Here is a 72,089-nt window from a genome sequence, read left to right as displayed (position 1 = left end):
GCTTCACTCTGTTGCTTGCGCAACTAAGCCCCAGTGGAGTTCCTTTCTTAGCACTTCACTCTATTGTGACTACAAAGAACTCTTGGAACAAAGAGGTAGGATAAATCACACCGAAGGAAAAAAGGAGATGTTCCCTGCCTCTCGACCCTCTCCAATCTTGCTTTATCTAAACCTCATGGTGTGTTACTCACTTACAAGCATTACCAATGTAGGCTCTCAACAATAGTGTCACTCTAAGGGAAAACTCATTCAACAAGCATTCAAGATTGGAACTCAATTAAAGACATTAATTAAAGAAACATAATAGAAAGGTCAAAGAAACAAAATCATCATATCGATTACATGTCCAAGTACCCACTAGGGGTTTAGCTCTCCATGGAGCAAGATAGAATCAATAATGAAATCAAAAGTAAAAGCATGCAATCCATAAGTAAAACCCCCTTGGTATTCGTGTCGATGGTCTTGTGGAGTGGCCGCGTCTTCTCCAAAGATTTCCTCGTCAAGCCTAGGCACACCTCGCCAATTCGAACACGGTGTTGAAAGCCATAGAACTGCTCCTAAAGCCTTGTCAAAGCCCCTCTAAACCCTAGCAGCTAGTGCCTCTAAAGATGGTGAAGAGATGGGCAAAGATGGGAAAAAGATCTTCCAAACAGGCTGAAGTCGCGGCTTTAAATAGGATGGAATTGGGTATCCACACGTGTATGAATCTGCAGGAATTGATTATCTGCGGCATGTGAACAGTGACTTCTATAGTAACTATAGTGATTTTCTATAGTAAACTACTACAACACTCCGCCAAAATACTCCCGAATTCACACTTTTCATCGAGGCAACATGAATGGGCACACATTCATGCGGTAGATCATGTTGCTTCTTTAACAAAATCACATTTGATGACAATCTTGCTAGATTTACACAAGTCAGAACACATGAGTATGACTGCCTTTGTGCCCCTCCACTTTGCATGTTCACTCGAGCACAATGAAGGTTGGCACACACTCACGTGTCTTTGAGCATGACTTGTATCTTCATGTTTGTTAAATTCAAGATTTCATCAACAACATGCATTCATGACCTACTTTGGCTTCTTTCTTCCATACTTGTCTCCATAACCCTACATGCACAAAAGTAACACAAATACACATGTATGAGTGATAAAATCTGAGAAAAGTAATGCTCATTGTAATAAAAGAATACTTCGTATTACTAAAGCACAAGCACTTATCAATACCACATGGCCATGGCGAAACGGTATGTCAATTTGTTATCACCAACTCTAAGTGTCAACTCCCCACCGTCTATGTCAATAAGAGCCTTGGAAGTATGCAAGAATGGCCTCCTAAGTATCAATGGGACCTCGGCATTCTCAGTAATATCCAACACCACAAAGTCCACAGGAAATATATACTTGTCAACTTTTACAAGTATATCTTCAATGATGTCATCGGATGTCTAACTGTTCAATCAGCTAATTGAAGTGTCATCTGAGTGGTTCTAGGCTCTCCTAAGCCTAGCTTCTGAAAGAAAGTATAAGGAATTACATTGATGCTAGCCCCTAAATCCGCCAATGCCTTTTTTTTACCCAAATTACCAAAGTTGCATGGAATGATGAAGCTTCCGGATCTTTCTTCTTTTTTGGCATATTCTTTTGCAACACCACCAAACATGAAGCATCTAGAATCACAGATTCACTCTCCTCCAACTTTCTTTTGTTGGTCAAGAGGTCCTTGAGAAACATTGCATAGCGAGGTATTTGAGACAGCGCCTCCACAAATGTGATGTTGATATGCAACTTCTTGAATAGACCCAAGATGGTCTTGTATTGCTCATCATTTTGGCCATTCTTCAATTTTGAAGGGTAAGAAATTCTTGGCTTGTAAGGTGGGGGTGCCATCTCCTTCTCATTGGCTCTCTCCTCAATCTCCACGACATCGGGTGACTCAATATTGGTCTTCTAACTAGGGAGTCTACTCTCAACTTCATGACCACTTCTCAAAGCGATCACCTTCACATGTTCCCTTGGGTTTGTCACCGTGTTTCTAGGCAAACTCCCTTGAGGTCTTTCCAAAAGTGACTTCGTAATTTGACCCACTTGATTCTCCAAGTTGTGCAACGATGCGGTGTGATTGCGAAGTGTGGCTTCAACCAATTGAAATCTTGTGTCCGATGATGAAATAAACTTGGTCAATGCCTTCTCTAAATCGGTCATCCGAATTTCCAACTCTGAAACTCGATTCTCCATGTTTGGGGATTATTGTTGTTGTTGGAAACTCGGTGGTGCCATAGTCTTTTGTTACCCTTGATTACTTCAAGAAAGGTTTGGGTGGCTCCTCCACCTCGGATTGTAGATGTTGCTATATGGATTTTCTTGTTCTCTCATTGCATTACCTACAAAATCAACTTGTTCCATGGAAGTGGTACCACCAATCAAAATTGGGCAATCAGATGGCACATGTCCTCCCCCACACCTAGTACAACTCATCACGGTCGCCAGTCTAGGAGAAGTTAGAGTATCTGACTTCTTGTTCAATGAGTCAACCTGCCCCACAAATGATGTGGCTGCATTGATCTCATGAAGTCCGGCTACCTTCTTTCTGTCCCATGTGTTCCATTGATAACTATTTATAGCTATTTCTTCGATGAGCTGTCAGGCTTCTTTAGGGGTCTTGCTTCCTAAGGTACCTCATGATATAGCATTAAGTAACTGCTTTGTGCTTGGGATCAACCCACCATAGAAAGTTTGAATAATCATCCACTCAAGGAGTCCAGGTTGAGGACATTTCCATAGGAGCTCCTTGAACCTATCACCAATTTCGTTTGCATAAAAGAAGATATCTAATTCCTAAGCTTCACAGATTTTTTGGAAGGGAAATATCAGGCAAGAAAAGCTTCTACCATCTTCTTCCATGTAGTGATCGATGCTCTAGGTAATGAATATAGCCATTGCTTTGCTCTTCCTTTTAAGGAAAATGGGAAGGCCCTTAACTTGATAGCATTATCCATTACTCCATTAATTTTGAGCATGTCACACACTTCCAAGAAATTCTCAATATGATTGTTTGGATCCTCATCGGCCAAACCATTAAACTGTGCTGACTTTTGTAACATCTGGATGAAGCCTGGCTTGAGCTCAAAACTCTGACCCGTAATGGGTGGCCGCACAATACTGGATTGCATGCCAAGAACTGTGGGTCTGGCATAATCTAAAAGTGTCCTATGCTGCTCATTCTATTCTGCCATATTATCAGACCCTTCACCTTCTATCTCAGCTTGATTAGACTGTTCTTGCATAGGTTATTTTCCCCTTCTATGAATTCTACTTCCAATATCCGAATTGCCTTCAACTAAACTCGAAGGGTTTCCTAGGTCATAACCTGGAGCTGTAATGAAAGAAAGAAAAACAAATTAGAATGATGGAAAAATAAGAAAGTGTGAAATAGAATAAGTGATAATTAGCTAAAATAGCAAAGTGCAAAATGCTTCCAAATACCTATTCCCTGGCAACGGCGCCAAAAACTTGACACAACCCATATATGTGTGTGTACTGCAAGTGCACGGGTTGTCGAAGTAATAAAGTACCCTGGTGTATGGGTAGTCGTATCCACAGGGAACAGTGCTTAGAAATATAAGTGATAAGTGCTTGTGCGATATGAATGCGAAGCGTTCTATCCTTATGTTGAGCATTACTTTTCTCGGGTTTTTACACTAATATGTGTGTTTTTATGTTACTTTTATGCAGGTAGGGTTGTGAAACCAATTATGAAGGAAAGAAGCCAATGTGGATCACAATGCACCTATTTTGGGGGAAATCTTGCTAAGGTTCAAACGCGAAGACATAGGTCGGGTGTGAGATGTTAGAGTGTGTGCCAACCTCCTCGTATTTGAGTTAGCACAACCATTTAGGGGCACAAGGGCAGTCACACTCAAGCATTCCGACTCGAGAAGTATTTTAGGGCAGGGACTGTAGCAGAGAAATGCAGCAAAAGTACTGTAGCAGCACTGTTCACAGACGGCTGAAAATCTCAATTCCAGAGAATCCACACGGGCGTGTGGAAATTACCCATGCCCTTGTGGAAATTCCACAGGGGCGTGGGAAAAATCCACAGGACCGTGTGGATGCCCGATTCCAGGCCTATTTAAAGCCGATTTCAGCCCCTATTTCAGCATTCTTTTCTCCATCTTTTCCCCAACTTGGGAGAGGGTTTCGGCTAGGGTTTTGAGAGGTATTGACTAGGGTTTTGGAGAGGTTCTATGGCTCTGACATCATCATTTCTTTGGAATAAGGTTGGTAGGGGAGCTTCCGTTGAGGCGTATCCTATACCGGACAAGGGAATCCTTGGACGACGAGTAGAGGACTTTCCACAAGACCATCAATATGACTATCGAGGATTTTATCTATGTATTCATTGCTTTTACATTCTATTTCTTTGATTGTACTTAGCTCCATAGAGAGGTAAACCCCTAGTGGGTACTTGGGTATTTGTGAACCCTAGGATCTATTTGTTTCATTGAATCTCTTTATTATGCTTTCAATTAATTGATGTGTGTTATGAGTTCCAACCTTGAATGCTTGATTGTATGAACGTTTTCCCTAGAGTGATACTAGGGTTGAGAGTTCTTGTTGGTAACCTTGTGAGTGAGTGACACACCACGAGCGTTAGACAAAGTTAGGTTGGAGAGGGTTAAGAGGGTGAGTCGAGAGGTACAGGAGCGTCCCCTTTCCCCTCTGACTTGATAGATTCTACCTACGTTCCTTGAGTTCTTTGGTGCCATAATAGAGTGAATGGTCTAAGGGATGACCCTCCGCTGGGGCTTAGTTGCGCATGCAACAGAGTGAAGCGTTGAGGTGATCTTAGTATCTAGGGCTTAATCGTGGTTAGGGACCTTCCACCTGCACCAAAGGGTTAGGTCTATAATTAGGAAGAGATTTATCACTTAGAATCCCTAGACTTCATTGCAACTCTATTCGAGTGCGAGGTTGAGAGGTTATCTAATCTTTCCTCCGGGACATGTATAGAGTTAGGCATAGTTGACCTTAGATTTGGGACTATGTATTTAAGAATTTCCATGACTCACCATTGCATTGATTAGAAAGCATAATATAGGGTTCTTGCACTTGAAACGATTGTCCTAGGCGGAGCATTATCCGAGTACCCCATCTTTATCGATTGACTTACCTCCTTCTTTATTCGTGCTCTCTTACTTGTTGTTTTTACTTTTGAGAATTGAATCATTGTCACACTTATCACTACTGATCTTTCACATAGCTAAGAAGTGGATTAAGTGTTTTTTATTCCCTACTCCCTGTAGATTCGATACCCGCTCATCCGGGATTATTACTTCGATAAACCCGTGCACTTGCGGGATATACGCAAGGGGACCTTGTCAATAAGTATTGCTAATTAGCTATAGTGAAGATGATTCAATAGTGGTGTAAACAATATTAATACAAATAAAAATAAAGTAAAGAAAAAAGAGACGCAAGAGAAATAAGGAGAGGCAATCGATAGAAAATGGGGCACCCAGACATTGCTCACCCTAGGACTATTGTTTCAAGTTCAAGACTCCTCATTATGCCTCCTAACTGATGTCTATTGAGTCGTGGATACTCTCACACTATACTCCTCAATATTGAGTCTATGGTCCCAAACCTAAGACTCTAACTAACTAACCCTCACACTATACCTTGGCAGAAAGGGATACTCTCGACGCCTCACACTGTGTGGGGTTGCATGAAGATTTGGGGACTCCAAGTGATAAACCCTATTCCCTAATATAGATCTAACCCTTTGGTCCAGGCAAAAGACCCCTAGTCACAATTAAGCCCTAGCACTAAGGATTACTACAACACTTTACTCTGTTCTCTCACAACTAAGCCCCAATAGAGTTTGTCTTTAAGCACTTCACTCTATTGTGACCACGATGAACTCTTGGAAAGTGGAGGTAGGATAAATCACATCGGAAAGAAATGGGGACGTTCCACTACCTCTGGACTCACCCTCTCGACACTCTCCAACCTAGCTTTGTCTAACCCTTTGGTGTGTCACTCATCCACAAGGATGACCAAGATAGATTCTCAACCCTAGTGTCACTATAAAGGAAAATTAATTCAACAAGCATTCAAGGTTGGAACTCAATTAAAAATATCAATTAAAGAAACATAATGAAAGGTTAATAAAACAAAATCATCCTAGGGTTTACAAGTCCAAGTACCCACTTGGGGTTTAGCTCTCCATGGAGCAAGATACAATCAATAATAAAATCGAATGTTAAAGCATGCAATCCATAAGTAAAACCCTCTCGTAGTCCATATCGATGGTCTTGTGGAGTTGCCTTGTCTTCATCGAGGCCATATAAATGGTACACATTCATACGGTAGATCGCGTCGCATCTCCAACTAAACCACATTAACGAAGATCTTACTAGTATTGCACAAGTCGGAACACATAAGTGTGACTGCCTTTGTGCTCCTCCAATTTGTATGTTCGCTCGAGCACAATGGAGGTTGGCACACACTCACATGTATTTGAGCACAACTTGTGTCTTCATGTTTATTCACAACAGAACTTCATCAAGAAGTATCCACGATCTACTTTTGGTTCCTTTCTTTCACAATTGTCTCCACAACTCTAGATGCACAAAAGAACACAAATACCCATGCATAAGAGATAAAATCTGAGAAAAATAATGCTAAATGTAGAAAAAGAATATTTCGTATTACTAATACACAAGCACTTATCAATTTGGATTTCCATAACTCATTAAACATCAGTTAGGAGGCATAATGATTAAGTCTTGCACTTGAAATAATAGTCCTAGTGTAAGCAATGTCCAAGTACCACATTTTCTATCGATTTTCTCTCCTTATTCCTATTGCGCTTTCTTTTCTTTTCTTTACTTTTATTTGCATTAATATTGTTCACACAACTCATAAATCATTTTCATAATAGTTAAATAGCAATACTTGTATTTTCTAGAACTATTCCTTATGGATACAGCTACCCACTCACCAGGGTACTTTATTACTTCGACAATAAGTGCACTTGCAGTACACACGCGCAAGATGTATGTCATTTTTTGTGAATTTTCTTTTTTTAGTCATATTTTGGATTGATTGCTACATGTATTCTTGTTATTGTTTTTCTTCTCTTTGTGTTTTGTTGTGTCTGTTTTGTATGTTTCTTTTGTGGCAACTCGAGAGACTAAATTGTTTTATTGAGTGACGTCTAGAAAAAACTAAGTCTGGGTGTAATTCAGGCTGAGCGCAGGCAGAGCACGGCCATGCTCAAGCCGTAATTCTCTCTATTTTGTTCTTCAAAAGAATTCCAGGCTGAGCAAGGTCTATGAGCTTCTTGCACGATCGTGCTTCCCAAGAAGCACGGTTTATGGGCTCCTTGTATGACCGTGATTCACTATTTGGGGTTTTACAATATTATCCCAAGATAATCATGGCTAGGGAGCATGGGGACAGCATGACCGTGCTTCCCCATTTTAAATACTCTATTCTGTGCATGCACTCAGCACGACCGTGCTTTGTTCGTGCTCCAGCGCGGCCGTTCGCCTTCTCTTCTTTCACTTAAAAGCTGGCTCACCGCCAATTCACTTTTTCTTTCATTCACTCATTTTTCATCCTCCCTCTGTCTTACAGCTGAGTTTCTATCGAATTTGTCATTTGTTTGCCGATTCTTCACCGATCTTCTCCTCATATTCTTGCTTTTTTCCTCGACTTCATTAAGCCCCATTGCTTCGATATTTTATGATTTATTTTATCAAAACCATGCTTCATGCGTTTTTAAATGTTGAATATCGATGCTATGGATTAGATTGAATCGATGTTGGCCATAATCGTATTTTCTTGAGTATACTAGTTCTTAGTGTTTTTAGGGAAGATGGTCGGTTCTAAAGCATGGTCGTGCTCTTTTAGAAGCACGATCATGTTGTTGTGTTGTTTAGAACTCTAAAGGGGAAGCACACTCTTCTATCTATGCTGAAGACGATCTGTGTGCTTCTTGTACGATTGTGCTTCACCCAAAATTTTCAAATTCGTGAACTAAACTGAGTTGTTTTCTTTTTGTAGATCATGCCGAGGAAGCACACATCATCTAGGCCATCATGGAAGAGGCCCAGACGCTAGGAGGCTACCCAGACACTGACCGGACACCTGTATTTGACGCATAGGTGCATCAGGAGCATTATTCTCGTCTCTCTCGTCATCACTTTGGCGAGCTTAGAGAGATTAATTGGGATGTGCTATGCAAGATTGGGCTTGATGAGGAGGTCTGACAGATGCTCAGTGCAGGGGCATGGAGATAGCTCTTTCTTATTACAAACAACACTAATGACTAGTTGGCGCTCGAAGTGTTAGATACTTTTGAGCTATCTCCAGGGGCCGTCAACTTTCACTGTGCCGACACCATTCAGTTCCAAGTGTTTCATACACAACATCGGATGAGCTTCACCTTCTCCAATCGGCTGGGCTTCTATGATGTGGAGTTCACACGAAATCCTGTATATGATTTACTATTGATATCCTGGCCGATTGGAGAGTCTCATGAGGACGAATAGAGGAGAATCAGCACTGATCCTGCCTATGACCCACGTCGAGCTAAGGCTACCACTCTCTGTTCTCTGACCCTGAGGCACATTCACTTCATCCTTAGCCACATCCTGGTAGGTCTTGGAAACAGCACTGACGTCGTTACCCGATGCAACCTTGATTTCTTACTGTCCATGCTTGATGTATTCGAGGTACATTTTGGGTATAAGGTGGTTGTTTCTATTGCTCATCAGGGGACAAACCCTCGGATTAGTTCCTTATTTGTCGGCCCATACATCACTCGACTTGTCAAAGGGATGGGCATCCTCGAGGGGATTGGCAAGATGAGGATGGTAGGAGCAGTCGCATCCATATCCCTTGAGACCCCAAGGTCGATGGGGGCGCTGCAGCATGTTTACACCGCTCAAAGGATCGAGTGCCATATATGTTGACCTACCGATACTACTGCTGCCACTACCTCACTTCCCGCCCTTGCTGCTCGGACAAGATCGCCATCGTCACTTGACGCTACCTCTAACCATGCTGATCAGGTTACATGTTCTTCTTCATCGTTCAGGTGGCTATAGGGGTGTGTGGTTAAGATCGCTGAGCACCTCAGCATTTAGTTATCCCCCAAACCTGTTTTCCTTGTCCGACTCTCTCGTAACATTGATGTTGACATGGTAGAATTGGGGGAGTTTGAGGCCAACACTATTTCTGGCAATGATTCTTCGGCATGGAGTGCCACATTTTGACTTTTGCAGCTTTTGATGTTTATGTTTTCTATTTTGGATTTGTATTTTATTTCTTTTTATGTTGGTTAGACTTGTATTTAGTTCAATTAGCGTGGGGAGTGCCCTGCTAAACTGACATTTTGGTTTATTTCCTGTATTTTTAGTTCTTGTTTCTTTTATTTTGTTTTGTATGTTAAGCTTTACTTGTGTGCCTCTATTCTCATCTCAGTGATTGTGTGGTTGAATGAATGTTGAATAGCACGTTGAGAGTGGTAACATCACTCTCTATGTTCAAGAATTGTTTACTTGAATAGATGATTGCCAAGCTAAATTGTAGACTCAATCATTTTTTGAGGACATAAAGTTTCATCACATAGCCCTATTTGTGGAGCCACTTAGTTTAGGACGATAAACTATCCATTTAAGACCAAGTTTTCTTATTGTTGGTGTTGCATAAAAAAAAAGGATTGGGAAGTCAGATTCCTTTTGGAATGCCATACCTATCCTTCTTAAATTTGTTTGTGTTAAAAGATGGTAGAAAGATCTATCACCTTAGACAAGTGAAAACCGCTCTTGAGTAGTCGAATTTTGGGTATTACAAGTGTACATTCGATGACCTACTAAGAGAGAAGGGTTTTCTAGTGTGTATGAAAATACTACCCACCATGTGTGGTCGAATTAATGTCAAATTTTGTTAGGTCGACTCCTTGAGACCATGGAGCACTCAATTTAGGGTTTGCACACACACACACACACACACACACACACACACACACAAGATCTTTGAAGTAAGAGTGTAGCTTTTAATTGAGCATTCATGTGGACCCCACTTTCCTTAAGTACGGAAGAAAAAAAAACTGTTGCTTTTATGAAAGAAAAAAAAGGTTGTTTGTTTTTTTTTTCCATTCTCTAGCCCGTGAAGTCCATTTATCTGCTTACCTAAAACCATGAGCCTTCTCTTCCATTTGCTTCTTCACCCAACTGGAACTCCCTATTCTTTAGCCTTACCGTCGACCACACCGTTAGCCATGCCATCACCTTGGGTTTGGAGCTTCAAAAGGTGATCCGGCGGCTAAAAACTTCATCTATCTTCCTTTGTGTCTCCCTTGTTTGGTGTGCAGATGAAAATTATAGTCTTTTTCCCTTGTATTCCGTGGAGCTAGGAGTGGCCTCAAGGGTTTGTTGTTGGCCTAATTTTCGCCATCCAACCTTGTAAGCCTTTTGTTTGGAGAATTTTTCTCGTTCTTGCCAATTAGGTTGCCAAGTTTGTGGGTAAAATGAGATGATGCTAGCTTATTATATTTTTTATCCCAACTGGTTAGTTCTTCTATGCTTTGCTAGTAAAGGATATTAGTTTGTATTGATAGCATGTGCCTTATTTGTCTATTTGGTTAATTGCTTAGTTTTAGTTATGCCCACAAGGTGTTTGTTGAAATGCTATATTCCTTGAAACATGTTTTTTGGCAATTGTATGGCCAAATTATCTTGTCATTAGATGTTTAGTGTTAGATAGAGTAGAAAGTGAGCCTTTGAATCTTGCTATGGGCTTTGATCCATGTTTTCGCTATTGTTAAATTATTGTTTTGAGCTATTTTGATTATGCTTTTAGGGTTGTACAAGAATGATTGATCTTGTGTTAGAATGGGAGTTAGATTTTGGGGATCTCCAGGTAAGTAAACCACATATAAATCTTTCTCTATATATATCTATGTATATGTAAATTTCTGATTCATTAATTCGGGTTTTACTGTTTAAATAAAAAAGCATACTTATACTATTCAAAAATTCATGTTCTGACTTTTATGCCTATCTTTCAAATTCAGAACTTATAGATATTCATTAATTATTTATTTTTGTAATTATGATGATGGGATTGATTATTTATTTTTTTAATTATGATGATGAGTTTAGCTTGTATACTATTTTGCTTTTATTTTTAAGGTATTGAATTCTTTGGGAATCATTATTTAAAGTTATAATTATAAACACAGCTTTTTGATCACTTGTATATGAAATTAGTTATCTGATTAATTATTTGAGTTATTAACCATAATTATTTAATTAATGGATCATTTGCTTTGTTTTACGGATTAATGTATAGAAATATTGCTATTTTTTTTATTTGTTTGTTAAAGGTATTATTATTTGGAATAATTGGAAATATTTTTGTTAGAAAATGGGATCACTAAATTTTAGTGTTATTGCGTTGACGATAATTTTGTACCCAAAATATTTTTGTATAGAAAGTCATAGTCCCTATTTAACTATGCACTAACCCTATCACTGTGGGTTAAACACTGACCGTGTCAACACGTACTTCTGACATAGAAACTATAGTTTTGCATCTTTTCGTCGGTGAAGAATACCGGCCTCTGACATTATGGCTTGGGTCATCGAGGGTAAACAAATGAGCTCTTAAATCTGACTCTGATCACCAAGTTTAAATAAATGAATTCTGATATTTTGTTTTGGCATTAGTTATCGGGGGACTTATATGCTCGATTTTTTGGTAAATTAAATCTATTTTGAATTATTTCTGTTTTTTGGGTTTTATTGTGATATTTATTTCACAACGTTACAGTTTTGTATGTTTTGGAATCTTCGAACTTTTTTGTGATCCCTATATTTTTAGTGGTTGCTTACTCGGCTCCCAAGCTCATTAAGTTGTTCTTAATTCTTTTCAGATCAGAAAAAAGTTTGGGGTTGTAGTTTAGCGAGCTCTCGAGTATTTTCTTTCCCTCTAATGTATTTGAGTTGTATTTTCTTCCTTGTCGTAGTCCTTGAAGTTGTATTTGGAAGTTGATGTATTTTGTTATCTGTAATTCATGACTTTGTTAGATTGTTTTGCTTGAAGCAGGTTTTTATGGTTTGAGTGCCTAAGGGGTTTCTACCTTATGGGTTTGCTGCCATTTGTCCGCCGCCGGGCTGGGTTCGAGGCGTGACAAATTTACTGGTACTAGAGATATGGTTAGAAGATAAATTGTTTTTGCCTTCGTGTATTAGATAGATCCGTTAAATTCGAGTAAGAGTGAGAAAACTCCGAGATAAGTGGGTTGTGGAGGTTGCTATATCTACCTAGATGCCACTTTACTTTGAATCTTTTTTGGAAGTTGCATACTAGTGCATGAGTCTTTGTTTGATAGCTTGACTTGTAGGAAAGCCTTGATTTGTTTGATGTTCAAATTTATTTTATTTTGTAGATTGCTATGTATGTGATTTTTTTTGATAGACATGGATATCTATATAAGAAAAGAAAAGAGGAATCTTCGAATTGCTTATGTGATGATTTAAAGAATTATTAGAATTGAACTTGTGGTTGTTTATATATATAATTGTACATGTTGTGAATTTCCAGATTTTGACTTTGTGCTGGCTGAAATTGTATCTCAAATTCATTGCCTTCATAAATATTATTTGGAGAAGGTTTCAAGTAGAAAATTATAGCAATTTTCCATAACAAATCACCTGCAAAATTTTGAAGTTATTGGATTTGCAACCGATGAGATATGTTTGCTTAAGTAGACCCTTCTCAGATGTTGTTATTACGCAAGGCATGAGAAAATAATTGTACTTTTTATGATTTTCGAGGTTGAATTGGCCAAAGTGCATAATACAAAGAACGTTTGTTATGATCTTAGCTATCTGCCTATAAAGTATCTCTGCAATTGGATGTATATCTTGGATGATATTCACGATTTTGTAAAACCAGGATGAAATTTAAGTGTGCAAAAAAAAGTTGGTGAATTTGATGTTGATGTTATAAATTGGGGAAAACAAAGAACATTGTGAAAGTTGGATATATAATATCTTTTTGATTCTGAATTTATTAGGAACTTGAATTATGAGATTTGGCAAGTTTTAGTTGTTACTTTTATTATGAGAAAGCCCACTGAGGTTAATGTGTATTTATTCTCTGAACTTTGCTTGCTTACTAGGTAGCGTTTGGGCTTTGAGAGGCTTCAAATTTTGATCATTGTTGGCTTAGATTCAATAAATATTTGGAGGATGTTAAACTTGTAATTTAGTGATTAGGTTTTTGTTGAACCGTTTTGAATGAGCCTTAAATTATTCTTGTGCATTTATGCCAACTTGGTCCATGTTCTTTGAATTTACTAAAGGTTCCCTCCAGTGCTCTACTTTCAGATAGTTGTGTTCTATGATATCCTTGGGTGCCAATATTGTGTGTAAATAGATTGGGTGGATATATGGTGCTTGACCCTAACCCTTGTATAATTATTTGAGTATTTATTGGTGATTCAGAAGACAAGATAATAATTTTGAGAAAATAAGAAATATCGTTTCTTATGGTTAGATATCTTTTGCCTTCCTAGAACTAGGAAATGTTTTGAATATTACTATCTTAATATGTACAGTTATTTGTGTCTTGGCCTTCAATTAATCATTTTGAGATCAACTTGTACCAAGTGTAAAAATTTGACTATGGGGAATTCAATTAAATTTAATCTTGGTGGATACTTAGTGGTTGCTAAAGTAATGATTGTGTTATTGTAATTAATGGTTTTAGTTAAAGCAAAGGTCATCAATTGAACAATTGATTTTGTCAAGGCTTTGATTCTATTAGGAGGAAGCTATTAGAAGAATTGGATTACGTCTTTTTGGTGGATTTTTTATTGGAGACATTTGGTTTACTATATGGCTTTTAACCAATAGGAAATTGAGGATGCTTGGTATTGTTGTAGGAGATGTTGGTTTTAGTTCAAGATTGTATGTTTTTATGTTTCGCATCATTTTCAAGGATGCTTTTGGTGATGGCTTTTGATTGATGAGTCTCTTTTATATATGTTTTTGGTATCATTTTCTGTTATACTTTTTCATGTACTATTATTGTTGTTGATAAGTTTTTCTTAAGATGCTTGCTTGTTGAAAAATTTATACTTGACGGTCATTTTGAGGTGAAGATAGTGTTGGAGGTTTTGAATCCTTTTGAGAGTTGGATAACAAGATTGAAAGAGAAAATAAAAAGAACTAAAACCGGATATTATCTCTTTGATAATTATTTGTTGTGTATCCTAATTTGTATGTGTGGCCATTTGATTGGTATTTGTTGCTTACAACAGTATTGTTAATAGATCTCAGACTTGGGACAAAGGGTGACTAGTAGGAGAGTTTGGTTACTAAGTTGTGTATGTTATGTTAGTATTATAGGAGTCAACATCTGGATGGGTTCAAGTCGATTTTAGATGGCTAAACTCTTTTAAGGGGGGTAGATTATGGACCCTACCTCCCTTAAGTAAGGAACAAAAAAAATTGTTGCTTTTATGAAAGGAAAAAAAAGGTTGTTTGTTTTTTTTCCCATTCTCTAGCCCGTGAAGTCCCTTTACCTTCTTTCCTAAAACATGGGCCTTCTTTTCCATTTGCTTCTTCACCCAACTGGAACTCCCTATTCCTTATCCTTATTGTCGACCACACTGTTAGTCATGGCATCACCTTGAGTTTGGAGCTTCAAAAGGTGATCAGGTGGCCAAAAACTTCATCTATCTTCTTTGTGCCTCCCTTGTTTGGTGAGCAGATGAAAATCATAGACTTTTTCCCTTGCATGCCATGGAGCTAGGAGCGGCCTCAAGGGCTTGTTGTTGGCCTAATTTTCACCATCCAACCTTGTAAGCCATTTGTTTGATGAATTTTTCTTGTTCTTGTCAATTAGGTTGCCAAGTTTGTAGGTAAAGTGAGAAGATGCTAGCTTATTATATTTTTTAGCCAAACTGGTTAGTTCATCTTTTCTTTTCTAGTAAATGATATTAGTTTGTATTGATAGCGTGTGCCTTATTTGTCTATTTGGCTAATTGCTTAGTTTTAGTTATGCCCACAAGGTGTTTGTTGAAATGCTATTTTCCTTGAAACATGATTTTTGGCTATTGTATGGCTAAATTATCTTATGATTAGATGTTTAGTGTTAGATGGAGTAGAAAGTGAGTCTTTGAGTTTTGCTATGGGCTTTAATCCATGTTTTGGCTATTGTTAAATTTTTTTTGAGCTATTTTGAATATGCTTTTAGGGTTGTTCAAGAATGATTGGTCTTGTGTTCGAATGAGAGTTAGATTTTGGGGATCTCTAGGTAAGTAAACCACATATAAATTTATATATATGTATATGCAAATTTCTGATTCATAATTATTTAATTAATTCGGGTTTAACTATTTAAATAAAAAAAACATTCTTATACTATTCAAAAATTCATGTTATGACTTTTATGCCTATCTTTCAAATTCAAAACTTATAGATATTCATTAATTATTTATTTTTGTAATTATGATGGTGGGCTTAAATACGGATTATATGAGTTTAGCTTATATACTATTTTGTTTTTATTTGTGAGGTACTGAATTCTTTGAGAATCGTTATTTAAATACGGATTAATCACTTGTATATGTAATTAGTTATCTGATTAATTATTTGGGTCGGTCATTAACCATACTTATTTAATTAATGGATAATTTGCTTTGTTTTACGGATTAATGTATAGAAATATTGCTATTTTTCTTATTTGTTTGTTAAAGGTATTATTATTTGGAATAATTAGAATTATTTTTGTTAGAAAACAAGATCACTGAATTTCAGTATTATTGCATTGATGATAATTTTGGACCCAACATATTTTTGTATAGAAACTCATAATCCCCATTTAACTATGTGCTAACCTTGTCATTGGGGGTTAAACACTGACCGTGACAACACGTACTTCTGACATAGTAACTATAGTTTCACATCGTTCTGTCGGTAAAGAATAATAGCATCTGATATTCTGGGTCCGGGTCACCAAGGGTAAACAAATGAGTTCTGAAATCTGACTCGGGTCACCGAGTTTAAACAAATGATTTTTGAAGTTTTGTTTTGGCATTATTTATTTGGTGGACTTATATGCTCGTTATTTTATTAAATTAAATATGTTTTGAATTATTTCTGTTTTCAGGGCTTTATTATGATATTTATTTCACAACAATACACTTTTGTATGTTTTGGAATCTTTATAATCTTTGAACTTTTTTGTTATCCCTATATTTTTAGTGGTTGCTTACTAGGCTCCCAAGCTCATTAGATTGTTTTTAATTATTTTTAGATCAAAAGAAAGTTTGGGGTTGTAGTTTAGCGGGCTGTTGAGTATTTTTATCCTCCAGTATTTTTGAGTTATATTTTCTACCTTGTCATAGTACTTGAAGTTGTATTTGGAAGTTGATGTATTTGTTATCTTAATTCATGACTTTGTTAGATTATTTTTCTTGAAGCAGGTTTTTAGGCTTTGCGTGCCTAAGGGGTTTCTGCCTTGTGGGTTCACGGTCGTTTGTCTTCCTCCGGGCCTTGGTCGGGGCGTGACAATTAATGTTTTCTTCTAACCCTGGTTGTTCCCTCTATACTTAAGAATTTTCTATTCTCTTGAGATAAGAAGTGATGCACTCATCTTTTCTTTGTTGAGCGTCGTGAAATTGCTTGAGGACATGCAACGATTGAAGTGTGGGGGTATTTGATGAGTGCAATTCATATCATGTTTTACTTACTCCCAATTCATGCTTTTCCTTGCCTTTTAGCATTTTTTGGATATATATATATACAATGCTATTCTGCATATATTTGTTCATGGTATAGGAATTTAGGGCTCAAAGTAATTAGGAGTGAAATCGGGGATAAAACAACCAAAGAATGTAGAATTTTTCTAAGTGCCTAAGCCAAGCATGGGTAGAGCACGATTGTGCTCTGTCCCCGGTATTATCATTGTCTAAAGAAGCATGATCAGTAGACCAAGCATGGGGGTGCTTCCAATGGGAACACGGTTGATAAGTGCTTGTGTATTAGTAATATGAAGTAATATTTTCTTACGATGAGCATTAATTTTCTTAGATTTTATTGCTAATACATGTGTATTTGTATTCTTTTGTGAATGTAGGGTTGTGGAGACAAATATAAAAGAAAAAAGCCAAAGTAGATTGTGAGTGCACTTGGTTGATGAAATCTTGGAGTGAACAAACTTGAAGACACAAGTTGTGCTCAAAGACATGTGAGTGTGTGCCAACCTCTGTTATGTTCAGGGAAATATGCAAATTGGAGGGGTACATAGGTAGTCACACTCATGTGATCCGACTTGTGCAAAGCTAGCAAGAGTGTAGTCAAATGTGCTTTTATTTGAAGATGCGACGCGATCTACAGCATAGATGTGTGCCCATTAATGTGACCTCTATGAAAAGTGTGGATTCGAGAGTATTTTGGCTGAGTACTATAGTGTAAATCACTTTACCAATTTCCTGTAGCAATTATTGTTCATAGGCCGCTGAAAATTGAATTTCTGCAGATTCACACGGGTGTGTGGAAATTCCACAGGCCCATGTGGATGCCTGATTCCAGCCTATTTAAAGCCACGATTTTAGCCGATTTGGGAATCCTTTTTTCCATCCTTTGTTTATCTTTTCCCCATCTTTGGCAGCGCCTGCTGCTATGGTTTAGAGAGGCTTTGGCAAGGTTTTTGGAGTGGTTCTACAGCCTTCAACACCGTGTTCCTTCGTAAAAGAGTTATTGGGGGAGCTTTTGTCAGCATCGATTCGACGAGGTGTGCCCAGGCTTGATGAGGGAACCTTTGGAGAAGACGCAGCCACTCCATAAGATCATCAACATGAATACCAAGGGGGTTTTACTCATGGATTGCATGATTTTACTTTCAAGTCGAGAGGTAGCGCAATGCCCCCTTTCCGCTTCGTGTTCTAAGAGTTCTTTGCGGTTACAATAGAGTGAAGTGTTAAGAGAGGAACTCAGCTGGGGCTTAGCTGTGTAAGTAATAGAGTGAAGCGTTAAAGTAATCCTTAGTCCTGGGCTTAATTGTGACTAGGTGTCTTTCTCTTGGATCAAAAGGTTATATTTATTTTAGGGAATAGGGTTTATCAATTAGATTCCCCAGAGCTTTAAGCAACTTTACAGAGTGTGAGGTGTAGAGACTGAGTGATTTCTCCACCGAGACATAGTGTAGAGATAGTTACGGTTGACCTTAGGTTTCGGACCGTGTATTTTAAGATTTCCACAACTCATTAAGCATTAGTTAGGAGACATAATAGTTGGTTTTGCACTTGAACCAATTTTCTTAGGGGGAGCAATGTCTGAATGCCCCACTTTCTATCGATTGCCTTTCTTCTCATTTTTATAGCGTCTCTCTTTCATCTTCTTTCTTTATTTCCATTTTCATTGACTTTGTTCACACCATTATCAATTCATCTTCATTCTATTTAAATAACAATCTTGGTGTTTCTGATCACTATTCCTTATGGATACAACTACCCACTCTCAGGGGTGTTATTACTCTGACAAACCCGTGCACTTGCAGTTAACATACAAAAGGGCGTTGTCAAGTTTTTGGCACTGTTGCCGGGGAATAGGCGTTTTAGAAACACTTCGCACTTTGCTATTTTAGCTATTCACCATTCATTCTATTTCACATTTTCCTATTCTTTCATCATTCTAATTTGTTTCGTTTTCTTTGATTTCAGGAAAAATGATCAACATACCCGAATTATTTGATACAATCACAGGAATGGTTGAAGATATAGAACAGAAAGTTCAATTGTTTACAGAACAGTCCACTTCATGTTGTTTCTTACAAGAGTAATTCACCATCAACAACCCAGTGGAAAGATTGGTTGCTAATTACATTGATAGAATTCAAGAGCAGAGTTGTGATTTAGATAGTGCACTGGATCAGTTTGAAAAGTCTGCATTAGCATCTGTGAGCGATCATTTGGAAGAAAGCTTGGAGAGGGTCCTTGTTCAGTTTGACTCTTCCTATCATGAACAAAGACAGGAACTTTTCTCATTGGACATTTGAACTTCAGTACAGGAAATTTGCGAGATAGAGGATGTGGTTGTTGTTGAAGGCCATTCAGATGCACATGCAAAAGAGGAAGAGGTGGAGAATGATCTTGAACAAAGGTAGGAAAATTTTGAGGAAATTAATGGATTGAAGGAAACTAGATTGCGACCATTGATTGAGGAACCACCTGAGTTAGAGCTCAAAACTTTGCTGACACATTTGAAATATGCTTTTCTGATGGAAGGATCAAATCTCCCTATTATTATGGCTTCAAACCTCTCTACATATCAGAAGGACGGGCTCATGAACATGTTGAAGAAACATAAATCTGCCATTGCTTGGAAGATCTCTAATATAAAAGGCATAAATCCTTTATTTTGTACTCATAAAATCTTAATGGAGGATAATTACAAATCTGTGATTCAACCCCAAAGAAGATTAAATCTGAACATAAAGGAAGTTGTCAAGAAGAGGTGGTAAAACTTTTGGATGCGGGTATCATTTATCCTATTTTCGACAGTGCATGGGTGAGCCTAACTCAAGTAGTCCAGAAGAAGGGAGGAATGACAGTCATGAGAAATGAAAAGAATGAATTAAGTCCAACCAGGATAGTTACAGGGTGGTGCGTCTGCATTGACTATAGAAGATTAAATGATGCGACTCAAAAGGATCATTTTCCATTGCCTTTCATTGATCAGATGTTGGAGTGATTGGCAGGGTATAAGTTTTATTATTACCTTGATGGGATATCGAGATACTTCCAAATTCCCATAGGTCCAGAAGATCAAGAGAAGACTATATTTACTTATCCTTACGGTACTTTTTCTTACAGAAGAATGCCTTTTGGGTTTTGTAATGCACCGATGACATTTCAGTGATGCATGACTGCCATTTTTGATGATCTCTTGGAGGATATCATGGAGGTGTTCATGGATGACTTTTCGGTGTTTGGAGATTCCTTTGATATTTGCCTGAAGAATTTAGAGAGAGTGCTTGTTAGATGTGAAGAGACAAATCTGGTTCTTAATTGGGAGAAGTGTCACTTTATGGTCCAAGAGAGCATTGTCCTTGGAAATAAGATTTCCCAAGTAGGGATGGAGGTAGACAAGACAAAGATTGAAGTCATACAAAAGCTCCCTCCACCCACAAACATAAAAGGAATTTATAGTTTCTTGGGGCACACGGGTTCTACAAGAGGTTTATCAAGGATATTTCGAAGATCACTTAACCGTTGACAAAACTCCTTGAAAAGGATGCCCCATTTGATTTTGGAAATGATTGTTTGACTGCTTTTAACCTGTTGAAGGAAAATTAGTGCAAGCACCAATTTTTATCACACCATATTTGAACGAACTCTTTGAGCTTATGTGCGACGCAAGTGATTATGCGGTAGGAGTAGTTTAGGGTTAGAGGAAAGGTGATAAGTGCTTGTGCGATACGAATGTGAAGCGTTCATTACTTATGTTGAGCATTACTTTTCTCGGGTTTTTACACTAATATGTGTGTTTTTATGTTACTTTTATGCAGGTAGGGCTGTGAGGCCGAGTATGAAGGAAATAGGCCAATGTGGATCACAATGCACCGATTGTGGAGGAAATATTGCTAAGGTTCAAACGCGAAGACATTGGTCAATGTGAGATGCTAGAATGTGTGCCAACCTCCTCGTATTCGAGTTGGCACATCCATTTGGAGGGGCACAGAGGCAGTCACACTCGAGCATTCCGACTTATGCACATAGAACAAGAGTTTCACCAACGTGTATACCATTGAAGAAGCAAGTGATCCACGATGTGAACGTGTGCCCGTTTGCGTTATCCCGATAAAAGTATGGAATTGGGAGGCTATTCAGGTCAAGTACTTTAGCAGAGCACTGCAGCAACATTGTAGCATGTACTGTAGCAGCACTGTTCACAGCCGGCCGAGAAACCAGAGAACCAGAGAATACACACAGGCGTGTGGAAATTGTCCACGCCCATGTGGAAATTCCGCACGGGCGCGTGGAGCATCCACGCCCGTGTAGTCGCCTGATTCCAGCCCTATTTAAAGCCTATTTAGCCCCGATTTTGGTATTCTTTTCTCCATCTTTTCCCCAACTTGCGAGAGGGCTTTGGCTAGGGTTTCGAGGGGTATTGGCTAGGTTTTTGGAGAGGTTCTACGGCTCCGACTTTGCTCGTCGTTTGGAAGAAGGTTATTGGGAGAGCTTTCGTCGGCACCGATCCGGCGAGGTGTATCCTAGGCCAGACAAAGGATCCCTTGCGACGAGTAGAGGACTCTCCACAAGACCATCGATACGACCATCAAGGGGGTTTCTTTATGGATTCATTGCTTTTACATTCTATTTCATTGATTGTACTTAGCTCCATGGGGAGCTAAACCCCTAATGGGTACTCGGGTATTGTGAACCGTAGGATGTATTTGTTTCTTTGAACCCATTTATTATGCTTTCAATAAATTGATGTTTATTGTGAGTTCCAACCTTGAATGCTTGATCGTATGAATATTTCCCCTAGAGTGACACTAGGGTTGAGAGTTCTTGTTGGTAACCTTGTGAGTGAGTGACACACCACGAGTGTTAGACAAAGCTAGGTTGGAGAGGGTTGAGAGGGTGAGTCGAGAGGTACAGGAGCGTTCCCTTCCCCCTCTGGTGTGATAGATTCTACCTCCGTTCCTCGAGTTCTTTGCGGCTATAATAGAGTGAATGGTCTAAGGGATGAACTTCCGCTGGGGCTTAGTTGCGCGTGCAACGGAGTGAAGCGCTGAGGTGATCTTAGTATCTAGGGCTTAATTGTGGTTAGGGACCTTCTACCTGGACCAAAGGGTTAGGTCTATAATTAGGAAGAGATTTATCACTTGGAATCCCTAGAGCTCATTGCAACCCTATGCGAGTGTGAGTTGTTGTGATTGTTCGATTTCTCCTCCGGGACATTTATAGAGTTAGGCATAGTTGACCTTATATTTGGGACTATGTAATTAAGGATTTCCACAACTCACCATTGCTTTGATTAGGAAGCATAATAGAGGGTTCTTGCACTTGAAACAATTATCCTAGGTGGAGCATTATCTGGGTAGCCCATCTTTATCGATTGCCTTACACCCTTCTTTACTTTTGCTCTCTTACTTGTTGCTTTATTGTTGAGAATCGAATTAAGTATTTTTATTCCCTACTCCCTGTAGATTCGATACCCGCTCACCCGGGATTATTACTTCGACAAACTTGTGTACTTGCGGGATATACGCAAGGGGATCTTGTCAAGTTTTTTGCGCCGTTGCCGGGGAGTAGGCGTTTAGAGATACTTTGCACTTTGTTTTCTTAGTTATTTCACCATATATTCTGTTTCATATCTTCTCATTCTATCATCATTCTGATTTTCTTTTTCTTTCTTTTTGTTGCAGCTCCAGGTTATGACCAGAGGGAATCCATCAATATTGATTGAAGGAGACCCTGAGCTTGAACGTACACTTAGAAGAAAAGGGAAAGAACTTGTGGAAGAACAGCATAATTCAGCTGATTTGGAAGGAGATTAATCTGAAAACATGGCAGGACATAATGAGCAACAGCGAACACTATCCGACTATGCCAGACCTTCAGTGTTGGGGATGCAATCGAGTATTGTGTGTCCTCCGATTACAGCTCAGAACTTCGAGCTAAAGCCGGCATTCATCCATATGCTGCAGCAGTTGACAAGTTCCCCTTGCTTATATCCCGCAAGTGCACGGGTTTGTCGAAGTAATAATCCCGGGTGAGCGGGGTCGAATCCATAGGGAGTAGGGAGTAAAGACACTTAATTCGATTCTTAGCTATGTGGAGTATCAACAATGATAAGTGTGGTAATGATTCAATTCTCAGAAATTAAAAGCAACAAGTAAGAGAGCAAAAGTAAGGAGGAGGCAAGGCAATCAATAAAGATGGGGTACTCGGATGATGTTTCACCTAGGATAATCGCTTCAAGTGCAAGAACTCTCTATTATGCTTCCTAATCAATGCAATGGTGAGTCGTGGAAATCCTTACATACATAGTCCCAAATCTAAGGTCAACTATGCCTAACTCTATACATGTCCCAGAGGAGAAATCGAACAATCTCAACACCTCGCACTCGCATAGAGTTGCAATGAGCTCTAGGGATTCCAAGTGATAAATCTCTTCCTAGATTTAGACCAAACCCTTTGGTCCAGGCGGAAGGTCCCTAGCCACAATTAAGCCCTAGATACTAAGATCACCTCAACGCTTCACTCCATTGCATGCGCAACTAGGCCCCAGCGGAGGTTCATCCCCTAAACCATTCACTCTATTATGGCCGCAAAGAACTCGAGGAACGGAGGTAGAATCTATCACGTCGGAGGGGAAAGGGGACACTCCTGTACCTCTCGACTCACCCTCTCAACCCTCTCCAACCTAGCTTTGTCTAACGCTCGTGGTGTGTCACTCACTCACAAGGTTACTAACAAGAACTCTCAACCCTAGTGTCACTCTAGGGGAAATGTTCATACAATCAAGTATTCAAGGTTGGAACTCACAATAAACATCAATTTATTGAAAGCATAATAAAGAAGTTCAATGAAACGAATACATCCTAGGGTTCACAATCACCCAAGTACCCACTAGGGGTTTAGCTCTCCATGGAGCTAAGTACAATCAAAGAAATCAAATGTAAAAGCAATGAATCCATAAAGAAACCCCCTCGATGGTCATGTCGATGGTCTTGTGGAGAGTCCTCTACTCGTCGTCCAAGGATTCCTTCGTCCGGTATAGGATACGCCTCGATCAAAGCTACCCTACCAACCTTCTTGCTAATGGAATCACGATATCAGAGCCGTAGAACTTCTCCAAAACCTTGGCCAATACTCCTCGAAACCCTAGCCGAAGCCCTCTCGCAAGTTGGGGAAAAGAAGGAGAAAAGAATAATGAAATCGGGGCTGAAATCGGCTTTAAATAGGGCTAGAATCGGGCGACTACACGAGCGTGTATGATGTCACACGCCCCTGTGGAATTTCCACACGGGCGTGGATAATTTCCACACGCCCGTGTGGATTCTCTGTTTCTCTGATTTCTCGGTCGGCTATGAACAGTGCTACCGAATTCCATACTTTCATTGGGGTAACGCAAACGGGCACACGTTTACGTCGTGAATCACTTGCTTCTTCAATGATGTACATGTTGGTGGATCTCTTGTTCTTATATGCATAAGTCAGAATGCTTGAGTGTGACTGCCTTTGTGCCCCTCCAAATGAATGTGCTCACTCGAATACGAGGAGGTTGGCACACACTCTAGCATCTCATACCTGACCTATGTCTTCGCGTTTGAACCTTAGCAAGATCTCCTCCAAAATAGGTGCATTATGATCCACATTGGCCTATTTCCTTCATACTCGGCCTCACAACCCTACCTGCATAAAATTAACATAAAAACACACATATTAATGTAAAAACCTGAGGAAAGTAATGCTCAACATAAGGAATGAACGCTTCGCATTCATATCACACAAGCACTTATTAGCAGTCCGCACAATTCAATGGTTTGGCCGATGAGGATCCAAATAGTCATATAGAGAGCTTTCTCGAGGTGTGTGACATGTTGAAGATAAATGGGGTTACGGATGATGCCATCAAATTGAGAGCCTTCCCATTTTCCTTGAAGGGGAAAGCGAAGCAGTGGCTACACTCATTACCTAGAGCATCAATCACTACATGGGAGGAAATGGTAGAAGCTTTTCTAGCCCGTTATTTCTCTCCCGGAAAATCAGCAAAGCTTAGGAATGTGATCTTGTCCTTTGTTCAGTTGGAATTGGAGTCTCTATTCGAGACATGGGAAAGGTTTAAGGAGCTCCTGAGAAAGTGTCCGCAACACGGATTCCCGGAGTGGATGATTGTTCAAACCTTCTACAATGGTTTGAACTCGAGTACAAGGCAACTCTTGGATGTGGCAGCAGGAGGTACCTTAGGTAGCAAAACCCCCTATGAAGCTCGTCAATTAATTGAGGAAATGGGGTTAAATAGTTACCAATGGAATGCTAGGGAGAAGAAAAAGGTGGCTGGTATCCATGAAATCGATGCGGTGACCTCATTGGCGGCGCAAGTAGAGAGTCTGAGTAAGAAGCTAGATCTCATAGCTTTGAATAGAGTTGCGGCCGTGACCAATTGCACCGGTTGTGGTGGAGGACATGCTCCCTCCGATTGCCCGATCTCTTTTGGTGATGTTTCTTCAGTGGAAAACGTCGACTTTGTAGGTAATGGCATGAGACCTCAAGGGAATCCATATAGCAATACTTATAATTCAGGTTGGAAGAATCATCCCAACTTTTCATGGAGTAACCAAGGACCACAAAAGGACATGGGGCCATCGGGTTTCCAACAACAACAACAAGCACCTCAAGTGGAAAAAGCAATTTCGAGGGCTTGGAAACCCGAATGCCGGATTTAGAGAAGCACTTGGCTAGATTTGTTCAATGCAGAATACACGGTTTGAATCGATCGAGGCTACACTCGCAACCACACCGCTTCTTTGCACAACCTTGAAAAATCGGTGGGGCAAATTGCGAAGTCTCTTTCCGAAAGGCCACATGGAAGTTTACCAAGCAATACGAAACCAACCCTAGAGAACATGTGAAGGCGATCACTTTGAGAAGTGGTCGTGAGGTTGAAAGGGAGGCTTCCGAGTGAGAAGCCGAAAGAACACGCACTCAGGTTGTGCAGGTTGAGGAGGGAGCAAAGAAAGAGAAAGAGGTGGCATCCCCACCTTTCAAGCCAAGAATCCCTTATCCCTTTAGATTGAAAAAAATGACCAAGGGGATGAACGAGTATAGAAGTTCTGAGTTTATTCAAGCAACTCCACATCAACATTCATTTTGTAGAGGCATTAGCTCAAATGCCTAAGTATGCGAAGTTCCTGAAAGACTTGTTAACTAACAAGAGGAAGTTGGAGGAGAGTGCTTCGGTGGTGCTAGATGCTTCATGCTCGGCGGTCTTTGCAAAAAGAACATGCCGAACAAGAAGAAAGACCCAGGGAAGCTTCATCATTACAGTGTAACATCGGCAACTTAGGTGAGGAAATGGCATTGGCGGATTCAGGGGCAAGTATCAATGTCATGCCATACACTTTTTTCCAAAAGCTAGGCTTGGGAGAGCCTAGGCCTACTCGGATGACTTTACAATTGGCGGACCTAACGCATGCGACATCCCAGAGAGGTATTATTGAAGACGTGCTTGTCAAGGTGGACAAGTACATTTTTCCGGTTGACTTCGTAGTGCTAGATGTCGATGAGGATGCGGATGTACCCTTGATACTTGGGAGACTGTTCTTGCGGACTTCCAAAGCATTGATTGACATGGACGGTGGAGAGCTCACATTGAGAGTTGGAGATGACAAACTCACTTACCGCCTTGCCGAAGCCATGCGGCATTCTCTCCGTTTTGATGACACTTTGTATTTCCTAAACACTACTGATGAGCTTGTTGATGAATACATGCAGGAAATGTTCAACCCGGATCCATATGAAGATTTGTTCGACCAAGAGGAGAGCAATGAAGAAGTCATGATGCTTGGTTCAACTGAAAAGTAACTTCTACTCCGGGGATATTGAAGAAGGTGCTCCGGAAAATGAAGAGGTCTAGGAGACGCCACCGAAAATACTCCAAGACTGTTGGAGATGCACATGGACCAAGAAGGTTGGATGAACAATTGCTAGGTGGTCCAAAGCCCGATAATACACCCTCTACCCTCAAGAGACTTTGCACATCATGCTTCCAAGTCATGGGTAAGAGGGCGTCTTTTATTCATGAACCCCTGTGAGGTAAGACAAGGTACGTCAAGCTTAGTGACGTTAAACAAGTGCTTCTTGGGAGGCAACCCAAGTGTTTACTGTTTTCTTATCTTTTAGTTTAGCTCGTTTGCATGAATAAATCGTTAAGTGTTGATGTCTGAATTTTTAGATGCTTGTGCTGCAATTTTATTGTGGGTTTTAAACTCATCGTGTGCTTTTTGAGGAATTGGCGAAAGTTTGGTCATTTGGATTCTATTTCGTGTTTTTCACTGGTAAAATTTGCATAATAGGGCAGGCTCTGAGTGTGTAAACATGTTCAGAAATATTCTGCAGAGCCTGAGATTTTTCTAACTCATCCATAGAAAACACACGAGCGTGTGGGATTTTCACACGGCCGTGGGCGTATACTGCGAGCCCATCCAGAGAAGGCATAGGGGCGTGCGGCTGCCCCTGTGAACGACCATGCGAATGTCGCACGCCCGTGGGTAATTTCCGCATGGGCGTGTGATTCTGCGAGTTGGGCGATTTTTTCCCGAGAGCACCGAGGGCGTGGACTCGCTCACGTGGGTAACCTGTGAACCATGCAGGCGTGGGTAATTTCCACTGCACTGTCGCGAAACTCTGAGAGGAGTTCTCTCCATCCCGAGAAGACACGGTGCGGCTGCCCCTGTGAATTGGGTATGTGAATGTCCACGCCCGTGGGGAATTTCCGCACGGGTATGTGTAACTACTAGTATTTTTTTCTCGGATGTCGAGAGAAGCCACGGGCGTGCGGCTGCCCTGTGATTGGGAGCTCGGGCGTGGATGTTTTCCACACGCCCGTGCGAGAGCAGTCAGAGTCAAAGGAGATAGGGGCGTACGCACACCCTGTAGTGTTTTTGGAGTGAGGACGCACTTGCGTGGATAATTAACGCACGCCCGTGTGGTTGCACAGAACACCAAGGGTCGTGAGTTTTCTTTAAAAGAAGAACATTTTATCTCCCCCTTCACAACTTCTATTCGTCTGAAAACACTTTCACATTACTCTCCGGTTCCATAGCGCCAATTTGGTAGAATTTTAGCGAGGTTTTCCGGCCGATTCTTCACTTTTTTTTCCCATCTCATCGGTAAGCCCTATTTCTCATGCATTTTGCCAATTCAATGTTTCCATCGATTAATATGGTTGTAAATGGTTCGTTTCTTCAATTAGAACGATGATTTATGTCTAGAACGAAGTTTGAAGCATTTTTGAGTTGTATTTTTGGATTTTTGAAGCGTGGCCGTGCGGTTCTCACGCCCCGTGGATCCACACGGGCGTGCGGAAATTCCACACGACCGTGTGGATTTCTGCAGCATTGGTTTATCAACTTGTTTAATCCATTTAATTTAAATCTTGCAGATTATGGAACCTAGGTCAAAGAAGCAAGCTCATAAGAGACCACGTGAGTCATCTCCTGAGCCGAGGGCATGCGGTTTGCAATTCCAGAGCATCAGGTTCGCTATGAGCGCCTGTCAAGGCTCCGTTTTGGGCAGACTCGATTTTAGACATTACTATATTGCGAGATCTGCAGCAGGGAGATGAGTTTGTTGATGAGATCAAGGATCTTGTTTCAGAAGGTGGTTGGCGGCAGTTGCTGATGATTAGAGAGCCAGCCATCCGAGAGTTTGCACTGGAGGTACTCTCATCATTCGAGTTCGATAAATCATATGCGAGCTTCAATAGTGTGGACACCATTCAGTTCAGAGTATTTGGATACCACCATAGCTTGAGCATCACGCAGTTTTCAGTACTACTTGGCTTGTGCGAGGAGGCATTCACAAATCTGAGGAGAATGCAGCGATTCTGCGCGATTACCTTGGATCCTTGACCCCGCAGAGAGCTTATAGAGTGTTATGTGGTCAAGGTCGATCTGAGCGAGGGGTGTCAAGGCCACGTGCCTTTCTCGACCTGCATCTGAGATACTTGCATGCCATTATGAGTAGGTCGGGTGAATGGCCGTGGTGATAGCTGTAGTGTCTGAGCCGTCAGGAGCTACTGCACTTGTACTCGATGGTACAGCGTGTACCGATTCATTTAGTGCACATCCTGCCAGAGTACATAAGAAATCAGGGGCATTATGCTAGACTGGGAGCGATCTTCTCGGGCCCCTACATTATGAGATTAGTGTTAGGCATGGATCTCTTGGATTCGATTCGCGGGGCCGAGAAGACGAGTGTACCTGCTCCCTGAGTCTAGAGACGATGCGGATGATGGGCATGGTCCGCAGGGTTCGGACATCGATTTTTGCTTTAGTATTACTAGCTCCAGTGATAGGCGAGCATGAGGGTGATGAAGCCGAAGCATCTCAGCCCGTTCACGAGCCTCGGCCCGACAGCGATGGAGCCGAGGGCACCCCGAGTGGCGGAGGAGCCACCCCGGTGCGTATGCTTTCACCATCTCGAGCCAATGATCGCTTTGAGAGGCTCGAGAATCCTAGAGGAGTGGTGCGAGTGAGGGTTGCGAGATTAGGGGCTACGCGAGGCCACTCGATTACCACGAGTTCATGGCGGCGTTTCGACATATTCTAGCGATTTTTAGAGCGAGACGTCGCCTCATCATTTGTATTGCGGCTGAGAACTCCTCCGACCCCCTCAGTTCCTCTAGCACCTCCATCCTCTACCCCGGCACCGGTAAACCCACTATGTGCTTCACCAGCACCGGCACATGAGAGCGACACTGACACTTGATTTTCCTTTCCTTTACTTTCTTGCATTTTATTTTATTTTTCCTGTTTTTAGACTTTTTTTTCACTCAGAAAGGATTCTCCTTCTGAGTTTATTTTCATTTTGCATCATCGAGTTGTATTCATTGCTTTATCCTTTATATACACTCGATTTATTTTTGTCTTTATTGAGCTTCACTTTGAACCCCCTCGTGTATGCGTGCGAGATGGTCTTGTCTTCTTGGGGATTGAGACTTAGTCATGGGCACGGCCAAGATCTTGAGGTGCTTGGCCGTGTAAGCTTCACAACCCGTTGGAACCCTACTTCCCAGCAGAACTAGCTTCATCAAAGCGTCATACTAGGAGTCAGGGGAGTATTGTTTTGATTGCTTCTCCCACATTTGCTTTTGAATGATTTATATTTTGAGTGAGCTTGAATGTGTACATTGGGGAGAATGTACAACTTAAGTATGGGGGAGTTTCATAGTGCACACATCATTTCTATTGTTCTTGATTGATATATGCTCACATAGCCAATGGCGGTTCACCTTAGTTGCAATGATTGTATTCTTGAGTTTAGGAGAATTTCTAACATTGAATGTTTTCATGCTCTAGTTCTTGCTTGAATTTCTATGAATTTTTTGCCCGATTTATACTTAGTGCACTACTCACTCTTTGAACTCTATTGGAAACTCATGTTCGATGTTAAAGGGACTAGTTAGGTTTATTTTCTTGTGCTAAATTCTTAAAAAAAAAATGGAAAATGAAAAGAAAGAACAAAATAGTTTTATTATTTATTTGTGCTTGTTGGGTGGAAAGAGCTACCACCTATGTAGCATGAAGCTACTCTCATAAGTCGGATACTAGCTATGCCCTAATGAGAGAAAGAGCTATCTCATAGGATGAGTGAAAGCTACCACTCCAGTATAAAGAGCTACCACCTCGAAAGTGTGAAAGCCACCTTAGCGGCCGCTTTGGAAAGGGCTACCTTAGAGGATGTGTGAAGCTACTACCATCTTTGAAATTGTTGTCACTTTTGTAGATAAATAAGTCCCTTGTACTTAGAGGAGTATACCTTGGGTTGTTTTTGAGTGAGTTCACACACGTACACGATTTCGGGTTTTGTTTCCTTTTTGATTCAAGTTTTTAGCTAGATCATTGATTTTTCGTATTTAGTGTTGAAATTTCCCTTACTTGTAGAATGCTCTCTTTGTATACTTTGGTGAACCTAAGGCCTAGCACTTCCAATATCTTCTTCATTGATGCACATAACGTTTTTAATTTTTGCTTGAGGACAAGCAAAAGCTTAAGTGTGGGGGAGTTTGATAAGTGCTTGTGCGATACGAATGCGAAGCGTTTATTCCTTATGTTGAGCATTACTTTTCTCGGGTTTTTACACTAATATGTGTGTTTTTACGTTACTTTTATGCAGGTAGGGCTGTGAGGCCGAGTATGAAGGAAATAGGCCAATGTGGATCACAATGCACCGATTGTGGAGGAAATATTGCTAAGGTTCAAACGCGAAGACATTGGTCGATGTGAGATGCTAGAATGTGTGCCAACCTCCTCGTATTCGAGTTGGCACATCCATTTGGAGGGAGCACGAGGCGGTCACACTCGTGCATTCCGACTTATGCACATAGAACAAGAGTTTCACCAACGTGTATACCATTGAAGAAGCAAGTGATCCACGATGTGAACGTGTGCCCGTTTGCGTTACCCCGATAAAAGTATGGAATTGGGAAGCTATTCAGGTCAAATCTTTGCGACAACATTGTAGCACGTCTTTGTAGCGACCTTTGTTCACGACCGGCCGAGAAACCAGAGAACCAGAGAATCCACACGGGATTGTGGAAATTATCCACGGCCATGTGGAAATTCCGCACGGGCGCGTGGAGCATCCACGCCCGTGTAGTCGCCCGATTCCAGCCCTATTTAAAGCCGATTTAGCCCCGATTTTGGTATTCTTTTCTCCATCTTTTCCCCAACTTGCGAGAGGGCTTCGGCTAGGGTTTCGAGGGGTATTGGCTAGGTTTTTAGAGAGGTTCTATGGCTCTGACATCACGCGTCGTTTTTGAAGAAGGTTATTGGGAGAGCTTTCATCGGCACCGATCCGGCGAGGTGTATCCTAGGCCGGACAAAGGATCCCTTGCGACGAGTAGAGGACTCTCCACAAGACCATTGACATGACCATCGAGGGGGTTTCTTTATGGATTCATTGCTTTTACATTCTATTTCATTGATTGTACTTAGCTCCATGAAGAGCAAAACCCCTAGTGGGTACTCGGGTATTGTGAACCCTAGGATGTATTTGTTTCTTTGAACCTCTTTATTATGATTTCAATAAATTGATGTTTATTGTGAGGTTCCAACCTTGAGATGCTTGATTGTATGAATATTTCCCCTAGAATGACACTAGGGTTGAGAGTTCTTGTTGGTAACCTTGTGGTGAGTGACACACCACGAGCGTTAGACAAAAAAGCTAGGTTGGAGAGGGTTGAGAGGGTGAGTCGAGGAGGTGCGGAGGCGTCCTTTTTTCCCCTCCGGTGTGATATATTCTACCTCCGTTCCTCGAGGTTCTTTGCGGCTATAATAGAGTGAATGGTCTAAAGGGATGAACTTCCGTTTGCGGGGGCTTAGTTGCGCGTGCAGCTGGTGAAGCGTTGAGGTGATCTTAGTATCTAGGGCTTAATTGTGGTTAGGGACCTTCCACTGGACCAAAGGGTTGGGTCTATAATTAGGGAAGAGATTTATCACTTGGAATCCCTAGAGCTCATTGCAACCCTATGCGAGTGTGAGTTGTTGAGATTGTTCGATTTCTCCTCCGGGACATGTATAGAGTTAGGCATAGTTGACCTTATATTTGGGACTATGTAATTAAGGATTTCCACGACTCACCATTGCATTGATTAGGAAACATAATAGAGGGTTCTTGCACTTGAAACAATCACTACAAGAAATACAGGAAAAGGAACAGATTTTTCCGTCGCTGAAGACTACATTTCCGTTGCTAAATATATTTAGCAACGGAATTAGCAACGGAATCATTCTGACAACTATTCTCAAGTCGCTATTCAAATTCCGTCGGTATTATAAAATTCCGTCGTTATTTCTTATGTTGTGCCGACGAACACTTCCGTTGACAAACAAAAGAACTCAGTCGTTAATATAATAATAAAATATTCATTTTTTTTTTAGGTTCACAAAAATTCCGTTGCTACATTTCCGTCACAATGTTTGCATAGCAACGGACAATTCCGTTACTATTATTCTTATAGCAACGGAAAGTTTATTTTACTAACAATATTTTTCTTATGTTAGCAACGGAATGTCCGTCGCTATTATCTTATGTTTAATGAAAGTTCCGTTGCTATGTTCTCATTAACTACGAAACCCATATTATGTCCATTGCTATTTTTTTCTTTTTAACTTAGCAGAATTTTTGGTTGTTATTTTTTTCCGTTAGCAACGGATTTTTCCTCTTTTCCATTGCTATTTTTCTTGTTCCAACGGAATTTTTGGTTGTCATTTTTCTACTAGCAGCAGATTTTCTTTATTTGGTTCCGTGGCTATTTTTTCTTATTACAGCGGAATTTTTGGTTGATTATTTTTCCTACTAGCAACAAATTTCTCCGTTGCTATTGTCCATTTTAGCAACGGATGTTACGTTGTTGTTATCCTCTTATCATTGTCATTTACAGCGGAATATCCGTTGCTATTTTTCTATTATTGATTATTATAGATATTAGCTGTGAAATTTATTTTTTCATACAACCTGCACAATTTATTGCAGAAATGAAAAAAATTGTCCATACAAATACAATTAATATAAATTATCCATACAAATGATCTATAAAACAAATTATCTCATTAAATATCAATATCCATCATTTCATTCATACCAAAAAAATACAAATAATCCATACAAATGTTCCAACATTACATCACAATGAAAAATCCATCATCAACAATTTTTCTAATACATCAATACAATTATCACCAACAAACAAAGTTAAGCAAAAGATCCATCATTAGCATACATTGAATTACCTTGAGTGTTCCCTCTTCTTGACCATTGTCCTTTATTAAAAATCATAAAAGTTTAAAGTCCATCAAATCAAATTGTTATAAAAATACAATTGTAAACAACAAAGAAAGTAAAAATAATATATGAAGGTATATTCAATTACCTTGAGTTTTTATTCCCATCTTCTTGCCCAAATGTCTTCCTATATGAAAACCAAGAAAATTTAAAATCCATCAAATTAAATATTAACTAGAAATTTATAAATATAACACAAAAAATTAATATAAGTGAGAGCAAATTTATACCTAAAATCATTTAGTTGTTGATGGAGGCATATTTGATCCAAATTTCTCCATCATGAAACTCATCATAATCTGAAATTGATTTTTCAAATCGCTTATATCACCTATACCATTCTTCATTTGACTCACATCACCGGTCAATGATTCAAGCTTCTCCTCTAAACTCACAATTTTATCATCATTAAGATAAGTATTCATGTCACGGAGTACTAGTGGAAGGACCACAAAGCTGAGTTAGTTGTGCATGCAGTTTTGCACTAAGTAGTATCGAGATAATGCTTTAGAATTAACCATGGTGCCAAACCCATATACATGCGTTCGTGTATCCATCTTTCCTCCAATTGATGGCCCTATGCTTCGGATCAAACTCGGGGACGATCAGAAGTATTATCACCATATTTTTCAGATAATGTAGATTGATATTTCTCCTATAACAAGTGAAAAACATATTAATTGATTTAAGTTTACCAAAATATGAAGTAAACAATTCACAACCTAAAGAATGATTAACATACACTAACAACTTTGGATTTATTGTCTACAAAATCACCACTTCCTTTTGACCGTTTATGAGTTCTCTCAAATAATTCTGGATATTGTATTGGTCGTTGAAGCTCTTCTTCCTACATAAGAAATGTTTTTAATTATACTACACATGTAATTTTATTATTGCAAATGTGCCTATAATAAATTGGCAAAATTAAATCCATGACATGAGTGAAGTGAAAAAGATAGATACCATTAGCTTTTGAGTAGAAAGAAATGAACGAGAATCACTAGTGTGTTTCGTGATACTTCCTTCTTTTTGAGTTAAGCGATTGGTCAATGCTTTCTTGGATTTGTTTTGCCAACTCTCTGTACTCCAAACTGTATCTATCAAAGCATCCCAAATGTTAGTTGGCATCCAATTCCTTTTCATTCCTTTACACTTGTTAATATCAGCAACATTAGTGAATCGCTCCTTACATGTCTTTTCCCATACTCTTCATACATTATGTTCCTCGTGTATGGGCCAAGTAAAATATTCCTAAAATTGGGTATTACTAATTAGAAGTCATATCCACAAAAATAAGATTTAAGGTTTAAGGAAGTAAAGCAAATTAAGATAAAGTAACACAATTGATAGTTACCCCAAATTTCTTCCACATAGCTTCTTTTACATCATATGGAATTTTTTTCCAAGTTGGCCACACCCCGACAAAATAATTTTTAATTATTTTGACAATAGTTGATGACACCCCTTTCTCCGCAAAAACACTATGAGAAGTTATTGTTAGCCATTAAACAATAAAAGTATAAAAACAAAAAAGTAGTTAATAAACCCAAAGAAAAAAAAAATTACTTATGAATATATCACAATAAATCCAAATTTCTTCAAATTACCTATCACCAAGAATTGTCAAATGACGTTTTCCGTTTACATCTTGTGGAGTGATTCTTCCTAAAGTGGGTCCTCTTGTTCAGCGTTGTATATCTTGTCTTGCAACATCTTCAACTGCAGTTGATAATCCATCAGAACCTAATTCTAATGTCTCATTCACTATTGGTTCAAGTGGTGGATCATTATTTGTTGATGCTTGATTGCCTGGTGTACCCATAGAAGATGTCATAACAAATGGTTCCATAGTGGACTGAATAGCGGAAGTTACTTTCAAAGGTGGACGATATGCAGACTTCCTTGTAGAGCGAATGTTGCTTGTTTCAATTGCTTGACCTTTACCTTTATTTTTGGTCTTGGGATCTTTTGGTTTAACCATTGCAACACTATTGCAAAAAAATAATAATAATTGTTAGGACCAATTCACAATGGAAATCTTTAGCTAGATATTAATACAAAATTTAAATAATATTCGTATTGAGGGTACATATAAATATGCAATAATAACTGAAGCATACGCACAAAAATTTAACAACATTCATAAACAACAAAAAGACATACATTTAGTCTATATGTTAATGACTACATTAATATATAAAGTACATTAGTGACTATCACAATAACTAAAGAATACACACAAAAATTAATCAACATTCATGAACAACAAACAAACCATACATTTAATCTATATGTTAATGACTACATCAACATATAAATTGCATTAATGACTATCACAATAAATTGCAAACATAAGTAAGATAATTTTTCCATGGAATAAGTTGCAACCTAGTGCCATAAGCTTTTGCATATCCAATTGGAAAACTAAAAATATTATGGATGGATTAGTCCAAAAACTTAAAATAAATGTAAAGATGAATATTTTTTCATGACAAATACGCAAATTGATAAAAGCTCTCAATTATCATTGTAGTAATGAAAATCATATTCTTCATCATCTTCAAATTCATCTCCATCATCCACATTGTTTGCTTCATCCCGTCTTAGTACGTCATTTTCATCTCCATCTTCATCGCCCTTCATGTTCATCTTCTTGCTTTTTCTTCAACAAATGAAGTTATCTCCTCAAATATACCATTAGAAAAGAACAATTGGGTGTTCAAGTTCCTTTAAAGGAGTAACATATGTAGAAATGCACATTTCATCTTCTTGAAAAAAATGTCATCAACTAAATCGAGCTGTACTTTCTTCATTAGTCTTCCTTGTAGAAACATAGAAATGTACTCCGTGCCTTTGTTTTTGAAAACGCCCACCAATCACGGCGATCTTTCTTCTTGGAGCGATAAAAAGGAATATAACAAACTTGTTGAGCTTGAGTCATGCTAAAACAAATGGTTCACTGCTGCAAAATCTTGATTTGTGATTAATTTCAACAAGACCATGACGAGGATTAACTTAACCCCTTTTTCCATATCAAACCAATGACATTTAAAAAGTATCACTTTGTTTCCAACACCAAAATATTCTAATTGGATAATATCTTCCAAGACACCATAAAAATATCTCTCATGATCATTATAAGAACTTCCTTTCACGCAAACTCCACTATTTTTTGTATTGCGGTTTTTCCCATAGTCTTGCATGTGGAACTTGAAACCATTTATAAAATAACCTTTGTAACATTGAGCAATTCGTCCAGGACCGTATGACATTTCGACAACACGAGGATCAGTTTCATCTTTATGTGTTGCCACCTAAAAAAGTGTAAGACATAGATCAATATTTTGTGTCACAAATATTCGCATTCACTAGTAATACAACCATATTTTTATACAAAACTTACAAATTGTCTAAACCATTTTGGAAATTTTGTATCTCGTAATTTCTCTAATTCCTTGTCAGAGATATTGGCACATTCATTTTTCGCCATTTCATCGAACATCCTATATTTAAGAAAATAAAGTTAGTGATATTAATTAAGTTTAAATTTGTATGTTGTGCTATAAATACTACTACAAAATAATACTTACTCCACATATGGATATATCTCCTCATGATTCCATAAGTACATTCTGATTCTGTGACATAATGCTCTTACGTCTCAAGAAATCTAGCATTATTCATTGGCCCAAAAGATCGACCAGGATGAGAGAAAATGGAAAGTCGTCCTACAGATTCAACATCTCCACCATCATCATTGCGAGGTACACGATTTAATCTTGTTTCCACAGTAGATTCAAAATACATCGAACAAAATGATGAGATTTCTTCTATGATGTATGCCTCACATATAGATCCTTCCACACATGCTTGATTTTTCACCTTTTTCTTTAAATGATGCAAAAATCTAAACATCATAAAAGGAACTATTAGGTTTAAGTTATAATCTAAAATATTAGAATAGACTTTTATTTGTAATTGACCAAAGAGTATAGGAAATGAAAAGGAATGCTACCTTTCAAATGGATACATCCAACGATATTGAACTGGTCCTCCAACCTTAGCCTCATAAGGTAAGTGAATTGGCAAATGTTCCATTGAGTCAAAAAATCCGGGGGGAAATTTTTTTTCTAGTTTGCATATTGTTTCAACAATGGTAACTTCCAATTTTTCCACATGCGATGTGTGTATTTTAGTTGAGCATAAATCCCTAAAAAAATGTGACAACTCAGTGATTGCATCATATATAGTGTTAGGCACCATATCACGCATGACAATTGGTAGCAAACGTTGCATGAAAACATGACAATCATGACTTTTCAACCCATAAAACTTGCATTCAGCTTCATTCACACATTGAGATATATTTGATACAAAACCATCAGGAAGTTTTAACTGCTTCACCCATGTGCAAACATGTTTCTTGTCTTCTTTACTTAAAGTGTATGAAGCTTGTGGGATGTAAACACGGCCATTAGTTTCTACCAATTCCAATTCTTTCCGAGTGCAATACACCGCCACATCCTTACGAGCTTTTATGTTGTCTTTTGTTTTGCCTTTTATATCCATCATAGTATTGAATACATTCTCAAAGACATTTCTTTCAATATGCATAACATCTAAATTATGACGTATAAGATTTGTGTGCCAGTAAGGTAACTCCCAAAATATACTTTTCTTCACCCAATTATGGCTTTCTCCACACCCCATAAGCTTATCTTCGTTGCATTTAGTACCACATGTAATATCTGGAAAGCAATTCAACTGTGTCAATATTTCTTCACCTGATAATCGAGGAATTGGATAGTCATGCTCAAGTCTTTTTGAAAAGTTATATTTTTGCCTCCTAAAAGGATGATCCCTTGGCAAAAATTGACGATGGCAATCAAAAAAACATGGCTTCCTACCATGAACCAACCTGAAGGACTTAATATGCCCCATGCAATAAGGACATGATAAAGTTCCGTGAGTACTCCAACCGGACAACATGCCATAAGCCGGAAAATCATTAATTGTCCATAACAATGATGCTCTCATTATGAAATTCTGTTTCTTAAAAGCATCATACGTTAGGATACCATCACCCCATAGTTGGTTCAACTCATCTATCAAAGGCCGCAAGAACACATCAATGTTTTGGCTTGGACTTTTTTTCCCTGGAATAACCATATTAAGAAATATGTATGGTTACTTCATACACATCCAAGGAGGCAAATTGTACACAACAAGCATTACTGGCCAAACAGAATATGGTTTTGCTGCAGGTCAAAAAGGACTAAAACCATCAGCACATAGCCCGAGTCTCACATTACGAGGTTCTTGACTAAAAGATGGATATGTTTCGTTAAAATGTTGCCATACCTTCCCATCAACAGGATGTCTAAGTACACCATCATCACTTTGATTAGTTGCATGCCATGTCATGTTTTTGATTGAGTCTTCTTTCGACATATAAAAACCTTTGAAGTCTCGGTATAAGTGGCGAAATAACGTAAAATTTTTGCATGGAATCTCCTTTTTGCTTCCCCTTTTTTGATTTCCCCGTTTGTCTCATCTTATACCGAGGATGCCCACAAACAGAACAATGGTTAAGATCATTGGCTTCTTTATAAAACAACATGCAATTGTTTTTACAAACATGAATCTTCTCATAACCCATACCAAGATTTTTTTCATCTTTTTGTTTTTGTTCTATAAAAAGTTGTCGGAGTAGGCATGCATCTTACGGAGCATATTCTTAATCATCACCACAAGAGCAGTCAAAACATGCTTCACTCATGTTAAACTCAGACTTTAAATTTAGCAATTGTGATAAAGCTGATAACTTTGTGTACTTGTCACAACCTTGATATAATGGTTCATCTGCATCATGCAATAAAGAATAGAATGTAGCTGCTTTGGGATTTGGTTCTTTTTCCACAAAACTTGAGCTACTACCATGATAAGGAGGAATATTAAAAGTTGGACCCATAAGATCCCTAATCATTTGAGTATATGGATTTTGGGATTCCACTTGAGACATTGTATCATCATGTTCATCTCCATATCTAGAAGATTGCCCAATTTCATATTCTCCATGAGAAGTCCAAGTTGTATAACCAAGCATAAATCCATTATAGTAAAGCTGTCTACGAACTATATCAACAATCTGAAACATGCTATTTTCACACCGACGACAAGGACATCTTATAGAATCCCCACTGACAATACCATTTTGAGAATATACAAAGGCAATAAATTCCTCTACTCCCTTTATAAATTCATCATTGATGAATGATGCCCGATCCCAACGGAAATACATCCAAGACTGATCTCTAACCATGTTTCAAGTCTAACAACAAAAAAGAAAAAAACACAACATTGTATTAAAATTATTTGCACAATTAAAAAAAGTATTAAAATAATCAAGTATTTGTACAATTAAATTAAGGTAGCATTATTTCCCCCATACTAGTAGCGGGTATGGTCATACAAATATAGTGAAAGGACTACATGCAATTCCATCATTAAACCAATGCTTAAAAAAAGAACAAACTAGTATCAAAATTGAAATCATTTCATAATATTATAATGGGATTAAATTAATATTTTTTTACTTCGCATAACTTCAAATTGCAATTTATGACAAATTAAAAGAGATTAAAATAAATGTGTACCGTTAACAAGAGTGAAAAAAATTCAATTTGGGAATCCTATGAAGTCGGTGAAGCCAAAAAAACTACCAACCACCAAAGAAGTTGAAATTTATTGTCCACCTAATGCGCAATCACGGAAGAATTGTTGAATATTATTTATAAATTCGAAGAACATATAAATTTTAACATCTAATTTATATAATAAGTTTTTCATCAAAATTCTTAATATATTTAAAATCCAAAAAAATATATTTAATAAATAAAATAAATATGAAATAAATTTAAATTAATTTAAATAATATAATTGGATTAAAAGACAAGTTGTGATTAGATGAGTTGACTTAAATTATTTAAGAAAAAAATTAATTTCATTTTATCTGAAAATAATATAAATTAAATTAAATAAATGTGCCAGTATATATTAAAATCCCCTATCATTTATTATCATAAAACTTAATAAGCTTACAGTTAATCTATGTAAAGGATCACTTTTATTTTTTTTAAATTAAATTGAAAAGGAGTATTTTTATATGTGAATCAGAATGTATATATATAAATATATAATATTGTATTTCTTATATTTATTTTAAACATATGGAAAAAGTAGAGCGTGTCTAATCATGCCCACAAGAAAAAAACATGCATCATGCCACTGCTTTCACCTAACATTATATAGTACCATGAATACTAAAAGCAATGCATCATGGCCCTAATTTCGACTTATGATATCGAACACTAAAGAGTAATACATAGATATAATATATGTTTGTTGTATGAGTGAAAGACAGGATGGCATTTTCTTAAGGCTTAATGAAGCGATTGGAAAAAGATGCTTGTGGTGATATGAAGAAAGTGAAATGTCATTAAAAAGAACATTGGTGTTAAATTAAAGATATCCATGTAACATCATCTTGATGAGTTGTGTATAATTAATGTGATAACTCATGCATGTGCATATAGTGAAAAAAAGCGATGGAAAAGATGCTTGTGTGCATGAAAAATAGCATGTGAAAAAAACAGTCAAAATTCTGTGTGTGTGAGTGTGTCAGTGTGTATACAAATATATATATATATATATATATGCAAATTTTTTCTTATTGTCCTAATAAATATGCACGCAAATTCATAAGAATTGAACTTTTCTTATGTCTCTTATTAATAAGGGGTATTATGCCATTGGTGTAGGTAACAAAACAATTGAAAAAATATTATTAAAATTGAAAGAACAATAAAAAATATGAAGATAATTATATGATCTTACAACATCAAAACAAACAAATAAACAAATCTAACAAACTAAAATGAAATTTCAAAACTAAACTTTTGTTTAAAATTTTCAATATTATTATTAGCTAACACCACAATCATTTTTTGTTTTATTTGTTTAAAATAAACCTATAGATAATAACTGAATCTTTACTGACATATATATATATATATATAAGATCAGAAGATAGAGAAATTAAACATTACAAACATATTAGAGATGATACTTGCTCTTCAAAACCAATCATGTCTAACATAATAACAACTAGAATAAAGAGGTCTTTCAGTTGAGATTTGGTAAAAGTAGATCATAGGAGCTGAAGCAAAAAATTGCCAACCAAATGTCCAATTGCGAGAAGCTACCACCAATAATAATGCTGATTGGTGATAATACATACAGAATCATCTATTTAATTCCTACAGAATACTAACAGAAACCAAACTGGTCAGAGATTATGTACAGATCTGGAAAATTTTCAGATAATTTGAGGATGATATAAAGTGTTATATATATATATAAAGGAATGAAAAGATTCAAAAGAAAGCACTCAAAAAAAAAATAATTTATATCAACAAAAATTATAACCTATTTAAATAAATAAATAAATAACTTGACACATGCCACCAACCAGTCCCTCCATAGTAGCGGGTATCTTGCATGAGGTTTTCATTTGGAGACGGTGAAATAGTAACTAAAAACATTATTGGTAGGTTGAAGATCGACAATTAATATATTTTTATGATGGATCAATGCAAAAGCCACCTTTGCGTGCGGGAAGGCAACCAGATCCGATTATGCGAGATAAGGTAAAAAAGCAATTCCCGGAAATTTGAAAGGCACATGACACTCACTTCTGTATGTCCCCCTAAAGAAGTTGGTATCTCTGGGGCTTGTATTTCATGATCGAGTGAAATTAATAACTAAAACAAAAAGGCGAGATATTGTAGAAAAATGAGTAACATTTAATACTTTCCTTCACTCTCTTGTCTTGATCATTTAATGTGACTTTGAGCCAAGTATATATTATGTATTATTAATGAAAGTTCTTTTCCATTGAATCATAAAACTTATACATATTCTTAAATCCAATCTATCTAATTCATGAATCGATTTAAGCGAATCCGAACCCATTCTCCGGATCTTTCGCTTCATATGAACATTTGATTTAACCATTAAATTAATTACCAGGTTATGAACAATCAATGAAAGATTGTGCTTTTTTTTTACACCTTCTGGAAACTATATCCGCCAACTACCAATCACAAAAAAACAAGAAATGATCACGAAAAAGACAAATTCCAACACCCCTCACAAATCAAAACCCCGAAATAAACCCTAAACCCCGCATTCACATCCATTTCAACAAAAAAGAACAACAATCAAAATCCAAATAGTTCAATCCTACCCTCAAACCCTAATCCAAAGTTCGGACATTAAAAAGAAACCATCAAGAAAATAAAACAACAAACAAACAGTAGAAAACCTCACCTCTAAGACTCCCAAAGAAACCCTAGCTTCTCCCAAATCCACCTCCAAAAGTCCACAAAAACCTCTTCGCTTCCCAATTGCACGGGAGAAAAGAGAGAAATCACAAAAGCTTTTCTCGAGCGCGAGATCATGAAAATGAGTTTGTCGCCCTGACGGAGAGAGGAGATGTTGTAGATGACGGAGCATACCCGATCGAGCGAGATGTTAGGGGTGGATTAAAAACCCTAAACCTAGATCCAAGGAAAAAGGAAAGCACGGACACTAAGAGATAGAGAGAGGAAGAAGGAAAAAAAGGAGAGAGCCCGGGCTTTCTCCTTTTTCCTTTATTTATTTAGTTTATATCATAATGAATTGAACTTTGTAAAAAGCTTTTATTGTAATAAACGCAGCATGAATTTTTTTAAAGTTTGGACACTTCAATAAATCCAAGCTTTTAAGCTTTTATTTATTTATTTATTCTTTTGTATCTTTATTATATAATAATGTGCATATAGTGTTTCCTGATTGCTTTAATTGTAGTTAATGAAGCTTCTAGGGTGGATATAATTATTAGTTAATAATTAAAATATATAGTATGTTTTTTGTTAACAAAATAATTACATAAATTATTAATATATTTTTTAATAATGAAGTTTTAAGATAAAATCTATTTAGAATTAAATTCGCATTGTGTGTATAAATATTTGTGGTATGATGATTATGTTATGGTATATAGAGTTAGGCTGATTAAATAGATCGAATTAAATTAGATTTATAATAAATAAAAAAATTAAATATAAACCAACTCAAAAATTAAAAGGTTTAAATGTTTTTCTTAAATAACAAATTGTGGTTAAGATTCCATGTTTTTCTATATTCTAATTAGGAACAAAATATATTGCATTTTTAATAATTTAATTTTTTTATTTTTAAAAAGGTGGTAAGCTACAAACTTTTTTTGATTATATATGTACACATTAAAAAGGATCAATTATATATTTTTGAATGCATTATGAATTATTTTTAATTTTTTTATTAAAAACAACAACAACAACAACAATAATAATAATAATAATAATAATAATAAACTTAGATTGGATCCGGATCCATGATTGAGAGTTGGGCATACGAGATGCACATGGTGTTGCTTCCTTGGTAGTGCTATGGTCCAAGGATAAAGAGCCATGCATGCAATAAACAAAGGGAGGCAAAGCAGGTTCATTAGTGCCTTTCATTACAATTGGATGTGCATGTCTCTTTAAATTTGTTTTTCTTGGGAGACACCAAACTTCAAAAATTTAATCAATTATTTAATCAAGTGGGCTATTAATTAGTTAAAAAAATTAAGAATAAAAGAATTAGTTAGTGGGTCATGTGACCTAATAAAAAAAATAAAATTGATTTAATTAGAATATATAAATTATAAATATTAATAAATAATATTTTTATTTTTTTAAGTTTGGGTTTCAAATAATATTTAATTTAAGACTTAAGTTTGTTTTTAATATTTTTAATTTATATATATAAATTAATTTATAAAATTGGAAAATCAAATATTTTTTTATAAAAGTGAAAATGTATAAATAAAAAAATTATAAATCTCAAATATTAATAAATAATATTTTTATTTATTTTTAAAAATTTTTGGAATAACAACCCGAACATAGCAGCGGACTTATTCCGTTGCTATGTTCGAGCTATATTCATCTAAATTGTTGTTATATTTTACATTTACATCGCTAATGTAAAAATAAGTTGATTTATGATGTTTTTATTCCGTCGGTAATTCAAAAGCTGAATCCGTCGCCAATGTTTGCCAATACCGACGGAACGGATCCGTAGCAATTTGTTAGCAACAAAACTTCACGGGAAAATTAAGGCGCGTAAGCTCTCACAAAGGAATAGCAACGGAATAAATCCGTTGCTATATTTCCGTTGTTATTAATCAACATTCCGTTGCTATATTATACAATTCCGTTGGAAATGTAATAAAAACAAGTTAAACTTCTGAAGATTCATTCCGTTGGTAGTCCGACGCTAATTCCGTCGCCAATGTATAAAAATAGCAACGGAACGAATCCGTAGCAATATTTCCGTTGCCTTTTCCTGTATTTCTTGTAGTGAATTATCCTAGGTGGAGCATTATTCGGGTACCCCATCTTTATCGATTGTCTTACACCCTTCTTTACTTTTGCTCTCTTACTTGTTGCTTTTATTGTTGAGAATTGAATCATTATCACACTTATTATTATTGATCTTTCACATAACTAAGAATCGAATTAAGTATTTTTATTCCCTACTCCCTGTGGATTCGATACCCGCTCACCCGGGATTATTACTTCGACAAACCCGTGCACTTGCGGGATATACGCAAGGGGATCTTGTCAAAAGGTAAGCAATTCCAAACGATCTATTATGCTAGCAAGACTCTCACGAGTGCTCAAGAAAACTATATAACCATCGAAAAAAGAGTTGTTAGTAGTGGTGTTTGCTTTTGAGAAGTTCAGGCCATACCTCATCTTATCTAGGGTTATTGAATTTATTGATTACTCGACACTCCGTTATCTTAGAACAAGGCTGATGCAAAACCAAGGTTGATTAATTGGATCTTATTGTTGCAAGAGTTTGATGTGGAGATAAAAGATAAGAGAATAACATAAAATGTGGCTGCAGACCATATGTCTCAGTTGGAGAGGTGTGAAGGTCAAGAGCCATCAAGCAAAGAAATTAACGATTTCTTCCTCGAAGATTACTTGTATGCAGTTCAGAGTTCAGAATCAGAGGGAACTCCATGGTTCGTAGATTTTCCAAACTACTTGTCGGGGAAAGTGCTTAAGCAAGGCATCACATTCTAACAAAAGAAGAAGTTCTTCAGCGATTTGAAGAATTACTTTTGGGACGATCCATACCTGTTCCGCATTTGTGCAGATCATGTGGTCTGAATATATGTATCAAGGGAGGAAGGTTGGGACATCCTAGCACATTGTCATTCCGGGCCAGTTGGGGGACATTATGCTTCAAGTAAAACTGCTAAAAAAGCCTTGGCTGCCGGGTTCTATTGGCTGACTTTATTACAGGATGCACATCTGTTTGTTCTTCGATGTGATAGTTGTCAGAGGACTGGAAACTTATCACGATGGGATGAAATGCCTCAGAACCCAATGCAATTTTGTGAGGTGTTTGATGTATGAGGGATTGATTTCATGTTACTATTTCCAAAGTCTAATGGTAATCAATATATTTTGGTGGTGGTGGACTATATTTTTTAAATGGGTGGAAGCTCAAGCTCTACCTACTAATGATGCTAGAACCGTGGTTAGATTTTGAAGTGGTTGTTCACTCAATTTGGAACTACACGAATTATCATTAGTGATCGAGGAACTCATTTGTGCAACACTCATCTTGAGAAAGTGTTGAAGGGCTATAAGTGCTTGTGCATTAGTAATACAAAGTAATATTTTCTTACGATGATCATTAATTTTCTCAGATTTTATCACTAATACATGTGTATTTGTGTTCTTTTGTGCATGTGCACCAAAAACTTGACAAGATCCCCGTGCGTATATCCCGCAAGTGCACGGGTTTGTCGAAGTAATAATCCCGGGTGAGCGGGGTCGAATCCACAGGGAGTAGGGAGTAAAGACACTCAATTTGATTCTTAGCTATGTGGAGTATCAACAATGATAAGTGTGATAATGATTCAATTCTCAACAATTAAAAGCAACAAGTAAGAGAGCAAAAGTAAGGAGGAGGTAAGGCAATCGATAAAGATGGGGTACTCAGATGATGCTTCACCTAGGATAATCGCTTCAAGTGCAAGAACTCTATATTATGCTTCCTAATCAATGCAATGGTGAGTCGTGGAAATCCTTACATACATAGTCCCAAATCTAAGGCCAACTATGCCTAACTCTATTCATGTCCCGGAGGAGAGATTAAATAACCTCTCAACCTCGCACTCGAATAAAGTTGCAATGAGCTCTAGGGATTCCAAGTGATAAATCACTTCCTAATTATAGACCTAACCCTTTGGTCTAGGCGGAAGGTCCCTAGCCACAATTAAGCCCTAGATACTAAGATCCCCTCAACGCTTCACTCCATTGCACGCGCAACTAGGCCCCAGCGGAGGTTCATCCCTTAGACCATTCACTATATTATGGCCGCAAAGAACTCAAGGAACGGAGGTAGAATCTATCACGTCGGAGGGGAAAGGGGACGCTCCTGTACCTATCGACTCACCCTCTCAACCCTCTCAACCCTCTCAACCCTCTCCAACCTAGCTTTGTCTAACGCTCGTGGTGTGTCACTCACTCACAAGGTTACAAACAAGAACTCTCAACCCTAGTGTCACTCTAGGGGAAATGTTCATACAATCAAGCATTCAAGGTTGGAACTCACAATAAACATCAATTTATTGAAAGCATAATAAAGAAGTTCAATGAAATGAATACATCCTAGGGTTCACAATCACCCAAGTACCCACTATGGGTTTAGCTCTCCATGGAGCTAAGTACAATCAAAGAAATTGAATGTAAAAGCAATGAATCCATAAAGAAACCCCCTCGATGGTCGTGTCGATGGTCTTGTGGAGAGTTCTCTACTCGTCGCAAGGGATCCTTTGTCCGCCCTAGGATACACCTCGCCGGACCGATGCCGACGAAAGCTCTCTTAATAACCTTCTTCCAAACGACGCGCGATGTTGGAGCCGTAGAACCTCTCCAAAAACCTAGCCAATACCCCTCAAAACCCTAGCCGAAACCCTCTCTCAAGTTGGGGAAAAGATGGAGAAAAGAATACCAAAATCGGGGCTGAATCGGCTTTAAATAGGGCTGGAATCGGGCGACTCCACGGGCGTGGACGGTACACGCGCCCGTGGGGAATTTCCACGCGGCCGTGGATAATTTCCAAACGCCCGTGTGGATTCTCTGTTTCTCTGATTTCTCGGCCGGCTGTGAACAGTGCTGCTACAGTACTTACTGCACTGTCCTGCTACAGTCTTCGCCATGAATAACGTCCCAATTCCATACTTTCATCGGGGTAACACAAACGGGCACACGTTCACGTCGTGAATCACTTGCTTCTTCAATGATATACATGTTGGTGGAGCTCTCGTTCTTATGTGCATAAATCGGAATGCTCGAGTGTGACTGCCTTTGTGCCCCTCCAAATGGATGTGCTCACTCGAATTCGAGGAGGTTGGTACACACTCTAGCATCTAACACCTGTCCTATATCTTCGCGTTTGAACCTTAGCAAGATCTCCTCCAAAACAGGTGCATTATGATCCACATTGGCCTATTTCCTTCATACTCAGCCTCACAACCATACCTGCATAAAAGTAACCTAAAAACACACATATTAATGTAAAAACCTGAGAAAAGTAATGCTCAACATAAGGAATGAACACTTCGCATTCATATCGTACAAGCACTTATCATAGGGTTGTGGAGATAAATATAGAAGAAAGAAGCCAAAGTAGATTGCGAATGCACTTGGTTGATGAAATCTTGGAGTGAACAAACATGAAGACACAAGTTGTGCTCAAAGACATGTGAGTGTGTGCCAACCTCTGTTATGTTCACGAAAATATGCAAATTGGAGGGGCACAAAGGCAGTCATACTCATGTTTTCTGACTTGTTCAAAGCTAGCAAGAGTGTCGTCAAATGTGCTTTTATTTGAAGATGCAATGTGATCTACAATATGGACATGTGCCCGTTTATGTTGCCTTGATGAAAAGTGTGGATTCGGGAGTATTTTGGCCGAGTACTGTAGCATATTACTGTGGCAAATCACTTTAACAATTTACTGTAGAAGTTAATGTTCACAGGCCACTGAAAATTGAATTTCTGCAGATTCACATGGGCGTGTGAAAATTCTATATGCCTGTGTGGATGCCCGATTCCAGCCTATTTAAAGCCGATTTGGGATTCCTTTCTTCCATCCTTTCCCCATCTTTGGTGGTGCCCGTGGCTAGGGTTTAGAGAAGCTTTGGCAAGGTTTTTGCAGTGGTTCTACGACCTTGAACACCGTGTTCCTTCAGAAGAGAATTATTATGGGAGATTTTGTCAGCATCGATTCTGGGAGGTATGCCCTAGGCTTGATGAGGGAACCTTTGGAGAAGACGCGACCACTCCACAAGACCATCGATACGAATTCCAAGGGTGGTTTACTCATGGATTGCATGCTTTTACTTTCTATTTCATTATTGATTGTATCTTGCTCCATGGAGAGCTAAACCCCTAGTGGGTACTTGGACTTGTAAACCCTAGGATGATATTGTTTCTTTGACCTTTCTATTATATTTCTTTAATTGATGTCTTTAATTGAGTTCCAATCTTGAATGCTTGTTGAATGGGTTTTCCTTTAGAGTAACACTAGGGTTGAGAGCCTACATTGGTAATCCTTGTGAGTGAGTGACATACCATGAGGGTTAGACAAAGCAAGATTGGAGAGGGTCGAAAGGGTGAGTCGAGATGTAGTAGAGCGTCCCCTTTCCCCTTTGATGTGATTTATCCTACCTCCGTGTTCCAAGAGTTCTTTGCGGTCACAATAGAGTGAAGTGCAAGGAGAGAAACTCCGCTGGGGCTTAGTTGCGCAAGCAACAGAGTGAAGCGTTGAAGTAATCCTTAGTGCTGGGGCTTAATTGTGACTAGGGGTTTTTCACTTGGTTCAAAGGGTTAGATCCATTTTAGGGAATAGGATTTATCGCTTGCAGTCTCCAGAGCTTTAAGCAACTTTGCACAGTGTGAGGTGTTGAGACTGAGTGATTTCTCCGCCAGGACATAGTGTAGAGTTAGTCACGGTTGACCTTAGGTTTGGGACCATGTATTTTACGATTTCCATGACTCATTAAGCATAGTTAGGAGACATAATAGGTAGTTTTGCACTTGAAGCAATTGTCTTAGGGAGAGCAATGTTCAAGTGCCCCACTTTCTATCGATTGTCTTTTCTCTCATTTTTATAGCGTCTCTCTTTCATCTTCTTTCTTTATTTCCATTTTTATTGACTTTGTTCACACCATTATAAATTCATCTTCATTCTAGTTAAATAGCAATCTTGGTGTTTCTGATCACTATTCTCTTCGAATACGACTACCCATTCACCAGGGTATTATTACTTCGACAAACCAGTGCACTTGCGGTTTACAAGCAAAAGAGCGAGCAAGGTCTTGCTTCCATCCCTTGATTGTCATTGAAGTGGAGTTCTAGGGGAAGCACAATTTTTGTTTCCCTTGTACGGGCAAAGCATGGCCGTGCTCTCCCCGTAATTTTTTTAACTCCTAGATCTATGGTTTCATCTCATCTTTTGTGCAAAGGTTTTCTTCTATATTGAGGGAGTACTGATGTGTACAATAATTAAGGTTCACCACATCGTCTAAAGTGATCAAGGTCGAGTTGAAGGCACAAGAGAAGTTGAGTTAGCTCATCCATGAAGCTTTTAAAGCCCAACTAAGAAGATTTTGTATAAGGGGGAGTCATGATTTCTCACCTTAATGCATTCATTCTTTCTTCTCAGTTATATGAATTCCTAAGGGGCTAACCATTCCACGGTGCCCCGAGATACTTGACTATGTTTCTTAGTGTACTTTGACTACTTGTTTTTAATTTCTACAAAGTTCTAATGCATTCTTGTGTTTATTCATGTGTTTGCATAACATGGCATGCTTGATTTGCATAGTTGTTTGTGCAAAACTTGAAGTGCATGGATTACCGTAGTTGTGATTACTTCTTGTAGTTACAAAACTTGGCATGTATGAAGCCCATAGTTACACTTGCAAAAATTGGTGTATTTGATAGCCGTAAATGCAACACTGCTTTAGAAGACACGCAAGGATCTTAGGATGTACCTAGTAGATAATAGAAGCAAGTAGGTACACTAAAGCACATAGGGACTGTCTAGGGCATTGCTCTCTTATTGTTGTAACCTTGATCCTAGTCTGCCTGATAGTTTCATCCTTATCGTTTTACTCTTGTTTACAAATTCTTTCTACCAACCAATTCTTGACCTACTATACATTAGAGAAGTAATTAGTACAAGAAGTCTAGTCCTTGTGGTTCTACAACCCCACCCCTTCATGGGGTACCACTTTATTACTTGTTACGATTCATACAATTACAGAGAGTGCATCACCTTGTTTTCATCTCTCCTTTTCTTTTTTTTTTGTATTTATTTATTTTTCTTTCTTTCTTCTAAAATTTTGTTGGAGTTAATGTTGGCCATGAAAAGATTGAGAGATAGAAAAGAAACTAATAGGAAGAGGGTTTTGTCTTAGTGTTTGGGGGGTTCATGAAAGAAAGGTACATGAGATAATATATAATTTGCATTATTGATGTGTGAATAAGATTTATTTATTTATCTGATTATGTGATAAGTGCTTGTGCGATATGAATGCGAAGTGTTCATTCCTTATGTTGAGCATTACTTTTCTCATGTTTTTACACTAATATGTGTGTTTTTATGTTACTTTTATGCAGGTAGGGTTGTGAGGCCCAGTATGAAGGAAATAGGCCAATGTGGATCATAATGCACTTATTTTGGAGGAAATCTCGCTAAGGTTCAAACGCGAAGACATAGGTCAGGTGTGAGATGCTAGAGTATGTGCCAACCTCCTCGCATTCGAGTGAGCACATCCATTTGGAGGGGCACAGAGGCAGTCACACTCGAGCATTCTGACTTATGCACATAGAACAAGAGTTTCACCAACGTCTACACCATTGAAGAAGCAAGTGATCCACGACGTAAACGTGTGCCCGTTTGCGTTACCCCGATGAAAGTATGGAATTAGGAAGCTATTCAGGTCAAGTACGGTAGCAGAGCACTGTAGCAACATTGTAGTATGCAATGTAGCAGCACTGTTCACAGCCGGCCGAGAAATCAGAGAAACAGAGAATCCACACGGGTGTGTGTGGAAATTATCCACGGCCATGTGGAAATTCCGCACTGGCGCGTGTACCGTCCACGCCCATGGAGTCACCCGATTCCAGCCCTATTTAAAGCCGATTCAGCCCCCATTTTGGTATTCTTTTCTCCATCTTTTCCCCAACATGAGATAGGGCTTCGGCTAGGGTTTTGAGGGGTATTGGCTAGGTTTTTGGAGAGGTTCTACGGCTTCGACATCGCGCGTCGTTTGGAAGAAGGTTATTGGGAGAGCTTTCGTCGGCATCGATCCGGCGAGGTGTATCCTAGGGCGGACAAAGGATCCCTTGCGACGAGTAGAGGACTCTACACAAGACCATCGACACGACTATCGAGGGGGTTTCTTTATGGATTCATTGCTTTTACATTCAATTTCTTTGATTGTACTTAGCTCCATGGAGAGCTAAACCCATAGTGGGTACTTGGGTGATTGTGAACCCTAGGATGTATTCATTTCATTGAACTTCTTTATTATGCTTTCAATAAATTGATGTTTATTGTGAGTTCCAACCTTGAATGCTTGATTGTATGAACATTTCCCCTAGAGTGACACTAGGGTTGAGAGTTCTTGTTGGTAACCTTGTGAGTGAGTGACACACCACGAGCGTTAGACAAAGCTAGGTTGGAAAGGGTTGAGAGGGTGAGTCGAGAGGTACAGGAGCGTCCCCTTTTCCCCTTCGACGTGACAGATTCTACCTCCGTTCCTCGAGTTCTTTGCGGCCATAATAGAGTGAATGGTCTAAGGGATGAATCTCCGCTGGGGCTAAGTTGTGCGTGCAACGGAGTGAAGCGTTGAGGGGATCTTACTATCTAGGGCTTAATTGTGGTTAGGGACCTTCCGCATGGACCAAATGGTTAGGTCTATAATTAGGAAGAGATTTATCACCTGGAATCCCTACAGCTCATTGCAACTTTATTCGAGTGCGAGGTTGAGAGGTTATTTAATCTTTCCTCCGGGACATGAATAGAGTTAGGCATAGTTGACCTTAGATTTGGGACTATATATGTAAGGATTTCCACGGCTCAGCATTGCATTGATTAGGAAGCATAATAGAGAGTTCTTGCACTTGAAGCGATTATCCTAGGTGAAGCATCGTCCTAGTACCCCATCTTTATCGATTGCCTTACCTCCTCCTTACTTTTGCTCTCTTACTTGCTGCTTTTAATTATTGAGAATTGAATCATTGTCACACTTATCATTGTTGATATTCCACATAGCTAAGAATCGAATTAAGTGTCTTTACTCCCTACTCCCTGTGGATTCGATACCCGCTCACCCGGGATTATTACTTCGACAAACCCGTGCACTTGCGGGATATACGCAAGGGGATCTTGTCAAGTTTTTGGCGCCGTTGTCGTGGAGCTAGGCGTTTAGAGATACTTTGCACTTTGTTTTCTTAGCTATTTACCCTTCATTCTATTTCACATCTCTTCTCTATCACCGTTCTGATTTGTTCTAAAAAAAAATTAATTAAAAAAAATTATTTCACACTTTCTTATTCTTCCATCATTCTCATTTGTTTTCTTTTGTCATGTCTTAATTTTTCTTGCAAGGATTTTAAATGATGATTGACCCAGTCGTTGCTCTATATTTGCAGGTCGAAGCTCTCAGTAAAAAAGTTGATAGAATTGTTACTTCACGACAACAAAACATTCCATGTTACAACGCATATCATCCAATTGAAGTGGGCTACCCAAACATATTATGGGATAATGGTGAACAACATTGGGAGACACCTCAAGAGGAATGTCAAACGGGTGAGATACTCGGAGAGGATGCAGTTCAGTTACAAAGAGTATTAGCTAATTTTATTGAAGCATCCGATGTCTCAGGTCCAAAAATATGGAGACCACACGAAGATGTCATGAAGCCTCCTATAAAAAAACCTTGAGCATCAACTAGGAGGGATACTTGACACACTCTCCAGGGAACAACAAGTATTTGAGGAAGCAAGTCAAGTTCCTTATAGAGAAGATGTGGTAGTGAATGTCAATGAAAAAGTGGGGTGGAACGAGTATGATGTTGTCGAGACTGAGAGGATACAAGAAGAACCGTTCATTCAATATGATAATTGTTTGAGTGGACAGTATGTTTGTGACCAAGAAATGGTGCAAGGAGAGTTGGTGAAGACATATTGCTTTCAAGTTGAAATGGAAGAAGACGCAAATCCTAAGGTAATGAAGCAAGTATCTCTCTTTGGGATTAATCAACTCATAAATTGCAAGAAAGAGATTTTGGGTTTGGAAGAAGGTGTGGGTAGGAGATTGAAGCCATCCAATGACCCACCTGTGCTAAGCTTGGACAATTCCCAACCCAAATTGTTTTCGTGGAGGCCAAAGGTCAGATGGTTGGACTCTCCAACAAATATTCCACCCCGGCAAGTAGATTTTTGATTTAAAGGAAGTAGCTATGCAATATCTAGTCGGGAGAAACACACTCTTTACAAGCCCCCATAAGGTAAGGAAGAGGTATGTCAAGCTAAGTGACGTAAAACAAGCGCTTCTTGGGAGGCAACCCAAGCAATTACTGTTTTCCTAGTTTTTAGTTTAGTGTTTGCATAAATAAGAGCTTGAGTGTTGGTGTTTTGATTCTTATATGCCATTGCTATGCTTTTCTTGTGGACCGTTGGTGTTATCTTGTGCTTTCATGTGTTTTGGTGAAGTTTTGGTCGTTTGAGCTATTTCTCATGTTTTTCACTGGTAAAACTTACATATTAGGGCAGGCTCTGAGTGTGCAAACATGTTAAAAAATTTTCTGCAAAGCCTGCAGAATTTTCTAAGGCATCTAGAGAAAACACACGGGCATGTGGAATTTCCGCACGCCCGTGGATTTGCACTACGAGCTCATCCAGAGAAGGCACAGGGGCGTGCGGCTACCCCTGTGAACGACTATACGACTGTCACACGCCCGTGGGTAATTTCCTCACGGGCGTGCGAATTCCTGCAGAGTTGGGCGGTTTATCCCGAGAGCACACAGGGGCGTGGAGTCACCGCTGTGGGCGACCTTGTTAACCACACACGGGCGTGGGTAATTTTCGCACGCCCGTGCGAATCTCTGCAGAGGATATCTCCATCCCGAGAAGACACAGGGGCGTGCGTTTGCCCCTGTGAGTTGGGCCTGTGAATGTCCACGCCCGTGTGGACTTTCGCACGGGCGTGGGTCTTAGAGAATTTTCTCGGTTGCATGGAGAGTCCACAGGGGCGTGCGTCTGCCCCTGTTGGTCGGGCGCACGGGCGTGGGAAATTTCCACACGCCCGTGTGGATGTACAGAAATGCTAGAACCGCAGGTTTTCTTTAAAATCTTTTCGGGTTTCTTCATCTTTTGACCCTCAAACGTTTTGAGAACACATCCTTGCTCTCTCCTGACCTCTCACCGTCGTTTTAGAGGGTTGTTAATTGAGTTTTCCGGCCGTTTTCTAGTCTTTCATTCTCATTTTGTCGGTAAGCTTATCTTTCTCTTTTCTTTGCCAATCTTCATTTATTTTGCAGCACCAGCGTCATCTTCACCAGCAGCAGAAATAGATGTAGTAGCTATTGACACCGACACTTGAGGCGTCTTTACTTTCTCTGTTCTTATTTTTCGCATTTTATTTTCTGCATTTTATTTTGGATTTGTATACTCAGAAAGGATTTTCCTTCTGAGTTTATTTTCATTTTGTTGTCTCGAGTTGTATTCATTGCTCTATCTTTTGTATACTCGAGATGTTTTTTTTGTTTTATTGAGCTTCACTGAACCCCCTCATGTATGCGTGCAAGTGGTCTTGTCATCATAGGAATTGAGACTTTGTCATGGGCATGGCCAAGGTGCTTCGGCACTTGCCCGTGTGAGCTTCACAACCCGTCGGAACATTACGCCCAAGGACTTAGCTCCATCAAACGCAATACTAGGAGTCAGGGGAGTATTGTTTTGATTGCTTCTCCCACATATATTCTTCATTGATATACATTATGAGTGAGCTTTGCATGTGTACATTGAGGACAATGTACAACTTAAGTGTGTTGGGGGAGTTTCATAATCGCACATCTTTTCTATTGTTCTTGATTGATATATGCTCACATAGCCAATGGCTGTTCACCTTAGTTGCAATGATTGTATTCTTAAGTCTAGGAGAATTGTTAACATTGAATGTTTTCATGCTCTAGTTCTTGCTTGAATTTTTTTAGGAATTTTTTTGCCCGATTTACACTTAGTGCACTACTCACTCTCTCGAACTCTATTGGAAACTCATGTTCGATGTTAAAGGGACTAGTTAGGTTTACTTCTTTTTGCTAAATTCAAAAATGAAAATGAAAATGAAAAAGAAGGAACAAAAATAGTTTTTATTGTTTATTTGTATTTGTTGGGTGGAAAGAGCTACCACCTATGAAGTATGAAGCTACTCTCACAAGTCGGATACTAGTTATGCCCCAATGAGAGAAAGAGCTATCTCATAGGATGAGTGAAATCTACCACTCGGGTAGAAAGAGCAACCACCTTGAAAGTGTAAAAGCCACCTTAGCGGCCGCTTTGGAAAGGGCTACCTTAGAGGATGTGTGAAGCTACTACCATCTTTTAAAATTTTTGTCACTTTTGTAGATAAATAAGTCCCTTGTACTTAGAACTTTGAGGAGTATACTTTTGGTTGTTTTGAGTGAGTTCACACACATACATGAAATTTGGGTTTGTTGCCCTTTTTCATTCAAGTTTTTAGCTAGAGCATTGATTTTTCATATTTAGTGTTGAAATTTTCCTTGTAGAATACTTTCTTTGTATGCCTCGGTGAACCTAAGGCCAAGCACTTTCAATATTTTCTTCATTGATGCACAGAATGTTTTAATGTTTGCTTGAGGACAAGTAAAAGCTTAAGTGTGGGGGAGTTTGATAAGTGCTTGTGCGATATGAATGCGAAGTGTTCATTCCTTATGTTGAGCATTACTTTTCTCAGGTTTTTACACTAATATGTGTGTTTTTATGTTACTTTTATGCAGGTAGGTTTGTGAGGCCGAGTATGAAGGAAATAGCCAATGTGGATCATAATGCACCTATTTTGGAGGAAATCTCGCTAAGGTTCAAACGCGAAGACATAGGACAGGTGTGAGATGCTAGAGTGTGTGCCAACCTCCTCGCATTCGAGTGAGCACATCCATTTGGAGTGGCACAAAGGCAGTCACACTCGAGCATTCCGATTTATGCACAAAAGAACGAGAGCTCCACCAACAAAGGTAGTATGTACTGTAGCAACACTGTTCATAGTCGGCTGAGAAATCAGAGAAACAGAGAATCAACACGGGCGTGTGGAAATTCCGCACGGGCGCGTGTACCGTCCATGCCCGTGGAGTTGCCCGATTCCAGTCCTATTTAATGCCGATTCAGCTCCGATTTTGGTATTCTTTTCTCTGTCTTTTCCCTAACTTGCGAGAGGGCTTCGGCTAGGGTTTTGAGGGGTATTGGCTAGGTTTTTGGAGAGGTTCTACGGCTCCGACATCACGTGTCATGTGGAAGAAGGTTATTGGGAGAGCTTTCGTCGGCATCGATCCGGCGAGGTGTATCCTAGGGCGGACAAAGGATCCCTTGTGACGATTAGAGGACTCTACACAAGACCATTAACACGACCATCGAGGCGGTTTCTTTATGGATTCATTGCTTTTACATTCGATTTCTTTGATTGTACTTAGCTCCATGGAGAGCTAAACCCCTAGTGGGTACTTGGGTGATTGTGAACCCTAGGATGTATTTGTTTCATTGAACTTCTTTATTATGCTTTCAATAAATTGATGTTTATTGTGAGTTCCAACCTTGAATGCTTGATTGTATGAACATTTCCCCTAGAGTGACACTAGGGTTGAGAGTTCTTGTTGGTAACCTTATGAGTGAGTGACACACCACGAGCGTTAGACAAAGCTAGGTTGGAGAGGGTTGAGAGGGTGAGTCGAGAGGTACAGGAGTATCCCCTTTCCCCTTCGACGTGATAGATTCTACCTCCGTTCCTCGAGTTCTTTGCGGCCATAATAGAGTGAATGGTCTAAGGGATGAATCTCCGCTGGGGCTAAGTTGTGCGTGCAACGGAGTGAAGCGTTGAGGGGATCTTAGTATCTAGGGCTTAATTGTGGTTAGGGACCTTCCGCCTGGACCAAAGGGTTAAGTCTATAATTAGGAAGAGATTTATCACCTGGAATCCCTAGAGCTCATTGCAACTTTATTCGAGTGCGAGATTGAGAGGTTATTTAATCTCTCCTCCGGGACATGAATAGAGTTAAGCATAGTTGACCTTAGATTTGGGACTATGTATGTAAGGATTTCCATGACTCACCATTGCATTGATTAGGAAGCATAATAGAGAGTTCTTGCACTTGAAGCCATTATCCTAGGTGAAGCATCGTCCGAGTACCCCATCTTTATCGATTGCCTTACCTCCTCCTTACTTTTGCTCTCTTACTTTTTTCTTTTAATTGTTGAGAATTGAATTATTGTCACACTTATCATTGTTGATATTCCACATAGCTAAGAATCGAATTAAGTGTCTTTACTCCCTACTCCCTGTGGATTCGATACCCGCTCACCCGGGATTATTACTTCGATAAACCCTTGCACTTGCGGGATATACGCAAGGGGATCTTGTCATTATGTTTTATATAATTGTTGGTGGGTTTGGATATGGCCTATGTTGGTGAATTGGAACAATGATAATACTGCAGTCTTTTGTAGGTATATGTTTGTAAGTGTCATTCAAACTTAATTTGTACTAATGCCTCAGCATTTTTACTGGTTATTTTTTGTTGGGATCTTATCAACAAAGAAGGGAATTATCATGCAAAAAATATACATGCTGAAACGCAGTGGATACCAAAATTTTTAATGGTAAGTAATCATAATAAAACCCTAACCCATACCAAAACTAGGATTAAAATCTAAAAAAATAGATAATTAAATGTTTTACCTTTATTTTTATGATGATTCTAAATGTACCCTTGTTTCCCTTAAATCAAAAGGGACTGCGAATCGCGACTCCCCTTTACAATCACGTACACACGAATACCTCTGGGACTCAAGCAGGTAAGCTAGTACCTCAAGAAATAACGCTTGTTTCTTTTTTTGAATAGCAAGCACCCAAGATCGATCAATGAGACACAAGAGAAAAGCAATTTCCTCTTGGTCTTGAGATTTGATCTGTGGAGAAAAGAAAACAGGGTTATAGGCGGGTTCTGGCAACTATTCTGACTGTAGGTTCTGGTGGCAGGCATCGGCTGCGGCGGCTAAGGGAGAAGAGGGGTTGGTGATGGCCGGTGTTTCTCAAGAGACTTTCTCTCAATCACTCTATTGTCTCTCACTCATATTAGGGTTAGACCATCTATTTATATTGGAAACCCAAAACCATAATTTATGATAAAACCCTTCACTCCTAATGAAATTAGGAATCTCTTCTTTACTTTATTAATTAAACCATTATAATTAACCAAATCAATTAGATTGAATCAACACTTAATAAGACCCAACCCGAATAAGCTATTTGATCAACTAAATTAAGTTTTTTCACCAAAAACCTAATCAAGTGGTTCAATAAGTAACAAATACTGAACCTTGATCCTAGCATTCTTACTGTATGATCCTGTAAGTCCATTTAACATTGGCAATGAGTTTAAACAACTTTAACACTCATAAATCATAATTATTTTATAGCAAGATAATACAATTACCAAATATTAAGTGAAGGTCAATTTCGAGAATTAACAGAACCTATTCAACCTTATACATGCCTTTGACATCGAATATCTTAATTATAATAAGGCATGGAGGAAGTCACCCTTATTTTAATGGTAATTAATTTTTTGATCTCTTAGTGAACTGACTAGGTCAAGTAAATGATAACTCTTATAATTGTCCTTCATCGTGGCCACGCACTACTCAGTTTCACTAATCAAGTGACAGGTGATATTCACTATCTCTATAGAGGGGGCAATCCCTTCACTTCACTCATGTCTCTCAGCATGAACCGTGACATGCCCAAACATACCTTTACATGCCACTTAGTTATAAATGATGTTAGACTTAAGTCAAAGCATGTAAGAATTCATCTAAGATCCATAGTGATTTCAGGTCCAAGGATTCGAGTAAAAGAACTGCTTGAGAAAAACACTTATGACTTTACAACCATGTAGTGTCTTAAGAGCAGATCAATCCAAGTAACTGTTCCCTAACATGTATCCATGTCCTTTGATTGATATCCAATATCCTATGACCTGTAAACAAGGCCATCTCACAAATGACATACTAGTTTTCATTTATTTTCATTCCCATGAAAATAATTGACAAAGAACATTTAGAATATTGTTCCAGTTTATACTCCAAGGTTTTACCATCCAAATCACACATTTGATAACTTGAGCAGAACTAATATTTAAGGATTTTTTATCTTATTAACTATGCACAGAAATAATAATAGATAAACCGATGCCTCATAATAATTATCCAAATAATAAGAGTTTATACAATGTATTGGGGCTAGGGCTTACACTACAATATTTAGTATTATTTCTATCAAATCAAGCTTCTTTTGGCCCAACAATTGCTTGGTCAATTTTTTATTGTTATAATAGGTACATAAGAAATTTTTATATAAAGGAGATAAAATAATTTGAGAGTTTTTGCTGTATGTGTTTCTATATCTTTTCAGTCCACATAAAAGAGATAAAACTAAAGTGCATTTTTATACTTAGTCATTTTTTTATTATTTTCAAATTTGCGTCTGAGCTTGGCAATTAGTTCAACATTTAAGATATTAGTTCCAAATTTCAGCTGATTCTAAGGATTATATCTCTTGTCAAGTGAACAATCATGATTTTGTCTTTTTACTACGAACAATTTCTTATTTGCCCCTTGAAGATTGAGTTGTAGGGGCAAACAACTTGTCTATCACTGGCGTCATGGTTCTTGTGTTCCTTTGTAATTTGAAAATCTCTTTAGCCAAACTATCAAATCTTGGTTTATGCGACTATTTGTGATTTGTTTGTTTCAGATATGCCCATTTGTTTCCAACTGATTATGAAGCTTTTGAGCATTATAATACTTATCTTACGAAAAGATTCGAGGAGGTTATGATCTTTTCTGATTGAAAGTTCTTTGTTATTTTCTTGACATGCCCTAAGATTTAAAATTGCTTTACTTGTTCTATATTGCAACATTTTGGTACCGATCTAAGAAAGCTCATTTTTTGGTTAACAAAATTGGAAAAATTAATCTTGCTACCACTGGAAAATGGCACATGGATGATGAAAAACATGATGTGATAATTGACTTATTCACTGCTTTACACATGTAAACTAAGGCAATTAACAAACAAATGCCTAAGATTGAAAATAATGAGACACTGTCATTGCTAATGGGTTTCCTATATGTTCATGACTTGTATGTTATGTTATTTTCAAGATTGATGAATAATAAAATGTAGAATTGCTATTTCTCTGGCTCATGAATAATGAAATTTAGAATTACCGGACAAATCGTTAAGGTAATATTAAAGCTGGTTCAATGATGCTTTGTCTCCAACGGTAACCTGTGTATAATGTTGAGTTACTCAGTTATTGTTTCCTCTTCTAATTGATTCAGGCCTCACTGTTTTAGTTATTATTTGTGTTGAATTTCTTCTTAGGATTGTTTTTCAGTTTTTCTAGTTCACAAGGTTATTCATTACACGACATAACATTTAAATTATTATTCTAACTCAGGCTTAGAATTTAATTCCTGGCATCTTCTAATAATTTGAGATTGCAGCTAGTGTATGATGTGTTGGAATATGTTGTCAATGAACGCCTTGCACAAGGGGGCATGAGAAACTAAAAGGATGATAAACTTAATTAATCGGAATTGCTTCAGTCTCTTGCATCGTATGAGGCTCATGCTATTCACAAACTTGGCTTAATCATGTGTGTAGCATTCATTTGTGTGGATGGAGATGGTGATGATGGAGTAATTTGTGTGGAGTTTGGTGACCTTGATCATCTAATATCCATTACACCATGACTATTTCTCAATTTATTAATTTAAATTGGTATTCTCATTACAATATCTATGTACAATTATCTGAAAAATTAAAACATTAATTCAAACATGCATTTGAATGTTGTAAATGTGATCTCATAAGCCACACACCTGCATGATTCTATGTTATGTGAGATTTGAAGTGGCTTCAATGTAACGTCCTATGTGAGATTTGAAGTGGCTTTTACTATTTGTTTCTTCCTTCTCAAGTTATGATAGATGATCTTTTTGCATGACCTTTTTTAGCTCACTTGCTTCCATTTTCTCACAGGCGTAAAAAAATTACTCCTCAATGGACTTGCTATAAGAAAAACAAGAATTTGGCACGCTCTATTGGGCACGGTTTTGATTCTATTCCAAATTTGTCATGGAAATTGGCATGAAATAAATTTTAGTGACAAAGTTATTACAATATTTGGCACGGTTACCAAATTGTGACAATTTTGTCACGGTATTCAACACATGCGAAAATCGTATGAAAAACCGTGACAAACTCATCGTTTCTTTATTTGTCACAATTTTTTGCACGGTAAAGGCTAAACCGTGCCAAAATACATGACAATTGAGTACATGGTATTTGGCACGGTTTTGGCTTGACCATGTTAAGAAATGTGACAATCTCATCATCCCCTTCTGTGTCGAGTTTTTTGGCACGGTCTGACCTAAATCATGCAAAAAACTGTGATAATTGAGGACATGGTATTTGTCACGGTTGTTGGCACTGTTAAGCCTTTATAGTGACAAAAATCATGACAAACTCATCATCCTTTTCTTTGTTATAGTGTTTGGCAAGGTAAAATCCATGAAAATTAAGTACATGGTATTTGTCATGGTGTTGGGCACGGTTTTGGCTTAACCGTGCTAAAAAAATGTGACAAACTCATCATCTCTTTTTTTGTCACTATTTTGGCACAATCATCCCTAAACCGTGCCAAAATCCGTGACAATTGAGTACATGGTATTTGTCACAATTTTTGGCATGGTTTAGGCATGACCGTGCAAAAAATGTGAAAAACTCATCATCCCCTTCTTTTGTCATTGTTTTTCGCACGGTCATGCCTATACCGTACTAAAACTATGACATTGGAGTACATGATATTTGTCACCGTTTTTGGTATGGTTCTGGCTTAACCATGCCAAAAACCATGACAATGGTGTACATGCTATTTGCCATGGTTTTCGGCACAATTTTGGCTTGTCTATGCCAAAAACCGTGGCAAACTCATTATCCTTTATCTGTCACGGTTTTTGGGACAGTCAACCCAAAAACCGTACCAAAAACTTAATTTTACTTCATATTTATAATGATTACATAATAAATATACCCTATTTATAATAATTACGCATCCACAATAAAAAAAATTAATTTTTTTATATTATAATTTAAAATTAGATAAGTATAAAATTTTTTTAAAATAATTTAATTACGCATACACATGATATTCTGTATTTATAATAATTATACTCTTTTTATAATAATTTCTTACCCACAAAAAAAAAACGTAATTTTTTCTTAGAAACTCTCTATTATGATTCACAAATATATATGAAATTTTTTTCGCATAATTTAATGACACATACAAATGATATTCTATATTTATAATAATTATACTCTTTTTATAGTAATTATATAATAATTATACTCTTTTTATAATAATTACATACCCACAATAAAAAAAAACTTAATTTCTTTTGCATAATATTTTCTTGCATAATAGTTGATAAGCTTCATGCATCAAGGAATTTGTATCAGTAAATTCAACACTTTAACATAGAACTGAATCAAGACTGCTTTCAGAATTTGTCAACATCCATATTATGTTTAGATTATGCTATTAATATTTTTCCAATTTCAGAAATATGGACAACCGACCTCAAGGAAAGGAGACCCTCATTGCTAAGGAAAATGGAATACCAACTCTCAAATGCGGAGATGATTGCTATTCATCAAATTGAATCATCCAATCCTATCAACACATATGCAAACCACTTGCTCTACCATGAAAAAAATAAAAGATCACTTGCCACCCCATGAAGTAGGACATCAACTGCATCATCAATGTCAGAGGAATGGGGTGACAAATAATCTCTAGCCATCTGAGCAATATGCCAGTTTTCCTACACCAATCGATAGAAATTCTACATATGAATCATCCAAGAATCAAAAGACAACTGAATTACACAACATTAAGGCACTGATCTAGCATATATTTGTTGCTACTCAAGTTTGAAAGCTATCAAAATTTCTATGAAACAATAATTGTAGTTATTAATAATTTGGTTTATTATAATTTATTTATTAAATTTTATTAAAATTTTATTATAATTATTACAATTATGCATCTAACAATCGAGGTATAAAAATTTTGAGGTTTTACCTCATTAACATATTTTTAGGTTTCTAAATGAAAATAAAAAGAAAAGGTAACTTTTTTTCCTCCAAATAATCATAAAATTAAATAAATAAATATGATCTTGAATCCAACGGCCGTCACTTAGGACCCCTCACCATGCAAACTCTTGAAGGCTACAGAACTAGTTAAAATTTTGATATTAATTTTTTTTGTATATAATTGTGATAATATTTATATGTAAAAATTATAATAAATAAATTAATTAACAAATTAAAGAATTATAATACTTTCGTATTTCTTTTAAAAATATAAAAATAAATATATATTTATTAAGAATAAATAAATTATTATATATAATAATAAATATATAATAATAGTAATAATAATATTGGTTACGGGAAAAAGTGAAAACATAGGTCTAGTTTTCCCAACCTGCTCAAAAATTCACCATCTGCCGCCAAATCCTAACCCACCACTTGCCGACAAGCCAAAGCCAAGCCTTCAACCTCGATGGCACTGACTTGACGCCCTTGTGGCAGTCCAACGTGGTGTAAGAACTAGCCAAAGTTTTGGAAACCTTGTTGCAGTACGCACATTCGTGCGGTGGTGGCATTTGCGTGCTGTCTGGTGGCCATCGGGCTCCTTCTGCCTCTTCTATAAGGACAAGGTCACAGCTGAATTAGTGACAACTCATGCACTATTTCCTTCACATATTCAGTTGCAGTAGTTTCCAGTGCTTTCTTATTTTACATAATCAATCTATTCATATTTGTTAATCTTGGTTTCTCATCTCCATGTTTTTTTTCCATTGCTTGTAATTCTTGGTCTCTCGATTCCCAACACTTGAATTTTGGACCAATGGAGCTCAGCTGTGAGGGTTTGGGTGCTTTGAATGGTGTCCTTGAAGGGAGTTTTGGGCGGTGAGTTCACGATGTGTGGAGATCTGAAAGGAAATTGCGTGTTTGGAGTTGTTAAAGTGGGTTTTTGAGAGGAATGGTGGGATAGTGAGAGAGGTTGGTGGTTTTACGGTGTTTAGGCTTTTTTACATCTTGATCTTGGCTTCTTGTTGGTTGTTTTCCTTTTTGGGTATCATATATAGTGAAGATGGTGGTGTTGGGGCGTGGATTGGAATGGTTTTAGGGATTTGAGAGACTAAGATGATCTTGTAGTGTTGTTTTGTTTAATTTGTTTGAAATTGAGTTTTGGGTTGTTATGTGTGGGGTAATCGGGGTAGTTGAGGTCATGTGCACATTTTAGCTCTGTTTTTTTGGTTATTGTTCATCGGCCGGTGGTTTTGGAGCTTGCGAGGAGTTCCCTTCACTTGCGATGGCGCTTGCACCACCAAATCCTACAAACTTGTGTTTTGTCTTTGAAATCTATTCTTTGGATATGGAATATATACATTGTCTAGCTTTTGGATGAGATGTTAAATATTAAAGCATAAGCATATGTATTTGATGGATTAGTTTATCAATCAATGTATATAAGTTCATACATTATTATACAATATTTATATGATCATAGAAAACAAGAAAGGCATAATTGATCCATTTCTCCTGCCCAGAAATTCATTAGAGAACAAACTCATATTGTTGGTAAATATTATATAATTATATATGTATATACTTTTCCAGAATATTAAGACAAGATAAGTTCAAAGAATAATAAAAAGTTTTGGAAGTGTTTGCTTTTGACATGCAGGCATGGTATCTCCATATCAACATAAAAAATTATGACTACAAGTACTCATGTATAATGGACCTTAACTTTGTTATATTTAAACTGAACAAGGAACCCATTGCTTTTGTCCATAATTTCATGCTTTATAAAAACAAGAATTTCCTCAATCCCCTCCATAATTGCACATTGTCTTAATGATGGAGCTGAAATGAAAAGGCTGAGGGACTTCATGTGATTGGAACATCTTTGTATGAGTCTAAGCGAACAGGTTAGGACTATCACGCTTACAATAATACATATCTTTGATTGGCATAAGACAAATATGAATAGGTTAGGACTATCAACCAATAGGTTAGGACTATCAACCAAGAAAGAATAAATTCACATGAATTTGTTTCTACTATCTTATGCCTAGAGATAAATATATATATATATATATATATATATGGTCCCAAAATCATCTACTGAACTTCCATTTGAACTTACTTCTTATCTTCCCTTCTGAATATATATATATATATATATTTATAAGTGATGTTTTGTGAGGACAAATTAACAAGAGAGAGAAATCTTACATGATATATGCTAATTAAAGAGAATAAACTCAAAATATTAGATAGTTGTTTCAAAACAAATACATATAGACAACTACCTCAACCTATAGGAATACTACAAGTGTGTAAAATTAGCTAGTAAGTGATATATCAACATCGTAGGCAGAAAATTAAGCGTTAAGCATGCAGGTGTCAATTATGCTAAATCAATGGAGGATGGTGATATGAAAGTTAATGTTATTTGATAGCACAAATGCAGTAGAGATTTTTATATGATCCGAAACGGAAGAGTCTAAATGGGTAATGAATCCATGGCCCATGAGGCATGAGTGAGATAGACATGCGTTTGGTATGTGTTACTACTCTTTAAATGAACATATGGATGGATTACATTAGCAAAGGTCTATTGAATTATTAATCATTCATAAACATATATAAATAGATATATAGATAAACTTCAGCCTAAGTTCACATGATGATATGATATGAATGGCACACATAGATATTTGATGTGATTAAAAATTAGTTGTACAAAAATGCAAGCCTTTTACGTGTATGAAATTGGCAACGAAAGCAACATTTACACAGTATGTTTGGTCCATGTCTTTTTTCATATGCAGTTATTAGTGCAAAAAACATGCCAGCCATGTTCCATGCCTGAATTTATTTATATTTTGATGAGATTTTCATCTAAGTTATTCATCAGTCTATTTATATTTCCTTTTTGGTGTTTTCAGCAGTTTCCGGAAATGTTAGCTTTGTCATGATGCACTGTTTATTTTAGTGTATTAAGAAAACTTGTCACAAATAAATTTATTTGTGACAAGGTTTTTTTATTGATGATATACATTAGTTAATCATGTTTTAATTTGAGGACAGGTTTTTTTTCCTCTAATTTTATAACTACTTTCAATTATGGGAATGCATTTCATGTTCTATGTAAAGAAAGCCTTTGATTAGATTTATGTTATTAATGAGATTGGTTTTTGAGAAAAATTCTGTTCAATGAACATGAATGGTATGTCATCTAGGAAATTCTGCTCATGTTATTGATATGTTTTCATCTCCATTCTAATATTCTTTTCTATGATAAGTCTCTCTTACCAACCTCATGTTCTTTCCAATTCTTCAAAATGTGAATCATAAACAAACAATTAAATGGGTTAAAGAAATAATCTGTTGGTAAATTGAACTTGTTAAACCTTATTTATTTAGTTTCATTTAATATTTGAGAATTGGTTTATAAACTCAAAATGATTAGTTAATTTAACTCACTATCATTTAATAATATGTTTATTTTTTAATGGATGCAGGAGGAATTTGACAAAGAAATAGTAGATAAATGCAGTCAAGGGGTGGATGAGAATTCTATTAACCAAGATGAATTATGGAATGAGATAGCTATTGAGAGTCGTATTAGAGTGGTAGGAAATGTAAATATTGTTAGCCAGATATCTTCATCCACTGACAAGGCACGCTTGGAATCTTCTGAATCAACTGAAAAACTTCACAACAGAGTTAAGGAATTGGAGGAAGAGCTTGCTAAGGTCTCATGTTGAGGCTGATGATCGGTTAAAAGTTGCTAATGAATGGTTACAAGCTGAGTCGAATCGTCGCGAGTTATTTGAATCATCATTGCTTGCCGCACTTTGTGGCTAAGGTATTGACCTTTCTAGCATGCCTATTTTTGCTTGTATGCCACATGCCCCTCGAGCACTAACAGGAGAGTCACAGATACATGTCGATGAGCACTCTCCAACGCCAAAGAGAGTTCATATTTCTCCGTCTACTGATAATTCTCTTGACAACTTGGATGATGATGTATAGGGTTTTTGATAATATACATGGTTTGTGTTAAGAATTTTGTGGAGTTATGTATATTGGACCTTATTATTGTCATGCTATGATTGTAATAACAATTTTTCTTATTTTACAAATATTGCAATATATATTTTGATGAAATTAAATACAGGTTCTATTATTAAATAAATCCATTTGTACTTTTTTAAAGGAAATTGTGCCAAATTTCATAACAAAAACCATGCCAATATCCTTAGTAAATTTAAAATTGCACTAAAAAATGTGACAAAAATGTGCCAAGAACTATATTAAATTTAATATTGTGCCAAAAATCATGAAAAAAAATATGCCAAAAATCGTCTCGGTGCCAAAAACCATGGTAAACTTGACACTATAAACGGTGACAAAAATCGTGACAAAACAAAATCATTCCAAAAACGGTGCCAAACAAACCGTGCTAAAAACCGTGACAAAACATAAAAAACATAACCGTGCCAAAAAACGGTACCAAATAAACTGTGCCAAAAATTGTGACGCCAAAAAACCGTGCCAAAACGGTGTCAAACAAACCTTACCAAAAACTATGCCAAACAAACCATGGCAAAAACTATGAAATCATAAAATCGTGCCAAAAAAGGTGCCAAAAAAACTATACCAAAAACCGTGGCAAAACAAAACTGTGTCAAAAACTATGACAAACAACCCTGTCAAAAAACATGACAAACAACTGTGCCAAAAAATGGTGACAAAAAACCGTGCCTAAAACCATGACAAAACAAAACTGTGCCAAAAACGATACAAAAAAACTGTCCCTAAAACAATGACAAAATTGTCACGGTTTAGTTAAACCATGGAAAAATTTGGCATGGCTTTACTATTCTTTGACAAATTATATTTGCTATAAACATGGTTATGTTTTCTTGCCAAACTTCGTGCCAAAATCACTTTGTCATAGTTTTTTTCTTGTAGAGAGGTCTCTTTTAATGTCTTCAATATCTTGTCAATTAATTAAAAGAGGTTGGTGGCGTAGTGGCGATTAATTAACTGGAGGGTTGTTTTTTTTTATTATTCCATTATTTTATATGTCACTTACCTCTCAAAAATGCGTCATAAATACTTGTATAATTTTGTTTATCAACTTTTGGGAATTTTATTGTTTGAATTTGAGGTAAAAAATTCTAAATATTTTTGGATATAATTTTTTTTTTTTATAATGTACATCATTTTATGTTTGATATATAAAAGCAAGGTCGAATATTCCATGTGTATATCATAAAATAACATCCTAATATCCTGCTTAAGCTTTCCAGGAATCAGTCCAAAATTTGTATCATTTGCTTTTCGGCTCGTCTGTTCATCTGTCCCTAATGGTTGTGTTTTTATCAGCTTAATTTGACATCAACTAGTTCTCCTGGAACAAGCCTACGAAGATTATGATCTGTTGACATGCCAGATGACGGGCACATCTTCTTTTCTTTTTCTTATGGGATAATGATCGTAGTACCTCCGAGCACAACAGCGATGGTGATAATTATCCATAGAGTCGGTCGCAATTGTGGATACAGAATTGGCAGCAGCCTCGGCTTTCTTCTAATATATAATATTCGACCTTTCTTTTATATATCTAACATATAATGATGTACATTATAAAAAGATTTTATGTCTAAAAATATTTATAAATTTTTTTACTCAAATTCAAACAATAAAATCCTCAAAAGTTGATAAACAAAATTATATAAGAATTTATTAGGTATCTTTGTGAGGTACTTGGTCAATAAAATAATCGAACTAAAAAAAAAAAAACAACCCACCGGTACAACACCAACCTCAACATAATTTTTTCTAATTTTTATAATCGGACTCGAAACAAATCTTTGACTACTAATTATATCATTCTAGTAGCACCAAGCCTTGCTAAGTATCACAACAAAGAGGGAGATAGAGAAGGTGACAAATGGCATGTGTATAATTAATTAGGAGATGGCCCTGATTTATAGAACCCAAGAAGGTAGGGATCCTTGTCAACCTTCCAAGTGTTTGGTTGGCATGTAGGGAGATGTACCAGAAAGAAGCTCGGAATGTAAAATGCATTGAAACCAGACCAAAACCAAGAGAAAAATAAGGAAAATGATTTAGCATTCACACAAATGACTATTTTTTTCTTGTTTTCTTTTTTTTTCTTCTCATTGCTTCCGGTCATGGGGTTGTGAGGAGTGTGGGAGAGAATGTACAAGGAGGAACATTCAACCGGGTGGGAACCTAGTATCAAGAAAGCCCAGTTTCAGCAGCAGTCCGCCCGTCGCCGGAGCTGGATCTTCATGCCCATGTCAATTGCTCCGGCTGACGAGGAGGAGGAGGATAACACGACAACACCTACAGAAGCAGCCATGGTGGAGGAGGTGGGGGAGGAGGTTAACCATGCTGAGAAACTACTCCCTAATGGTGACTTTTACACGGGCCAGTGGCGCGGTGGTGTGCCACATGGCAACGGGAAGTACTTGTGGACGGATGGGTGCATGTATGAGGGCCAATGGCAGCATGGGAAGACAATGGGCAAAGGGAAGTTCTCTTGGCCTTCTGGTGCAACTTATGAAGGGGAGTTCAAGTCGGGATTCATGGATGGAATTGGAACCTATACAGGATCATCTGGGGATACATACCGTGGGTCTTGGTCCATGAATCTTAAGCATGGAGAGGGGAACAAATCATACTCTAATGGGGATTACTATGATGGTGAGTGGCGTACTGGATTTCAAGAGGGTCATGGGAGGTATATATGGAGAAATGGGAATGAGTATGTAGGGCAGTGGCTTGGAGGGAAGATTCATGGCAGAGGGACATTGATCTGGGCAAATGGGAATAGGTATGATGGTGGATGGGAGGATGGGATGCCGAAAGGAAATGGGAATTTCAGGTGGGCCGATGGGAGTTTGTACATTGGTGTTTGGAGTAGGGATGGTAATAATGTGCAACAACAGAAGGGAGTTTATTATCCTTCCTCAGCAGCAAGCACACCAACTGCAAGAGATCCTCAGGAGGCGTTTGCTGCCGGGTTGAGTGATTGTTTGGTTTGTGAAGGAGAGACTGTGTCTGTTATGCCTTCGCAGAAGACATTAAATTGGTCTGAAATGGAAGCAGATTTTCTGCAGAAACAGGCTTTGTGGAGATCATTGAAGTCCTCAGACTCTATTGGTAGGCCAAGAAGAAGGGCTTCTGTGGATGCTCTTGTGGCGATGGGTGGTACGCCATCATGGAGAATGAATGGCAGGGCGAATACAACTATTGGTTTCGCTAGTAGTGGTGGAGGTGATCGAAGTTTCAATAGGATTTGTGCATGGGAACCGGATGGTGGTGATATCACATGCGACACTGGGGATCGCAATTCACTAGTGTTGGAAGGAAAGGATGATGTTGTGATGAGAGGGTTGCCTGATGAAGCAGACTCAAAGTCCGAGGGGAGGAGCCCTCTGCATATGGGGTGGTTGCCTAAGGAAATGAAGAAGCAGGGAGAGACCATCTCTAAAGGGCACAAGAATTACGATCTCATGCTTAATCTTCAGCTTGGTATAAGGTACAGGGTTGGCCTCAAAACTTAATAAACCGAATCAAAAATCAAGTTAACTGAATGGCTTGGTGCTATAACATATTATGACATGATTATTTTCACGTGTCAAACATATAAACTCTTTGACAAAAAAATTATGAGTTATTATGCTGCATCTGTAAGGTTCACGTAGTTTTTCTTTGCAAAGGCATGCTGTTGGAAGACAACCTTCTCCA

General features: G+C 37.9%; 1 protein-coding gene, 2 long non-coding RNA genes and 1 other non-coding gene across 4 annotated transcripts in view; 1 reads left to right on the top strand and 3 right to left on the bottom strand.

Annotated features, from left to right (window-relative positions):
* Nucleotides 1–24,820: 24,820 nt before the first annotated feature.
* On the bottom strand, nt 24,821–24,927 carry LOC120274327. Its single transcript, XR_005540855.1, has one exon. It is a non-coding gene; the product is annotated as a small nucleolar RNA R71 (small nucleolar RNA).
* Nucleotides 24,928–33,571: 8,644 nt separating this feature from the next.
* On the bottom strand, nt 33,572–33,945 carry LOC120273441. The gene is made up of 3 exons (XR_005540529.1): nt 33,848–33,945; nt 33,706–33,744; nt 33,572–33,595 (listed from the first exon to the last, which is right to left on the bottom strand). It is a non-coding gene; the product is annotated as an uncharacterized LOC120273441 (long non-coding RNA).
* A 272-nt stretch (nt 33,946–34,217) lies between these two features.
* LOC120273017 lies at nt 34,218–43,066 on the bottom strand. Its single transcript, XR_005540491.1, has 3 exons — nt 43,011–43,066; nt 34,360–34,467; nt 34,218–34,272 (listed from the first exon to the last, which is right to left on the bottom strand). It is a non-coding gene; the product is annotated as an uncharacterized LOC120273017 (long non-coding RNA).
* Nucleotides 43,067–70,534: 27,468 nt separating this feature from the next.
* The window catches only part of LOC120273143 (phosphatidylinositol 4-phosphate 5-kinase 6-like), a 3,322-nt gene continuing 1,767 nt past the window's right edge, over nt 70,535–72,089 (top strand). The window contains exons 1-3 of the mRNA XM_039279787.1: nt 70,535–71,549; nt 71,616–71,880; nt 72,062–72,089. The exon at nt 72,062–72,089 is cut by the window's right edge and continues 143 nt beyond it. Of these exons, the coding sequence (XP_039135721.1) occupies nt 70,535–71,549; nt 71,616–71,880; nt 72,062–72,089 (1,308 nt within the window). The remainder of the gene's footprint in view (nt 71,550–71,615; nt 71,881–72,061) is intronic.

This window comes from Dioscorea cayenensis, chromosome 12, assembly GCF_009730915.1.
Source record: "Dioscorea cayenensis subsp. rotundata cultivar TDr96_F1 chromosome 12, TDr96_F1_v2_PseudoChromosome.rev07_lg8_w22 25.fasta, whole genome shotgun sequence".
In the NCBI taxonomy this organism is placed as follows: Eukaryota; Viridiplantae; Streptophyta; class Magnoliopsida; order Dioscoreales; family Dioscoreaceae; genus Dioscorea; species Dioscorea cayenensis.
Note: the sequence above shows the minus strand (reverse complement) of the source record. Positions and strands in the feature narration are given on the sequence as shown.